The sequence below is a fragment of the Triturus cristatus genome, chromosome 12, assembly GCF_964204655.1.
Source record: "Triturus cristatus chromosome 12, aTriCri1.1, whole genome shotgun sequence".
Lineage (NCBI taxonomy): Eukaryota > Metazoa > Chordata > Amphibia > Caudata > Salamandridae > Triturus > Triturus cristatus.
Window position 1 is genome coordinate 49,808,842 of NC_140595.1, and position 67,760 is coordinate 49,876,601.

The 67,760-nt window shown below is 46.9% G+C and overlaps 2 protein-coding genes across 3 annotated transcripts; one reads left to right on the top strand and one right to left on the bottom strand.

Annotated features, from left to right (window-relative positions):
* Positions 1 to 2,485: 2,485 nt before the first annotated feature.
* On the bottom strand, positions 2,486 to 4,868 carry SIL1 (SIL1 nucleotide exchange factor). The gene has a single exon (XM_085638445.1). It carries the CDS (start codon positions 4,824 to 4,826, stop codon positions 3,477 to 3,479), a length of 1,350 nt encoding a protein of 449 aa, XP_085494571.1. The 5' UTR covers positions 4,827 to 4,868; the 3' UTR covers positions 2,486 to 3,476.
* A 464-nt stretch (positions 4,869 to 5,332) lies between these two features.
* Positions 5,333 to 46,113, top strand: DAPK3 (death associated protein kinase 3). Of its 2 annotated transcripts, none has more exons than XM_085638444.1 (9): positions 5,333 to 5,426; positions 28,039 to 28,162; positions 33,023 to 33,383; positions 35,119 to 35,248; positions 35,348 to 35,396; positions 37,530 to 37,556; positions 39,034 to 39,186; positions 39,608 to 39,653; positions 39,770 to 46,113. In XM_085638444.1, exons 2-9 carry the CDS (start codon positions 28,101 to 28,103, stop codon positions 40,310 to 40,312), a joined length of 1,371 nt encoding a protein of 456 aa, XP_085494570.1. In that variant the 5' UTR covers positions 5,333 to 5,426; positions 28,039 to 28,100; the 3' UTR covers positions 40,313 to 46,113. The 2 variants fall into 2 exon arrangements, with proteins under 2 accessions (XP_085494570.1, XP_085494569.1); XM_085638443.1 differs by lacking the exon at positions 5,333 to 5,426 and adding an exon at positions 6,045 to 6,175.
* The last annotated feature ends 21,647 nt before the right edge of the window (positions 46,114 to 67,760 follow it).

The window sequence follows — 67,760 nt, forward strand, 5'->3', positions numbered from 1 at the left end:
AATTTCTAGAACCTGGTACTCCTCATCATCGACAACTATTGACAACCATAAACGCCCCCAATTCCCAAAGCAAATCATTTTTACGGTGGAGAAATAATATTCAACTGTGTTTAGCAAATCAAAGGTCAGTGAGCGTGGGGGCATGGTCAAAATTATAGCTAAAAACAAAGGGCCTCATTTGTGAGAAATTGGCGTAGGGCAGCGCCGCAAGTATTCTTGCTGCGCTGCCCTACACCAATGTGAAGGGCAGGAAAGCAACGTATTTATGAAATACGGTGTATTCATGTCCTTTCCTCTTGCTTTGGCTCACAAATTGCTGCCTAGCATCAACATGGGCAGGATCGTTTTTGTAATACATCTTATGAACTCTAAAATGCAAGGCCATGGCACACGAAAGATAGTATCCCTAACAAGCAAGCTAGAGTCTGTGATCTTGGTCAGGTGCAAAGACACATGGTCCAGAAAAAATGAGGGAGGGTGAACTTACAAAAGAACAACCTGGCCTGTGGCCAATGTGGCAATGGCTAACTGTAGGGTGGCCTCTGCTCTGCCCAGGGGAGGAATTAGTGGCCTACAGAGCAGAGTGTGCCAGGCAGAAGAAGAGGTCCGACTGCTTAAAGGAGTCTGCAAGAGCGATAATGTCAGTGAGGATGTTGAAGGGATGGATTGCGACATGGTCTCATTCAGAGCGACACACCATATTAGAAGATGAAGGAATACAATTCCTGACATTGCAAAATGTTGCCACGAGGCTTAAACAAAATGTAACCCAATTCATGTTGGAGGGTAGCATGTTGCCCCCTTATACGAGGCTGTGGGGTGACAAACCGGTGGTGGCAGTTGAGTACAGTAACTTTTCCGCAATACGCTGATAGCCTCCTGGTCCTCCCTCTGTAAAATCTGTGCAGCACCCCCCCCTACCGGGCCCCTTTTTTACATGAAGATTTGTGTATGGAGCCAAGAGTTTCATGCGAATTTGCCCTCATCCTTGCTAGACAAAATCTGGATATATCAATATTCCCATGATACCGGGCTCCTATTCAGAAATTTCTGATGGGGCTGGTTTCTTGCTAAACCATTATGCCTGCCCTCTTCCTGTACTGTGAGCTTCCACATCATTACAGCCAAGGATGTCTGGGGCCAGTCTTCAAAACACTTTGGCTAATTGGAATACCCAAGTGCCCCAAATGCTTGGGAACTATTGATACGACTGGATTATGCTATTGGTCTGGATTGTAGGAGAGGTTAAACTTCTAAAAAAGCAGGTATTTTTGCTTGTTGTGACTTCCTGCTAGAGTCTACCTTTTCAGAAAATACAACCCTCTTAGAATGACCATGTTTTTGGACTTTAGGAAGAGACGGTTTGCATATGCACAGTGATGTAATTTGGGATCATTGTATATACATATTTCTCTTTCGGTTATCCTGAAAACCGTCATGGATCAGGCACACAGTTTTACAAGCTTTTGCCTTTTAACAGTTGTTCGCTGCTCACCATCTGCACTGGAAAAAGATGTCATTATTCAGTGGAACATGTTTTTACAATACACATCTCCCCACATATACATCTGGATTGTCCGTTCTCACCAAGTTCCTAAACATAATTTCACATGAGCGTCACTGACTCAAACAAACTTTATTGTTCATCTGTAGAGACTGTCATCTCTGATGTTTGCAACCACTCAGTGTTACATGGTTACCTCTCCAGATATGCCCCAGGCCCTTTTGAATGCTGTTATTGAGTTTGTACAGGAGTATATTTTATTTTTGTGAAAAAGCTCTCGTGTAACTTCTGACCATTTCAAAGAAGTTCTACTCCATGCTTAATCTAAAGCCACGTCGTCGCAGGTACATGGTTGCCTTCTCTACTGTGTATGACTTAGACGTCTCTTATTATACACCCTATCTTTCCAATTATTCAATGCATCACTGTTGCATCTCCTGTCATAAGAGGTCGGATGAAGGCCATGCACCCTCTTGGTACTTCCCCTAAGAATGCCCTTATCTTAACTTTATCCTGGAAAGGTATTGTTGGATTTGTGTTAAGAGCTTCAGTGTGTTCTTTTGCTTGCTAGCGCGTGCACTATCAAGGTGGGAAGTCTTGATATGATTGTGGCAATACCAATATGCATGGCAGGTATGGGATTTGTTTTATATAATGTGTCTGTTAGATGTTTTGGTGTAGTGTATTTTAGTGAACAGTGTTAGTGGGTGCCTCGTGTTAGCTGGCTACATTGCATACCTGAGCTGCATGGGGTCCATCAAAGGTGTTCTTTATCTATCTATCTATCTATATGTGTGTGCGTTGCTTCTTGGGGGTTAGTGCTGCTGGAAATTACATGCGCTAAAGGTATAAGTGAAGTGCGAAACAATTAATGTGTGCATGGAACTGAAAGTAACACTTTTTTCAACAGCAAATGTATATTGGAATCAAGTCACATTTTCAACACAATTGTGTAAAATATACAATGACAATGGAAACGGGTTTTCCCTAAGAATAATTTATTTAACATTTAACAATCTATTCCAATATTAAAGTATTGAACTTGACAACATATTTTTCTGTTCATCATAAGACGTGAATGAGAGTGCAACGTAGAAGCATACAAGTCATTTTATTGTAGTACTAACATAAAACAGACCCACTACAACATTCCTGATCACCAAATGGCAGTTCTTTCAATAGTATGCACTGTATTACAGCAGGTCTGCGTATGATAGTTTCCCACCCCTCAACACCAGGACACTCTGTTGAGTAACCGTGCACTCTACAAATCCCTCCCATTCCTTTATTCAACAAAATGACAAAATCCGAAGTCTAAATGGTTACAACTTGTACAACATAGCTGATCATTCGCTACTAATTGCATCCAATTTGTTGACTTTGGCTTTTTGATTACTTCCGATCTGCAGTCCTTTATCACTATGGTCATTGTTTATAGCATATGTTGGCTGTAAATGTTCTTCTCCTTTGTTGTAAAGCTTCCGCGCATATGTTTGTGATAAGGGCAAGAAAGGTAACCAGGTAGGCCAAACGCACTCAAGTCTTTAGAAATGTCTGAATGTACTAAACAGGGATCAGCAAGTTGTAGGACAAGACTTGCCATCTCTCGTTCAGTGGGATGAAGGTAAACTGAGTTTGCTGGTGAAAAGAAGGCACTTGTTCCAGAAATGGATGGTGTTATTTATTGTAACTATTTAGGAGAAACATCCTTGTGAACAGGACCCCCGACAGCAGATAACTCTCTACTGGTAACTCTGGACACTTCACCTTCATTATTCTACATTCAATAAGGAAACTGTGTGGACTTTAAAATACCTTGAACATAACAGTTAGGAAACTCGGTTGGCACAGTATCATAACAAAGAACATAAGATTAATTTGTTTAGTGGAAAATAGATCTGTAACTGCAACAAAATAGGTAAAAAGTGCTGAAACTGCTTTCATTTGAAATGTCAAATATTATGGGCATATATCACATCAACCATTCCATTATGCCACTTACAGTACTAAAAATCTCTTTAAAGTACCCATCTTTTTCCCCTTCATGTTGCTCTTCTGTCGAAAGATCTTGATATTCTTTAACGAGAATTGACAAAGTTGTACCCAGCTGTTTGTCGGTTTTAAAAGAGTCTCCACAGGTGGAAAGCAGCAGCTTTATGACTTTCAGAACTTTTTCTCGATAGTCATGCTCCGGCACACCAAGGAGGCCCGGAATGAGAGTACACCAGCCATGTTCCAGCACCGCCCCGATGAGGTCAACCTGGCTGTATTGTTGAATTTTTTCCTTTTCAAGTTCACTGCCATTTGCAGCCTCCAACACAATCTTCTTTTCCACCATCAAGTCATACAGCAGTGTCACCACGCGAACAGAGAGGGTTTGTGTCTCCTTATCCCTACAGAGACCTTTGAGCACATCAAGACCTCCCAATCTAAGGAACTGTTGCTGGGCGTAGGGAAATTGTCGCAGCAACGATGACAATGCGAAGAGAGCCTTCTTCTTGACCGGCAGTGGTTGACTAGTTGCCAAAATGACCAGTAACTTCTGTAGGGCACCACCTTCCATAGCTTTGATTTGAACTTTTGGGTTACTGGACAGGGCAGCACCCAGAACAAATGCAGAGCGCTCTTTTAGCAGAGGCTCTGTACTGTTAAGACCGTTAATGACCAGCTGGAGACCCCCAAGAGGAAGCAAGTCCTGGGCATTGTCCACCTGGTGGACATAGTACTCCAGGTCATATAGGGCCGCCGATTTTTCATCTACGGTGGAAGTGGAGCTGTTTAGGATCTGAAGTAGCCTTTCCATTATCTGAAAATCACTCTCGATGTTCATATGAAGGCGTTCAAACTCTTGCTTGAGCTCTTCGATGGGGCGAAACTTCTGCTTGAACTTTTCCTTACGTGTCTTCTCCTCTGGCCTCTCAGTTGCTGCATCTTCCTTTATTTTAGCTAGAGCCTCCTTGAGTTCCCGTGTGGTATAGAGGCTAGGGTCCAGGGGCAGCTTTGTCTGCTTTTTTACACCTTTCTTCACAGCAGCCTCTGTGCCTTGCAGCTTGGCCTCGTTGACCCCTGTCTGCAGGTTAAGTCGCATATGCAGCCCAGGTGGCACAGCCTGCCCTGGTCTCACCACCTGCCACTCATGGGTGGGTTGAAAGACCTGCTGGTCTTCAAGGTCCAGGTCATCCTCCACCACTGCCTCCTCGAAAGTGTCCTCATCAGTACTGCTACCTCCTGTCGTGATCAGGGCAAACGCCTTGTCTGGAATGTCCTGACTCGAAGCTGTGCATAGGAACAGCGTGCACACGAACAGCAACACAAGCCCCATGTTTATCACATACCGGTGATGATTCACTATTAACTTCCGCGTTATGGAAATAAAAAACAACCTGCATCTCTCAGGCAACGTGGTAAATATATTCTCACGTATAAAGTCTAAGCATCCGCTTTGGACTTTAAATAACTCATTACATAGATTTCATACGACCAGAATTAGTAGCATTAAATGACAAATGATCAATCGTCATAAATTTAGAGTAAACTTCGGAAGCGCTTATTATTCTAAAATTACGGATATACATTGTGTGGTGTTCTCATAAAATGAATGCGCATTTCAATTAATATATTTTAAATCTATGCTGTGATGGATTTAACTAAATTTCTAGTTTTGTTCAACTTCTTTTAAACGCGGTGCTCATACATTCATTGTAAAAGTTCTAATTTTAAGATGGCTACCATCATGAATGGGGCGGGGTCTGGCTGAGCAGTGTTCCTAACCTACCAATTAATGAGACGTGTTTGTCACGTCTTACTTCAGAGCGTGCGTTGTCCTGAAAGGGGAACATTCACTATTGGCATCTGGCGCCATCTTTGAACAGCTCCACTATCATACCCCGTTATGCCAAAGACAGGGAAAAGTACCTATGAGGTAAAATCCTTCTGATTGGATATTTAAAATCTTAAAATATGAGTTTTCAGGCTTCTTTGGCGCTAGAAGTTATAATTCCAGACAGCATAACTCGGTGAGTAGAAGTATTCAAAAGATATTTACCGTATGTAAAAATGCAACATCCCAAGATGGCTGTAACTCTTGTGTCGGGAACATAGAAAGAGGACAAGGGAGGTAAACAAATCACACGTTGACGCACACATGACGGCGTTTAAGCTAAAAGTCGTAGTGCAGAGAAAGTTAGTTTCACAGGCTGCAGTAGCCGTTCGCTTAAAATAGAAGAGCTCAGAGAAAGGAGTCTACGAATGCTAAGCGACTCTCCGTTTTTATTCCATCCTATACGTTTTGCTGTTTCTTTTCTATGTTAGTGTTAATAATATACAGGAAGACATAAGAAAAAGACCGAGTAAGGAAGTAGTGGTTGCAACTCTGCTCGCGGCGGCGGTAGATAATTTCATTGACAAGAACTTCCACCAATCGTTGAGCGGCATTTTACTTTCTACAACGCCCCAGAGCACTCAGTGGGTTGCTGTAAGCGAATGACAGCAAAAGTATCCAATCGAAAAATTGGTCTTCCTGAAGTAATATTCCAGCCAATCCTGAAGCTCTGAGGTGGTGTCGAGTGACGTCTGCGGGAGTAGCCAGCTGAGCGAGAGATGGGGCTGTGGTTGTGGCATCCGGCGGAGGCTGAGGGAGAGGGCGAGAAGGGAAGGATCAGTGCATCTCCGGTGAGTGGAGGTGGGAGAAACACTTGGAAGTATTTGAGGCTCTTCACTGTGGTGGGAAAATGGTCCTTGTGAGAAAAGCGGGACAACAAATGGAGGAAGGACTGAGGTGCACGAATCTATAGGTGGAAATGAGTATTGTTATTGCATTTATATAGCGCTTACTAACCCTGAGAAGGCATTGGAGCGCTTTAGGCCAGTCAGTAATGCTGCTCTGAAACCCAAGGTTAGTGGTTAGTCCAGTGTTATTGATTATTTTTGGTTACTGGGATTAGTCCTGTGCTCTTAAACAAACCAATTCGTGCCTTCACTTCAGTTTCTTTGTATAGATTACAGTAGTAAGAGCAATGAGTGATGATAATATGTGGGAAAGCAATGAGACTAAGTCACAAGGAAGTATGAAGGGTAGTGATAAGGGAGGCACTGTAATATTGATGATGAAGTGGAGACTGTTATCCCTGAAGAGAAACGAAAGTTATTATTATATAGAGGAATAAGAGGCAATGGTCTATAGTAAAAATGGAGGCTATCATCACAAGAAATCATTCCCCGTCATTTTTGGTGTTTAATGAGGAGCACAGATGATGGCAGGCAGTAGTTAATGGAGCTGAATGTGGAACGTTGTGCTATAGGAATACATTGGACACATTTTCTATAGGGTGGATCGAGTGTCAATAGTATTGGCAAGGATTTGTGTACTGTTATGACTACGGAGAAATGAAGGTCATAAGCAATAAGAAAGGGCAATGTTCTGGAGAAAAATGAGGGACTGTCATTGCAAGGAGTGTGGGTATTGAAACAGTTGAATGAGATGGTGTAATCGATGGGTAGGAATAAGGTGCCGTAATATGTTAAATGAATGATGGACTAATATTTGGGGATACCTGAAGGACCACAAACCGGAAGTGATATGAGGGACCATTATAGTTCATGACGGGCTATAATCTAATGGGAGAAACGAGAAGCTTTGCACTACAGGGAGCAATGGTGGAGCAGCATTTGTGTGAAAGGACGAAATACTAATTCATGAGAGAGCCTAATCTGTTTGATAGTGAAGTGATTTATTCGATACATGAATGAAAAGCACTAATCAGTTGGGAAATGAAAGGTACTAACTAACCTATGGGAGATAATGAAAATAGGTGAAATAGGAAGTCAGATATTTTTCATGATTGCACTGTGTTCATGTTATATTACTGTCTGACAAGTATTTTTAAACTGTTGACATGACCTTTTATTTCCGTCAATGTTCCCCTGAGAACTTTCCTCCAATCATTGGGCCCAGAATAGACAGAAACTGTTTAATGGGATCTTTCGCCACCCTCCCTTACAGTTTGCTTTCCTGGTCTGTCCCATCTGCTCCTCTCTTGCATTGTTACTTACCTGCCCCATTACCCCGTTGTTACTTGCCTGCCCCTTTCCCACATTGTTGCTTTCCTCTGCGTCCCGCACACCCCTTACTGTGTTGTTGCTTTCCTGCCCATTCCCTGTTGTTGCTTGCCTACCCCTTCCTGTGTTGTTGCTTTCCTTCCCCCACCTGCCCCCTCCCACATTGTTGCTTGCCTGCCCCCAACACACCCCACCTGCCTCATTGCTTGCCTCCCACCTATGTTGTTGCTTGCCTGCCCGGTCCCACCGCTCCTCCTACATTTTTGCTTGTCTGCGCCATCCCACTTGCCCCCGTGTAGTTGCTTGCCTGCCCCATTCCACCTGCCCTCCCGGGTTGTTGATTGGCTGCTCCGATCCAGTGCGTTCTTGCTTGCCTGCTCCATCCCAGTGAGTTGTTGCTTGTCTTCCTAGTTCTAACCCACCCTGTCCCAATGTATTGTTGCTTGCCTGCCCCATCCCAATGTGGTGTTGCTGTCCAGTTTGCCCCAGTGTTGTTGTCTGCCCTGTCCCACATGCCCCCCTCTTGTGTTGCTGCCTCCCTGCCCCCCTCCGGTGTGGTTGCCTGCCTGCCGCCCTCCGGCGTTGTTGCCTGCCTGCCGCCCTCCGGCGTTGTTGCCTGCCTGCCGCCCTCTGGCGTTGTTGCCTGCCTGCCGCCCTCTGGCGTTGTTGCCTGCCTGCCGCCCTCTGGCGTTGTTGCCTGCCTGCCGCCCTCTGGCGTTGTTGCCTGCCTGCCGCCCTCCCACCCTCATCGCATTGCTTGCCAGCCTGCCTTCTTGCCTCGTTGGCTGCCCTCTTCCGCATTGTCTTTGCTTGCCAGTCCTTCCCACCTCCCGATCCCAATTGTTGATGCTTGTGTCAAACTCCCACCTACCTCTCCGCATTGTTACTTGCACTCTTCCGTCCCACCAGAAAAAAAGTGCTATGATGCAGCCAGTGCTGGCTGCTTTAGAGTGCTTTTTTCTAACTTTCAGCCATGCTGCATAGCAGCTGTGAAGCTCTACAATATGGCTAAAAACGTTGATAAAGCCAATACCTCTTGTGTAGGCAACAGCTGTTGGCTTTGCCAATGCTTGTTATTTTTCTTATTGTAGGTGCCATTTATTTATTTATTTATTTGTTTAATATATTTTACATTTATAAAGCACAATTGCTATCTACAAAAGTGCCCTGGCTCTGAGTGACTGCGGAGTGTATTGTATTGTAATTGCATTTATATAGCGCTTAATACCCCTGACGAGGCGTCAAAGCGTTTTTTCGGCGAGTAGCACGCTACTCCGGAACCCATAAAGGATTAGTGTTGAATTAGTATAGTGAAATACGAAAGTAATTTGAGTGGTGGATAGGTTAGTCAGTTATTTACTGATTCCATTTTATGCTTGCATTAATGGGCATAAGGCTATGATTTCAGTACATTTCTAAAATGTTCTGTGATTGAGCGAAGAAAGGAGGGAAGGTTGAGCGGAAAAAGATCTACCCCTAGTATGTAAGCGCTTGAATTTCGGTAGAGCTAGAAGATTACCATCAAAACACCACAGCCTGCAAGTGGGTGGTACTGGAGGAATTTATTTTGCAGGTGAGCGGATCATTCCTGATGGATGGCCTTATGCACCAGACCTAGGAATTTGGGCACAGGAAGCATGTGCAATGTGTCAGTCAATCAATCAGGGGCTTGTAAAGCACGACTACTCACCTGTAAGGGTCTCAAGGTGCTGGTAGGGGTGTTGGGGGGGGGGGGGAGGGGGGGAATGCTGCTGATCCGTCTAGGCGCTGTGGTTCAGTCATAGAGCCAGGTCTTGAGGTCCTTCCTGAGTTGAGGCAGTGACGGTGATTGCCTGAGGTGGAGAGGCAGGGGGTTCCAGGTCTTTGCTGCGAGGTAGGAGAAGGATCTTCCTCCAGCTGTGGTTTTGCAAGAATGTGGGATGGTAGCCAGGGCCAGTTGGGCGGATCGTAGGTCTCTGGTGGGTATGTGGAATGCGAGGCGGTGGTTGAGGTTCGCTGGTCCTGCATCGTTTAGTGCTTTGTATGAGTGTGAGGCGCTTGAAGGTAATTCTTATGTTGACAGGGAGCCAGTGGAGGTCTCTTAGGTGGCTGGTGATGTGATTGCAGTGGGGTATGTTGAGGATTAGTCTGGCAGAGGCGTTCTGGATGTTCTGCAGTTTCTTGAGGAGTTTCTGGATGATGCCGGGGTAAAATGCATTGCCGTAGTCGATTCTGCTGCTGACGGGTGCTTGGGAGACCGTCTTTCTGGACTCCGCGGGGATTAATTTGAAGATCTTTCAGAGCAGGCAAAGCGCGTGGAAGCCGGATGATTAGACTGCGTTGATCTGGCGGCTCATGGTGAGCGAGGAGTCCACATGCAGAACCTCTGCATCATCCTGGTCTGTGGGTGTGGTTCCAAGTGCTGCGGGCCAACAGGAGTGTCCCAAGTGGAGGGGGTGGAGCACATGATGAGGACACCTGTCTTCTCTGAGTTGAGCTTGAGGAAGCTGTTTTTCATCCAGGCGGTGACAGCCTTCACCCCGTTGTAAAAGTTATTCTTGGCGACTGTTTGTTGGTGAGGGAGAGAATCAACTAGGTGTCGTTTGCATAGTAGACAACGTTGAGTCCATGGTTCCTGACGATGGCTGCAAGCGGGGCAATGTAGATGTTGAAAAGCGTGGGGCTCAGGAAGGAGCCCTGAGGCACTCTGCAACTGATCTCTTTGGGTTCCAAGAGGAACAGAGGTAGTCTGACTCTCTGTGTTTGGCTGGTGAGGAAGGAGCAGATCCATTCCAGGGCTTTGTCGTAGATGCCATCATCGTGGAGTCTTGTGCATAGGGTGCGGTGAGAGACGGTATCGAATACGGCCAAGAGGTCCAGGAGGATGAGGGCTGCAGTTTCGCCTCAGTCGAGGAGAGCGCAGATGTCGTCTGTGGCAACAAGGAGGGTCATCTCAGTTCTGTGGTTGCTTCGGAAGACGGATTAGGAGAGGTCTAAGATTTGGTTTGCTTTGATGAACTCGGAAAGTTGGGCATTGATGGCCTTCTTGATGACCTTGGCTGGGAAGCGGAGAAGCAAAATGGGTCTGAAGTTCTTGTGGTCCGTCAGGTCGGCAGAGGGTTTCTTCAATAAGGGGTTGTTCTCTGCATGTTTCCAGTCTTCAGGAAGGAGGCAGAGTTAATGGAGCAGTTGATGGTGTGGCAGTTTAGGGACGATGGTGATGCCTGCTCCGTTGAAGATGTGATGCAAGTAGGGGCCTGAGGGTGCTCGGGAGTGGATGCTCTTCATGATCTTGAGGATGTCATCCTCTGTGAGGGGGGTCCAGCTGAGTAGGGTCTGTTGGGGTCAGACGTTTAGCATGCAGTGGTTGCGGGTGGAGTGGGGGGTCTTGGGTATCGAGGCTGTCAAAGCTGTTGTATATCTCTCTGATCTTGCAGTGGAAGGGGGTGCTGAGGTTGTTGCAGAGGTCTTAGGAGCTGTGCTGGGTCTGGTGAATTATTTGACCACGGCGAAAAGTTCCTCACTGTTTAATAAGTTGGCGTTGATCCTTTCTTGTAGGGCCGCTTTCTTTGTTGTTCCGATGAGGTGGCAGTGTGGGGTCTTAAAGGCTGAATGATCTTCCTAGGGCTTGCTGTTCTTCCATCTTTTCTCGAGTCGTCTATAGGCGCGTCTGGACTCATGAGGGCGGGGGAGAATCAGCTGGCTTTCTTGGAGTGTAGCTTGCTTTGGTGCTTTCTTCAGGAGAGCCAAAGTGTTGGTGTAGTCGGAGATCCTTCGGTGGCGGTTGCATGCTGCGGTTTTGGCGTCTGTGGATGTGGGTGGAGGGGTTTTGCTGAAGGCTGTGGTGAGCTGTTCTTCGGTGATCTTGTTCCAGCTTCTATGAGGGTAGCGGTGGGCATGGTGGTGTATGATGGGTTTGGTGAAGCCAAAGTGAACGCTTCAGTGGTCGGTTCACTGGAGCTCGGTGGTGTGGCTGAAGGTGATTTTGTCGCTGGCGGAGAAGATAGGGTCAAGTGTGTGACCTGCTGAGTGGGTTGGGGAGGTGACCAGTTGTTTGAGTACGAAGGTGGCAAGGTTCTCCAGCAGCGACTTGTTTGAGTTGTCCAGGTGAAAGTTGAGGTCGCAGAGGACGATGTAGTCTGTGGAGGGGAGAGTGTGGGATGTGATGAAGTTGATGGAATCGCTGAATGGTGGACGGGGTCCGGGGAGTCTTTAGATGAGGGTGCTGCGGAGGGTGGTGTTTGGGTTGGTCTGGACCTGGAAGTGGAGGTGGAGGTGCTTCTTGTTGGCTGAGTGGTCGTCCATGTGGGTGGTGACGCAAAGGCTGCTTTAGTGTACGATGGTGATGCCTCCCCTGGTTTGTTGACACAGTCCTTATAGATGATCTTGTACCTGTCCAGCGTGTCTGTGGCGATGTCTGGCGTGGAGGTGGGGTTTACCCAGTTGTTCATGAGGAAGCGATGTCGGGGTTGGAGGAGTTGAGCAGGTCCCAGATCTCCACCACATGTTTGTGGAGGGAGCATGTGTTGAGCAGGATGCAGTTGAGGTGGCCGTGTCCAGTTTTTGATGGTCATGCGGTGGGTGGGGCTGATGTGCGGTGGCAGGGGAAGGTGCGGCTGAAGTTGCAGCAGGAAAAAGGGCCTTGAGTGTGCATCGACCGCGCCCGGTGGCAGGCAGTACGGCGTCCGGTGTTGAGCATGGAGGGTGCTCGCGTCGTAGCGGTGGATGGTCCGAGAACCAAGGTCGGGGGCACTGGCACGGTCCGGACACAGACAGGTTTGCCTTTAGCCTGGCCGCCATAAATAGTGTGAGAGGGTGCTGGACAGCTGGGAAACGGGAATCGGCGCTGGAGGGTGTGGTCCGCGGGCAGGGGCTTGGGGAAAAAAAGGTGCAAAAAGAGGCAAGAGAGCAGCAGCAGAAAAATAGCAGAAACCGTGAAGAAACGTGAACAAGAGAAGAAAAGGGGTTTAGAGGGCAGAGCAGCGGCAGAGGAGAGAAGCTCCCCACTTTACCACCAGGGATGAGGTGCAGGCGGGGGCCTGCGGGTGGAGGAGGGCCTCAAACTCTTACCAGCAAGGGTCAGGGCCAGCAGCTACTTCGGCGGAGCTGCATGGGGAGTGAAGCATCTCATTGACAAGGTCGGGCTTCAATAGCTAAGGAATGATGGGGAGAGCTAATGCCAGCTGTTTTACATCGGTCTGAATCCTCTACATCCGTTTGAACAATTAGTCATGAGAGCATAGGAATATGGAGTTTCCGTAATCCAGTCTGCTCAGAATTACTGCGAGGATCACCAATGACCTACAAATGTGTCAGAAGCAAAGGTAGAATCTTCTCAAGTGTTTTCAAGAGGGAAAAACATGTAGTGGAAAGTTTATTGACTTAAGATGTTAGTGAGAGTTCCATGTCAAATTGAAACACCCCGGATTCTCACGGCTGAAGAGGTGGTGGGAAAAGCTTCCTCTGGCCTGGAGCAGAAATCAGAGGGCAGAAGCCATGGTATCTTTCCCATGGGGTAACCTAGTACCCCTGTCTTATCTCCACTGAACTTAAAGGTATTCTGTATGAGCAAGTGGACATATGCCTCATACTGCTATGAAATGTTCAAGAGGCTGGGGAAGAGTTAGCTACAGATATCATAAATTGGGTGTCATCAGCTTTATAATTAAATAGGACACTGATTGCGTTTCATCCGGGCCATTAGTCTGAGGCAAATTTTAGATAGGGTGGGACTCAACGAGGAGCGTTGTGGTACTCCTTGACCGATGGTCCTGAAATCAGAGGGGAGAGGTGGAAGGTGAATCGCCTGATGTCTATTACTAAGATATGAGCAGCACCAGTTCAAGGCTATCCCCCTAACCCTTACCTCTGCCAATGTGTTGGAGGCGACCAAATGTTCTAATAAAACCAGGGCAATAAAATTGCCTCTGAGTTTTGCCCTCTCATGGCTCGCCAAAGTTAAGTTGGCGCGCGAGAAGAATTGAGTGCTAGGACGAGTCCCGGCGCAATTTCTCAACACGGGCGGACGCAGTAGGTCTCTACCGTTGCATTGAGAAAGCTGCCGCTCAAGTACAAAATCTACTTGAGAGCCAAAAAGAAGCAGCGCCCTCTGGCATGGCGCGTGGTGCTGTGCTCTAAAAATCAGCACATTTTTCTACTCTCGGAACTCCACGGAGTTTTTATGTAATTCTATGAGTTACGCCCACCCCTACATAATGGCCCCATTATAACCAATGTTTCTTGCCAGATTCTTGGTGGAATGGGGTCTAGTGGTGACCCAGAGGAGATGAAATCTGCATGTTTAGAAAAACAGTCCAAATTTAGAAATTGTTATCGGAGGAGGAGACCGCTGTATCTATTGAATCAAGGGAGGAGTTCCCGTCTAGGAGACCAACTGATGCTGACTGCTTCAGACTATTCATGATGATTCGTATTTTGAGACCATTGCATAACTTTTGTGACCTGCAGATAGATGGATTTAGCCAAGTTGTGTGTGATTGAAAAGTCTCTTTGCGTAGGATTGAGGACCATGACGTATTTCTTGTGTATAGAAATCTGCTTTGGTGGTCATAGTGAGTTTTATATAGGTTTTGAAAGCCACCTTTAAGCTCAAATGTATGTTCCAGGTATAGCTTAATCACCAGTGTTTTACGTTTTCACACTTACGTTTAGGATATGTTAATGCATTGTTATACCTAGGGGCTGATGGGCATACCTTATTTTAGGGACAATATGTAGTACTGGCCCTACCCATTGGTTGTATGCTGCTGTTTGGTCCTGAACTGAAAGGCCCTAACAAGAATGTTTTGTGCGAGAGAGACACTCTGATAGTGTATCTTGATTCAGCATAGCTATTTAAATGCATATAGCCATTTAACTTTACCAGCCTGTGAAAATATATATGGCAAAAGTATATAAAATTGTAATAAAAAATGGTATGACCAGATTTGGGGGAACAGACCTCAAAGATACCAAATTGGAAGAGGCACAAATTAAATAAAGTGTGTGCCATCTTTGTGAGTTGGGCTAGAAACAAATAGTTTAAGCCCAAGAGTGACCAATCAGTTAATTAGGTCCCTTGCTTGAGTTAGTTGATGTACTCGTCAGTGTGCAGAGACCTAAGCTACCACAAGATTTCCAAACAACTCAAATTAAAAGTATACGCACACAAGGGCTAAAAGGCAAAAAATTACTGCGTGTATGGTCACAAGACATTTTATTAATGATAAATATAAAATGATTAATATATCAAAAATAAATCAGTTTGTTAACCAATATGGAGACTTACACATCAATGTTGATTTCAGAAAATATTAGGCAATTCAAACTTACACCTTTCGCGTCAACATTCGTACTAAAACCCCACACAGTTTGCTCACAAAAGTATGTATTTGTAGAGCACAAACCTAGCCATAAAGGATGCAGGAAATTGTACAGGGTCAAAAGCAAGCATACAGTCAATAAGTTATAGGAGAGGAAGCTGTTTATTTGACTGTTACCACATTGTGATGTAGTGTTCTTAAAAGAAGCGTGTTTTTGCTCTTTTCTAAAATGGAGCAGGTTTGTGGGGGTCCTAATGTGTATTGGGATGTTATTCCAGATCCTAGGTGCGTAAATCGAAAGGGCCTCCAGCTTTGTTTTTTCTTTATTACACTTTAGTCTCCAATCTGATGGTGGCCTTGGTGCAGTGTGCTGAGGGCCACCAAAGAGGATGAGCTTGTTTGCACAGTAGGCGGCGGGTGTTTGGGTGTGCCTTTGTCACTCATTTGCAGTGAGGTAGGAGGTCCGTGGGTGAAGGATCTTAAATATAGTGATATAATGTTCTCCTAATAGGTGAGACTGTAGGTTTGTGCTGAGTAGATGGTGGTTTGTGCCATATTGGATGGGGACAGGGATGTTGTCTTCTGTAAGTGTAAAAGGCCTCCCTTCTGTTTTTTCCTGCCTTTTTGTTTGATTTGTTGCTAGTCTAGTGAGGTCTTGGCTGCTGGTGTGGTGCTGTCTGCCGGTGGTGGTTTGCTTTATTGCCGGGTACGCAGGGATGCAGTTTCTGGTGGTGCTGTTGGTGATACAGGTGGTATTGAAGAAGTGGGCCTGAGTGAGAAGTCAGTGTAGTTTTGTGGGCTGGGTTTTATGTGATAGAAGCATTTCAGTTCTTTGATGAAATGTGCTTCTCACTGCTCTTCAGAGGGCTCAGTGTGATGTCGGAGAGGCTGTGGGGTAGGCGTTACCTCTTTTCAGATGGAAGAGAACCAGGGCTTTGACCACTGTTCTCAAGTAATTTTCTTGTACTGTGAACAGTAAAGAGTAGGATGAAAGGGGATTGAGTGATGGATGACTGCTGTGCTTGAAAAGGAAAGAAGGACACACATTTTTGGGGAGGTGTAAAAATAGACATCTTTGTGTTGGTGGATTCTGGAGCACTATTTCAAAACAAGCCTTGGCATAGCCAATAGTTCTGACTTGCTTTTCATATTCTGAGTAAAACATTTTAAAAAGCCTGCCACAGTGAAGAAAAGTAAAACACAATTACTTTTTGTATAAATTACATCTATGAGATAAATAATTGAATGCATGGATGCAGTGTACTCTTTAGATGTAAAATAGTCCCTCGTATTCTAATGTGCATGAGGAGGCAGAATGATACACCAAACAACCAATCACTTGAGGTGAGAAAGAAACACTCCTCAGGGTGGAGGCTATACCTATTCTATGTATACTGTAAAGCAGTGTTTCCCAAACTGTGGGTCGCGACCCACTGGTGGGTTGGCAGACGATTTTTAGTGGGTCATGAAAGTTCACAAAATAAATGATGCCTTGAAATTAGGTATTTATCTTCTCAAATTTGCTGCACTTCAAAGTCAGAGGTCAAATGTCAGGCTATATCTTTGGACAAATTGCTGATTGTGTTTTTTTGACATGGGGATTGGTGTTTACAGACTTCTCTCACTTTGCAGTCAGAGAAAGAAAGGATAATCTAATTTTGTGACAATCTTGCTAGGGTACAGGGAAAAGCTGTAGGTTGTCGTTTTTTGGTAACACACAACAATATGTAAATACCTGTAAATGAACTGTACACGTTCAGCGTTTAGGAAACCAAAAATTAAGCAGATTTTTTTGTACTTCTGAAGGGTGATAAAAACAAAGATTTAAATGGGATCAAAACAAATCAAGACGCTTTACTTGGTGGTGCACACATGATAAATTTTCACTGAAACCTGATATCCACACATTATCTTTTGTGCACAATATAGGTTTATCAGTGAAACTGTGTGTCTGCAACTTTATGGTTTAAATCTTTGTATTGGTTTTCAAACTGGAGAACAGTAACACCTACATCCATTGGCTGGAGGAGAATAGTAACTGATTTATGAGTGAGAATGGGGAAAATAATAGGGGAGGAACCAATTAAAAAACAGAAAAAGGGAAAGGGAGCGCTTGACAGCCAAAGATGAGAGTCGCCACATTTGGGTTTGTTACTTCTGCGTCAGTGCCATGTACATGATTAAACAAGTTACTCCTCAGTGTGGACCGCCTGAGTGATGCAAAGCACACGTAGATAAATTGGACATGTCAATTCGACAAACTTGTTCGCTAGGAATCTGATGGTTGAGCCCCATGTTCTATAAAAACGCGGAAGCGTACGTGTGATGCTTGCCATCAGCTTCATCATACAAACAAGTTCCCACAATTTATGCAACCAATCCAGATGGGTCGGAATTGCGTTTGTGCCCCTTCGGGATATAATAATCTGCTTGGCAGCCCCCAAGGCCAAAGTAATAGCTCGTCTGCGACAAGACCTTAGAGGCTAAGTCAGGGTGTTGGGTAAACCCAACAAAATGTAACTTGGGAATCTAGGCAGTTCTGTGTCATAGATGTTGTCGATGACCGATAGGATGGGTGTCTAAAACTGCTGGATTTTTGGGCAGCACCCCAGCAAATGTGTTAGGGTGCCCTCCTGCCCGCATTGTCTCCAGCATTGTGCCCCCACCCCCCCTTTCTCCCACCAGGCAACCTTCACTGGAGTGTAATACCAATAATGGGCAATTTTGAGGAACACTTATTTGCCTGCAGTGCATGAAGAAGCCCTTGCTCTGTGTATAATGTCCTTCCATTCCTTAATGGAGAATTCAGACTCCCACCTGCGCTGCGCTGGTGATTTAAAATGGTGTAAAGATGCAGTGAGAAAAGTGTATATGTCTGAAAGCAGGCATTTGTTGGAGTGACGGGTGACAAACCATTTTTCGAAATCCATCAGGGACCGCCTAGCATGGGGGCGTATATGGGGCTATGTGACCCAATGTCTCAGGGCAATGTATTGCCAGTAAGCGTCAGGGGGCAAACCGTACCTGGAACGGAGCTGGCTGAAATCCATCACTTCCTCCACATCGAAAAGGTCCCCAGGTCTCGACAGTTAGCTTCTTGCCACTTAACAGCCATTCCCTTTCACTGCCAGAGGGAATAATGGGTGCCCTATAAAAGGGGTCAGAGGAGAATGTCTTTGTGGAGAGGCATCTCGCTGCTTGCACCCTATCCCAAACACCCACTGTCGCCCTGGTTATAGGTGAGATATACACTCCAACAGGTCGGTATTTCTTAGGGAGCCAAGCCGCTTTCCACGCCTGTATCCCCACGACCGAGCGATCAATAAAACACCAGTGCTTTTCGGATGCCGTTCTGTACCATTCTGCCATGTAGTGTAGTTGGGCCGCTTAATAATATCTTTTTAGGTGGGGAACACACAACTCCCCATCCTTTTGTTTGAGATATGTGTGGTTACGGGCCATGCAAGCTTTCTTTCCACCCCATATGAAGTCACCTATAAGATGTTGTAGTTTGGATAACACTGAGGGAGGGGGTTGTAGCGGTAGCATCTGCATGACGTATAAAATCCGGGGGAGTAGGGTCATTTTAACCGCTACCAATCTACCCAACCAAGACAATGTGTACGCTTTCAAGGTAGAGAGTTCCAATCTCGTCATAGCAAGAAGGGTGGCATAGTTTTCTTGTGACGTAAGCTCAAGTGTGGAGAAGATCCAGAGGCCCAGATGGGTCACCCTGTCGGAAGACCATTGAAAGGGAAACATACCTGTTAATCGATTCCAATCTTCCCTAGGGATTGTCAGGCTGAGGGCCTGCGTTTTCTGTAGGTTGCCATTAAACCTGGAGATTTTGCCAAAGTCTGCCATTTCCTTTGAAAGTGGGGGCAGGGATGTGAATGGCTGCGCTAGAATTTATAGCACATCGTCAGCGTAAAGCGATATTTTATGTTCCCTGTCTCCCATGCAAATCCCAGAGATATCAGCGAGCTAACAAATACACTCTGCAAAGGGCTCCATGTAGAGCGCAAATAATAAAGGGTTACCTGTGAGATCCTAAAGGGGCAGGACGAGGTTCCATTCATACGGATCTTGGCCTCTGGGAGAACGCAGTTACAGCTAACCCAACGTTGAAATCTTCCCACTAGCCCAAATCTAACAAATACCACCTGCAGGTGGGGCCAGTGCACCCTGTCAACGTGTTTTTTTAGCATCCACTGACAAGAGCAGGGCAGGCATCTTGCAGCATTGTGATTTGTCGAGGAGGTGGCAGTCACTTGGTTCCATCGCCACAACCCCTTTCAGGGATGAACCCTGACTGATCAGGGTCAATGAGAGCCTGCATACACAGTGCCAAGCGGGAGGCCAGCACACTGGTAAAAAAAATGTAATCGCTGTTTAGTAAAGAGATAGGCCGATACGAGGCACATCTCCTTGGATCCTTGCCCGTCTTCGGGAGAACTACAATATTAGCCATCTGCATGAATGGAGTAAGGCACCCGGTATCGCTGAACGGGTTGTAGCGATGGGCAAGCAGAGGGGCAAGGATAAGCGCGATCATTTTATAAAATTCAGAGGTGAAGCTGTCTTCTCGGGGGGCTTTGCCAATAGGAAGTTTTTTAATAGCTCGGAGTACCTCCTTGGGACTAATATCAACATCCATTTTGACCGCTTCTGAGTCTAGGAGCGGAGTCACCGGGCCCTTGTGATATAGCTCACGGCCGCCGGTTCAGCCAACGTCTCCGCAGTGTAAAGTGCAGAGTAGAAACGTTCGAATTCACCCGCTATATGGACATCCCACCCTCCCTCCCGACCCTCAACTTCTACAACCCGGCATTGGGCCACCTGCTCTCGTAGTCTGTGTTGCCTCCTTCATATTACTTCTGCCTGGTGCACAGGAGAGCAAATGCCGCCCTGTCAACATTCAGTATCTTCAATTGTTTCCGGCTCACCATAAGTTGACGCCTGGCCTGAGTAGAACCCAAGCGTTTTTGAACCCCCTCCCAATCAATCAATCAATCAGGGAGTTGTGAAGTGCCCTACTCACTATTGAGGGTCTCAAGGTGCTGGGGAGGGGGGGTGGTGCAGCTCCGGTCAGTTCTTTAACTGTGTGCTCCAGCGTGACCTTCCTTTCTTTATTTAGCCTAGCTGTGATAGCAATGAACTGTCCCCGAAGAACTGCCTTTAGTGTATCCCACAGTAACGCGACTGGCGTAGAGCCTTCGTCATTTGCGTCTAGGAAATTCTTAATGTATTTCTGAATCCCCACAACATTAGGGTGGTATGTGAGTAGTCTGTGATTCAACTGCTACCCCCTGGGGGGGGGGCGTGCCCCGAGGTAGTCTCAATGAAAGGGTGAGAGGAGAGTGGTCCGATACCGCCACCACTCCTATCTTGGCTGCTACTGTCGCCCAGGACATGCGGGAGGAAGTTAGAAAAAAAGTCTCAATGGGCATAGAACTGGTGTACTGCAGAAAAAAAGGTATATTCCATAGCGGAGTGATTGCGCAGGCGCCTTATATATCCACCAACCCCACCGCCTTCAACCAGTTCTGCATGGAGATCGAGAACGCCCACAAGAAAGTGTGTCGCAAGCAGGATGGCCACCCCCGCCTGTTTCCCTCACATGGAGGAAAAATATTGACGATTGAACCACCTTTACCTAAAGCGCTTCCAGTCTGTGCGTAACAGGTGCGTTTCTTGCAGTAAGCATATGTTGCATTGGCCTCCATGAGAAATGTAAGCAATGCCAGCCGCTTCACCGGGGCATTAAGGCCTCGAACATTGAGGCTCAATCTCTTAAGAAGGTAGTTGTGCATGTCTACAGTACATGTAGCTAAGCTAGCCTGTGGGCAGATAGCCGACCTCCCCCCAGAGGAGAGAGCAGAGGAGTGCAGCGGAGAAGGCATACTGATGTAGGAAGAAAGGGACTGTCGAGCAGATAAAGAAAAAGAAGCCCTTCGGAACAGGGTTATAAGTATAGTCCCCTGAGGGTGCCGCTGAGGAATTGTCAGGGCTCCCCGCAGACTCCAACTGGGAGGAGGTCAACCATACTCAAGCCCCACCCACCCAAGGAGCACCCCCCCACCCCACAGAGGTACAATGTAGCAAAAAGGAGAGCTAACCTGGAACGGGGAGATCATGTGCCCGAGATCGCACAGCGCAACTCCCATAGAGTGCACTGCTGCATCCTCAACATAAAACAATGCGGGGTCAAAGGGACAACACCGTTTCGTATCTCCATAGTATGCGGCAGGGGCCCTCTCTGTAGGCGGGACGGGGAGAGAAGGGGAAACCCAGAAAGATAGAATAATAACAAGTAAATCAACAATACAAAAATTATCCCATAGCTGGGAAAAATGTCACCAGGTAAGGTGGGTCCGTCATCCTGGCTTCCAGCCATCTCAATGTCTCAGGCACGAGGTACAAGCAGGGGCCCCGCCAGGCAAGGCCACCACAAACATAGACTCCCAGCCTCCTATCCCAGTGAAATGGTGTGAAAGTCGCAGGCCAAACCCCAGTATGGGTCTATGGGCCCACAGCCTCCAACACTTCCTCACGTAACTGGAGCTGGCGCAGGAGCGCCTCCCTCTCTTTATGGCTTATGAAATCCAATGGCTTCGTCAGGAGTTTCTTCCCTGTCTGTCGCTGACGTCTCGATCTGCTCCGTGCCTGTGCTACCGGTCTCTGCTGCATGCCACCGGTCTCGCCGTTAGAGGCCATGTCGGAACCCAGTATGGACAACGCCTTCTCCAGCGTGCGGACCACGTGTGTTTCTTGGTTCCATATGAAGGTCAGCCAAAAGGGGTGGCCCCACTTATAGTAAACACCCTTCTCCCAAAGAAAGGTTGTGGCTGGCCGCAAGGCCATTTTGTCTTTGGAGGGTAAGTAGAGAAAGGTCTTGGTAGATTCCAACCTGCATCCCTTCGAAGGATGTAGCAACATGTCTTGCGTCACCGCCATGGTCATCCCTTTTGTGTGTAGGAGTGGAGACTGGTGATAATGTCCTGCGGCCGTCCTGGCCCAGTGACTGGGCGTCCAGCGCTGTGAGTGCGATCTAGAGGGATAGCTTTATCTCGTGTGCCACCAGCTTGCAGAACTGCACCACTAAGTCCTCCAGTCTGCCCACGTCCTCCTGAATTGGAACCCCCTTGATACGGATGTTTGAGTGTCTGGACCTGTTTCCGGATCCTCCCGACGGTAACACAGCTCCTCGTTCCTGTCCCTCAGCAGCTCGCGCGCATGGTCTTGGAGTTCCTTCTCTCTACTCTCCCCTGTTCTCTACAGGGCATCTTCCCGGTCCCCTAGCTCAGATAGATCAGTTTTGAGAGTTCTAATGTCCTTGGCTACCTCCTGCCGCAGGGCCCCGAAGTCATCCATCAAGGAACCAAGCAGCTGCTCCAGAAAATAGCGAGTGACCAGTTCCTCCGTGCTGGCTGCATCCGCAGCTGGGGTCACGTCACTGGAATAAGTTCTTGGCGGGGAGTCCGAGTGCACTTCATTTTTCTTGGCGCTAGATATTCTTAGGAGATTCTTTATGGAGGCTTCCTTCTTAACATGGCCTGGAGCCATTCTGGGGGATCCCAAGAAACTGGGAGCTGCCGGTAGCACCTTGCCTAGGCCCTCACTGCACACAACTGGACCAAAGGCGTCTGGTGCTGGATGCCCGCAGAGTCAGCCAGGCCTGGGGGAAAGCACTAATCCTGCGTACTTCAAGCCTCTGTGAGGACCTCCGCAAACATGCGCACCATGCAGAAAGTTCTTGGGGCCCTTTAATCGACCCTCGCTCCAGTTCACACCCTCCCAACAACTCGGGTGGAGAGCACTTCTCCCATGCAATTCAGGCCTCTGGGGCAGCCTCAGTAACTCACCGCAGCAGCCGGCACCATCACACACCAGACCAAGCCTCCTCTCTCCTGGGCTGGCCCGCTGCTGCCTACCAGTCCGGGCCCACCAGTCCAGGTCTCGTAGACGGGTGCGGGAGGCTCAGCAGGCCCCTACGAGCACCGCACTTCTCTGTTTGCCTCCCCTGGCGTCACCAGGGGGCTTTGCGCTCCATCTATGTCCCTCACTGTTGTGGAGGACTGACCTCCCTGCTCAGGTGCGGGCTAGGCCTCTGGGATGGCTTCAAGAGTAAACTGCAGCGGCTGATATTTCACTGGGGCTCCCTGCCCCCACCACACTGCGGGATAAGCCTCTCCGGTGGCCCTGGAGCGAACTCTCCTCAACCCACCAGTCTGGGCCTCAGTCTGGTGCGGGAGACACTTCAAGCCCCAGCGAGTGCCGTCCACCTTCGCTTTCCTCCACTCGCAGCACCGGGGTTTTGTGCTCCATCCGCGCCCCCTTGCCATGTCAGGGGTCCTCCAAGCCTGCGCCTGTCTGGCCTTCACAGCCGTTCCGGCCACCACCTTCCCCCGCTGGCCGGGCTGTGAGCCACCATCTTGTGCTCACGTCGCAGGTGCAGAGGCGATCCTCTCCAAGGCCCCCTGTCACAGCAATTGCACCCCCAGAAGGCACCCTCGCTAGCCAGCCTGCATCGCGGCTCCCGTCGGGGCAGCAGCAGCACCGGGGAAGTTGGATTTACAGTATATAAGGGCCTCGCCCGGTGGAGCTCAAGGCTCGAGCTACTACGCCGCTGCCATCTTGGCATGCCCATATGTGCCTGCAACTTTAGTGGCCATTTTAATTGAAAATATGCTGTATGTAAATGACATTGTGCTACCACATGATGCTTTAGCTACCTTTAAAAAAAATTGCCAGCCTCATGTCTAGTAAAAGCTAGGCGGGTTGCGAACGTTAGTCCACCTATGAAGTGGGCCCTGGTTCTGAAACGTTTGCGAAGCACTGTTGTACAGTATTGTTAACACTATGCCTTGCAGAAAGCTGCCGCTGTTGGGCCCAACCCATAAATATAAAGGCGTGCTAATGGGGGTGAAGAATGAATGACACTCATTTGGGAGAAAGAATGGTAGCTAATTTGTAGCAGGAGGGATAAGGGGTGCTACTGTGTGGAAGGAGGATTACAGAACACTAGTCTGTAAGAAAGAATATGGAGCACTGATTTGTGTGAAGAGGAAAGATGGACCCCGAGCAGTGTCACAGGAAGGAAGGGCATGGTCATTCGCACAAAGGAATGAAGGGATCCAGTTTTTGAGGAGATGGAAGGGGAATCGATAATCTTTGGGAAATTAGAACGAGGAAAACTAATCTTCGTGAACATGGGGCAGTAACCTTTGAGGAGGTGCAATGACGTGCACTAATCTTGGGGGAGGTAGAATGAGACAAAGTTACCTATGAGGAGCACTAATCTTTTAGGAGGTGGAATGAGTGGCAGTTGCCGTTGAGGACGTAGAATGAGAAGCACTACTGATCGTGGAGGTGGAATGAGGAGCAGGATTTTTCGAGGAGGTGGAATAAGGAGCACTGGTCTTTGGGAAGCTTGAATGAGGAGCAGTTACCATGGAGGTGGAATGAGGAGCACTAGTCTTTGGGGAGGTGGAATGAGGAGCAGTTACCATGGAGGTGGAATGAGGAGCAGTTACCATGGAGCTGGAATGAGGAGCACTAGTCTTTGGGGAGGTGGAATTAGGAGCAGTTACCATGGAGGTGGAATGAGGAGCACTAGTCTTTAGGAAGGTGGAATGAGGAGCAGTTACCTTGGAGGTGGAATGAGGAGCAGTTACCTTGGAGGTGGAATGAGGAGCAGTTACCTTGGAGGTGGAATGAGGAGCACTAGTCTTTGTGGAGGTGGAATGAGGAGCAGTTACTATGGAGGTGGAATGAGGAGCACTAGTCTTTGTGGAGGTGGAATGAGGAACAGTTACTCTGGAGGTGGAATGAGGAGCACTAGTCTTTGTGGAGGTGGAATGAGGAGCAGTTACTATGGAGGTGGAATGAGGAGCACTAGTCTTTAGGAAGGTGGAATGAGGAGCAGTTACCTTGGAGGTGGAATGAGGAGCACTAGTCTATGGGGAGGTGCAATGAGGAGCAGTTACCTTGGAGCTGGAATCAGGAGTACTAGTCTATGGGGGGGTGGAATGAGGAGCAGTTACCTTGGAGGTGGAATGAGGAGCACTACTCTATGGGGAGGTGGAATGGGGAGCAGTTACCTTGGAGGTGGAATGAGGAGCAGTTACCTTGGAGGTGGAATGAGGAGCACTAGTCTATGGGGAGGTGCAATGAGGAGCAGTTACCTTGGAGGTGGAATGAGGAGCAGTTACCTTGGAGGTGGAATGAGGAGCACTAGTCTTTGTGGAGGTGGAATGAGGAGCAGTTACTATGGAGGTGGAATGAGGAGCACTAGTCTTTGTGGAGGTGGAATGAGGAACAGTTACTCTGGAGGTGGAATGAGGAGCACTAGTCTTTGTGGAGGTGGAATGAGGAGCAGTTACTATGGAGGTGGAATGAGGAGCACTAGTCTATGGGGAGGTGCAATGAGGAGCAGTTACCTTGGAGCTGGAATCAGGAGTACTAGTCTATGGGGAGGTGGAATGAGGAGCACTAGTCTTTGGGGAGGTGGAATAAGGAGCAGTTACCTTGGAGCTGGAATGAGGAGCAGTTACCATGGAGGGAGAATGAGGAGCAGTTACCTTGGAGGTGGAATGAGGAGCAGTTACCTTGGAGGTGGAATGAGGAGCACTAGTCTTTGGGGAGGTGGAATAAGGAGCAGTTACCTTGGAGGTGGAATGAGGAGCACTAGTCTATGGGGAGGTGGAATGAGGAGAAGTTACCTTGGAGCTGGAATGAGAAGTACTAGTCTATGGGGAGGTGGAATGAGGAGCAGTTACCTTGGAGGTGAAATGAGGAGCAGTTACCTTGGAGGTGGAATGAGGAGCACTAGTCTTTGGGGAGGTGGAATGAGGAGCAGTTACCTTGGAGGTGGAATGAGGAGCACTAGTCTTTGGGGAGGTGGAATGAGGAGCAGTTACCTTGGAGATGGAATGAGGAGCAGTTACCTTGGAGGGAGAATGAGGAGCAGTTACCATGGAGGTGGAATGAGGAGCACTAGTCTTTGGAAAGTCTGTGGGAAGCTGGAAGAAACACACTCCTCTTTGATTCTATGGGGCCGTGGAATGAGGAGCGCTATTCTTTAAAGTGGCAGAATCAGGGGTACTGATCTTTGAGGCAGATGAATGAAATGCTGATACTTTGAGAGGTAGAATGAAAGGCACTACTCTGTAAAGGTGGAAGGAGAAGCAGTAGTCTTTCGTGAGGTAGGATGAGTAGTAAACTTTTAGGGAGTGAAATGGGTGTCAATAATCCAAGAAGCGCTGGCGTGAAGGACACTGTGCTTTGTAGCGATGGATTGGGGCTATATTATTTGGCGAATTGGAATGAGGGGACGTACGTAATCTTTGGGGAGTTGGATTTAGAGGTGTCAGTCCTTTTGGAGAAGGAATATGGCTCTAGGAATGAAGTACACTAATTTAGGAAGAGGATTAAATGGCATTAATTTGGGAGGTGTAATGAAGGACACCAATATAAATGAGAAGGAATGAAGGGGCATTGATGTAGGAAGCCCATTGAAGCGCAGTGATCTATGCTAAAAGGAATGTTGAGCTCTTTTAAGTGAGGAAGAACGAGGTGCGCTTGTGTGGCAGAGGATGGAGAAGGCTCATCTTTGAGAAGGGCTGAGTGCCACCAAACAGCAGGTAGGACGGGGTGGCAGAGACCTTGATCTGTCTGGAGACATAAGGCACAGTAAAGTCTCTAAGGAGAAATGAGGGCACGGTTTTGTGAGGAGAAAGAATGACGGGCGGTAATGTGTGAGGAGGAGAAATGAGGCACGGTGCTCTGGATCGAGGTTGAGTAATTGGAGAACCAATCATTAGGGAGCCGGAAGGATAGCTTATTCCCCAGAAGGAGGTGGAAGAATTGGGGACACTGGTCTGAGAGGAATGATGGGGCACCAATGGGTGAGGAGGAGGAACATGGGGCACTCATTTGAGGGGAGGAAGAATGAGGTGCGCCAATCTGTAAGGTGGCAAAATGCAATGCACCAATCCGTCAAGTGACAGAAAAGGTCCTTCACCCATCAACTGACTGCATGAGGAGCTCCATTCGTTAAGTGATGAAATGAGGTGCACCAGTCTGTCAAGTAATAGAATGATGAGCACCAATCTGTCAGGTGGCAGAATTTGTTATACCAATCCATTAAATGACAGAATGAGGTGCTCGAATCATCACCTGACGGAATGAGGTGCACCAGTCGGCAAGTGCCGGAATGAGGTGCACCAGTCGGCAAGTGCCGGAATGAGGGGCACCAGTCGGCAAGTGCCGGAATGAGGGGCACCAGTCGCCAAGTGCCGGAATGAGATGCACCAGTCGCCAAGTGGCGAAATGAGGGGAGAGGATGTAGCCTTATGGCTAAAGCAATCGACCTCGGACCTGGGGAACCGGGTTCGAGTCTCGGCAACGACGCTCAGCATCTTGCGATTCTGGACAAATCACTAAATCTCCCCGTGCCTAACAAAAATTAATGTGTTCATCTGTAACGAAACTGGTGCTCATGTAAAGCACTCCGATACCTGATGTCTCGGGTCTAGTTCGCGCTTTATAAAATAAAAATAAAAAAAGGTGGTTAAACAGTTGCCAAGTGGGGGAATGAGGTGCACCAGTCGCCAAGTGGCGGAATGAGGTGCACCAGTCGCCAAGTGGTGGAATAAGGTGCACCAGTCGCCAAGTGGCGGAATGAGGTGCACCAGTCGCCAAGTGGCGGAATGAGGTGCACCAGTCGCCAAGTGGCGGAATGAGGTGCACCAGTCGCCAAGTGGCGGAATGAGGTGCACCAGTCGCCAAGTGGCGGAATGAGGTGCACCAGTCGCCAAGTGGCGGAATGAGGTGCACCAGTCGCCAAGTGGCGGAATGAGGTGCACCAGTCGCCAAGTGGCGGAATGAGGTGCACCAGTCGCCAAGTGGCGTAATGAGGTGCACCAGTCGCCAAGTGGCGGAATGAGGTGCACCAGTCGCCAAGTGGCGGAATGAGGTGCACCAGTCGCCAAGTGGCGGAATGAGGTGCACCAGTCGCCCCGTGGCGGAATGCGGTGCACAGGTTGGCAGGTGACTGTATGCGCTGCACCAGTCTGTCAAGCGTTGCAATAAGGTGCTCTAATCTGCCAGCCCTCTCTGAAAGCGCCTTATTCTGAGGTGTCTGATTTGTTTTCACATTCTTTTTCTTTCCAGGGTGATTTTTGACAGCGGGAGCCAGAAGCCAGTGCCCACCTCTTGTGGGGCCGGTTGAAACCATGACGACCTTCAAGCAGGATAACGTGGAGGCGCACTATGACATGCGGGAGGAGCTGGGCAGGTGAGTGCCGGGTGCCACTGGGGCATGCTGGAATATTCGGTGATGGACATTTAATGGCATCAGACGGGGTCAAGGTTCGTTACAGAGCTCCAAGCTTTGCAGTGTCATGCATGAGCAGCTCATCCAGTCGTCCGTTTTGCATTCTAGGACTTGTACTTCTGTTTAGCCCGTTTCAAAATCATGACTACAAATCCCAGAATGCAAAGTAAAAGCCTGGACTGGATGAAGCCTGCAGGTTGACCACCTCATTCCTGGTGATCGCTGACTCTGCCTGTAGTCTTGTAGTTTTCAACCTTCAAATCACTGATGTCAGGTGTGTTTGATTAATTACCTGAGTGGAAGCAAACGAAAACCACAACACCCAGAATGCATTGTGTTATCATACAAGTCCAGGACTAGAAGCAGCGTCAATATTGACCTAGAAGACAGCTGGTGACCCTACGAGAGCTGGTTACCCTACTCGCGAAGAATGGACGTAGGAAACTTGTGAGCTTGGCATTATTATGTTCCATTGCCCCCCTACCTACCCAGTCCTGGCCAGTGACAGTCAGGCAGCACTGTTCCTTCGTGCTGTGTGTTTGGGGCAGAGGCCTGCCGGCTGGCTCCGAGCTATGCAGCTTCCAGTCAGCCAGCCTCGTGTGGTGAGCCAGACCCGTGCATTTCCTGCCTCGGAGCCGAGGCGGTGATGTCAGCCCAGAAGAATGTAAACTCAGCACCGCCAGACGGCTGTGGGCTGGGCCCTGCCAGACATGGGAGAGCTCTCTTCTCAGCAGCCCTGCGGGCCGGGCTACCTCCTTACTGGGCCCGAACCAGTCGCTCCCCTTTAGAATCTTGTGACAGAACCCCGAATGCCTGCCCCATGGATTCCTCTTCCACCCCTCCCCACACCCCCTCTGTGTGTCAGAAAAAACCTGCGAAATCTCCCCCCTGTGTGATCAGCCCTCCTGTGGTACAAGAGTGAACAAGATGCGTTTCCCTCGCCTAACCGGCTTGGGCACCTTTCTGAGACCATCTGCCCGGGTTCCTGGTTTATTGTGCCTGTTGCTGCTTGTTTTTTTACTATTTATTTAATTGTGCATATTTATGTAGCGTGGACGTTCCCGAAAGGTGCTAGAGCGCTTTACAGGAGAAATATTTAGTTACATGGCAGTTACAGATGGCTTAAAATAGACTATACAGCTGTAAGTAATTACAAAGGCTGAAAGTACCATAAAGTCGAGCATTATATAAAACAGAATGCACTGAAACTGTAAACAGGTTGAGGGGGTCCACAGAATGTACATGGGTATATATGGCCGCAAACGGGCCGAGGTAGTATACAGCCATAAAAAGGTTAAAGTGGTATTGTGGTCTGTGCCAAGAGTTGATTACAATGTTGTAGCTAAAATACTGTGGCAGAGAGGGGTTTCAAGTGTGTTTTGAAAGTCGTCAGCGAGGTAGTATTACGCAAATTTGGTGGTAGCGAATTCCTGAGAAGGATTGTGTAATCAGTCATTCCCTTTTAGCGAATTCGCAAGAAGGATTGTGCAATCAGTCATTCCCTTTTAGCGAATTCCAGAGAAGGATTGTGCAATCAGTCATTCCCTTTTAGCGAATTCCTGAGAAGGATTGTGCAATCAGTCATTCCCTTTTAGCGAATGCCCGAGAAGGATTGTGCAATCAGTCATTCCCTTTTAGCGAATTCCCGAGAAGGATTGTGCAATCAGTCGTTCCCTTTTAGCGAATGCCAGAGAAGGATTGTGCAATCATTCATTCCCTTTTAGCGAATTCCCGAGAAGGATTGTGCAATCAGTCATTCCCTTTTAGCGAATGCCAGGGAAGGATTCTGCAATCAGTCATTCTCTTTTAGCGAATTCCCAAGAAGGATTGTGCAATCAGTCATTCCCTTTTAGCGAATGCCAGAGAAGGATTGTGCAATCAGTCATTCTCTTTTAGCGAATGCCAGGGAAGGATTGTGCAATCAGTCATTCCCTTTTAGCGAATTCCCGAGAAGGATTGTGCAATCAGTCATTCTCTTTTAGCGAATGCCAGGGAAGGATTGTGCAATCAGTCATTCCCTTTTAGCGAATGCCCGAGAAGGATTGTGCAATCAGTCATTCCCTTTTCAAGGACAGGGGTTCGAGGAGCATTGCTGCGGAGTTTCGCAATGGTCTGGAGCTGCCTCATAGCTTGAGTTTCTCCGCCAGGTAGCGGGAGTGGATGTGACCTGGGCTTTATGGGTGATGCAGGCAGTAGCCAACCTAATAACTGCTAACCTCTCTTGCCCGCACATCATTCCAGTAGTTCCCTCTAAACGCCTGGGTCATGAGGCCTTGGCAGGAGCAGAGCAGTGCCAGAATCCAACCCAGGGGTGTCATCAAGGGTTAGAGGGCATGTATTTTTACTTCTGCTACTGTCAGCGTCCACGAGGGAGCAGGACATGTGGGGAGAGGTGGGCTGGTGAAGGCAATGGAGTAAAGATGCAGAGGTAGTCCTTAGGAGGCGACAGTGAGGGAAGTCTACACAGTACTGTAGCCGGCCCTGGTACAAGGAAAGCAGTGGGTCCCTGACTGCTGTTTGAATGATAAAATACAGCATTAATCAATGTTCAGTATGCCCTGGTGCCACTGCACATACTGCACCAGTGGAAGCCGCCTCCCTGAGTGTAAGAATGACAAGGAGTAAATACACTGTGGCACGCAGGGGAGTGCAGCACAAAGGTGAGGATGATGGGGGAGCATGCTCCTACTAGACAATATTCCTAAAGGAGTCCCTGCATCGCTTTCCGACGCACGAGCCCCCCTACCGCTGCAGTGTGGGTCTCCAAGCGCTTTTCTGTGGTTTTTAGTTGACTCTTTATAGTTGTCCATCTAGAATTAATCCGAGGGTACTTTCACTCTGTGATTGTGTTTTTAGGCCTCGCTGAGTCAGCGCGCATGCGCTGCTCGGAGAGACATTTTGTAGATGAGTTTTCAAAGTGCTGTTGGCTGACCTAGCACTTGCGTTCACGCGCGCATCCGGCCACCAGCAGTCTTTCACTGGTCATTAGAACCGTGATGACTTTCACTTTCGCAAAAGTAAAGAAATAGAAAAAACATCTATTTCTTTACTTTTGCTATAATCGCGGCACCCAGTGTTCAAAGTAAAGCGCCGGTGCCGCGATGCTTGTTCTCGCGCACGCGGCCAATGCTTGTTTGTTTTTGTTTCTGCCAATGCTGAACAACATCATCATTTTGCATTGAAAGAACCATAGAAAAGTGACTTTGCCAATGCCTGTTTGCACCTTGGACTGCAGTCGGTGCGCAGGGCCTTCTGGAATCAGTTTTACAGGGGAAACTTTGGGGTACTGCTACTCAGAGTAATATTTGTCCATCTCCAGACTGGGTCCGATATTACGCATGCGCCTTTTGTCGTTTTAGATGCGTGCTACATTGCACCTCCAAGCACCTGAGGTCTAGACCCACCCTGCGCCCACTGAGCACAGACCTGCACTTTAGTGTTGAGGACAGAGCACTAATAGCGCCTTCCTCCTCAGAGGCATGTTTCCCGCCCAACGGGTCCCGAGCCTCATTTGCGCCTGCCGCTTGGTTTTGGGGTCTGCGGGTGGGGGCGCATGCTCAGTAGTCCCTCGGGAGGGCGGTTTAGCGATGATTCCTTCATTATTTTCACGGGCTGTTCCGGGTTCCCAGCAGGGAAGACCGGTTTGTAGCCCCCGAAGTTGATGCGACGTCGCTTTGAGGCAGACATTTTAATCTTTCGATTACGCCAACTTTTCGCAGCCCAGTGAGTGAATCCGAGTGATGGCGTCTTACGACAAAAATTCAGCAAGCAAAATATCATACAGGAAAGTTACTGGCGTGATTTTCATGTGAAACAATAGTTCATGATTGCTTGATGGCAAAAATATGTATTTGTGTTTTTTATTTTGCCGTTTTATATGGAGTGCATGCTTAGGAAAGGCACTAGAGCTCTTTACGGATTGGAAAGTGAGTTTTACATGTCAAGTTGTTTAAGAATATTACCTTACAGCTCAAGCTAGGAGTCGGAAATGTACAGAATATCTCAACGGGTGTGTGCAAAAAAAACCAAGCATTGGCATGGCCAATAGGTCTCGCCTTTGGGACCTTATAAGTGTTTAGCCATGCAACAGTTGATGTTGTTGCACCAAGGATATTGTGCTGCATAGCTAAATACTTATAAGGTCCCAAAAGCGAGGCCAATTAGCTATGCCAATGCTTGTCTTAATTGTATCTAAAGCCTTCTTTGTAATACAGCGCCACGGCTTCATGTGGTACTATGAATTGTATTTTTATGAACGCATTGTTCAGTTTTCCTTTAATAGCTTGTTCTGTAAGGAGTTTGTCACCAGCGAGCCAAGCGGGTTAATTGCTTGAAAACGAGCATTGCTCTGGAAAAAAGGAGCTGTCTTAACTTTTTAATCAAGAGAGTGTTCTCTCTGCGCCTCCTCTCCTGTCGCTCTTTGGGGTTGTGGGATTGGCCTAAAAGAAGAAGGTACAATGTCACCAGAGTTAACGTCAGCTACTCGTGATTTTTAAGCTGACGACACCATGCATGCTTGGCCATGAATACCAACGTCTATAATACAAAAATAACAAAACTACAACTTCCAGATTCCCAAGTGGTGTTGGCTGCAAGCCCAGTGCTGATGAAATGTTAAACATCTTTGGACACTACTTTCTATTTGCCTTGTACCTGTATACTTTATTTGAGGGGCGTTTTGTAGGGCTATGGAAGTGTTCTTTAAAAAAAAAAAAAAAAACAGCAACATTTCTCTGTTTTTTTTGTACCAAATGTTTGTATTTTGTTTTCTTACTTACAATTGCAAGTTTTGAATTTTGTGCTGTCATACTTTTCCAATAGCGGCCAATTCGCCATTGTGCGGAAATGCTACGAAAAGAGGACCGACCGTGAGTTTGCAGCTAAGTTCATCAAGAAGCGCCGCCTGTCTTCCAGCCGGCGTGGTGTGAGTCGCGAGGAGATTGAGCGGGAAGTGAGCATCCTAAAGGAGATCCAGCACCCAAACATCATCACTCTTCACGACATCTTTGAGAACAAGACCGACGTGATCCTCATCCTGGAGCTGGTGTCCGGCGGCGAGCTCTTCGACTTCCTGGCAGAGAAGGAGTCCCTGACGGAGGAGGAGGCGACGCAGTTTCTGAAACAGATCTTGGATGGCGTTCAGTATCTGCACTCAAAGCGTATCGCCCACTTCGACCTCAAGGTGATCTCGGCGGTTTCAGGAAGGCATGATGAAAATATGAAGCGATCTACTCTGAAGCTCTGAGCGTTTAGGCTTAAATATATAAAAGTATATCTACTAGAAAGAATGCTCTCGCTCTTCTAACTACACCAATCCAAAACATCTGAGATATCCTTTAAGTAGTTGTTATGGCCATACCGTGGCATCCGAAAGCATCTTGTCAATCCATGCTTGGCATCCTTGGCTCCCTGTTCCAAATGTATCCACCATGCCATGCTCCACATCCCTGTCTTATAAAGTATTTGTCCCTACTTAACCCCCCTGCCTTGTTGGGTGGGATGCAGTTTCATACATTTCATTGAATGCCACAGGCCTTTACATTGCAACACTTATCTCATGGTGGGCATATGACAACTGTAAACATGTCCTTTTAACCTTTTCCAGTACCAACCATTGTCCCTTCCTCGTGCACTGGTTATGGACATTTTCCATTGTAAACATTTCGCTGTCCTCACTGGTGGGAGAAATGGATTAAATTCCTTTGTGTGTACCTTTGTGCCAATCTCTTTATAGTAGAAATTAGGAGCACAATAACCAACTCCAGGACATCCCTGGCTCCCGTACTCCGGGGTGTAGGTTGACTCTGATGCATGCTTCGATAGCTTCTGAACCTCATATAAGAACATGCCTGTACAGTATACTTCATTGCCAATTATGCTTTGTTTTTTGGGGGAAAAAGCATGCCTTCTAAGCAAACAATTCATCTGTAGATAGTATCATTCTTTAACATCAAGAAGGGTAGGTGTTTATTGAAATAATCACAGTATTTTTATTAGTTGACCATTCAGCCCAAGCAGTTTTATTGAATGAATCAACAAACTACAGCTTTATTGTGATGTAAATAATATTTAGTCCTGATGACGACCCTCGAACAAACCGCCCCAATGGTCGAATCGTCAACTTTGCCAAGCTAAATAGTCAAGAGCTATTAACCAATGAATGATCACAAAATAAGAAATAACCAAATCACAGATTTGTTTTGGTAGGAACTACACCTCCTCACTTGCATGTCTCTGTTGCTCTGTGTGCCTAATCATTGTACACCTCCCAGCATAACAATTTGAAACCGTGTTTATATTCATCAAATCAAAGAATCGAAGGGCACTAGTTTGAATATCTGTATTTTGTTGATTAATTGTGTGCTACAGCTTGTTGATAACTAATGCAAATAATGTGATTGTTTCAATGCAAACAAACCTTTCTGGAGGTTAAGGAATAAGACTATTCTAGACGAGCCATTGATTTTATTAATTTGTGCATACCTGGATTCATCTCTGGTAACGTTCGAGGCCCTGTTTATCTTGCATTGTAAAAATAAAAGAAAGGGTTGATTTTCAAAGTAAACATATATATGCCCTCCTGCAGAGCAAGTCTATGTGTAAATGACACTTAGTTTCCAATTGCTGATCATGTAAGGATCTTCAGCTGGGCACTGTTTGGAACATTTATGAAAAGTTTTGAATGTGAAGGTTTGTTCAGAGGTGACGAGGGGAATTTAGACTAGTTTTGTTTTAAATTAGTAATGCTGCTGGAGGCTAAGACATAATGTGCATGCTTCCAAACATTATTCCACCTTCATTTACTGAGTTCAAAAGTCACTTTTTCTGGGAATACAAAGGGGAAGAATTGTCCATGAGGAGCTGAAGTATATTGACTAACAGTAATAACTTTCATGCTAATTTCTGTTCCCCCAAAGCCTGAGAACATCATGCTTCTGGATAAGAACGTGCCCAGCCCACGTATTAAACTCATCGATTTTGGCATCGCCCACAGGATAGAAGCAGGCAACGAGTTCAAAAATATCTTTGGGACCCCGGAGTTTGTGGGTGAGCAATTAACAAGAATGTCTTAACTTTGAGAAGCAGGTTTTGAAATCTGTCTGGATGAAACGGACTCATTATTCTGTTCTTTTTGACTCCCCAAAGCTCCAGAAATTGTGAACTACGAGCCACTTGGACTAGAGGCAGACATGTGGTGAGTTCAACATTGGCACGCTGCGACAATGTCTGTTTTATGCCCTCCACGTCGAGAAATACTTCCCGCATTGATCAGCAGTGCAAACACTTTGATCAGCAGTGCAAACACTTTGATCAGCAGTGCAAACACTTTGATCAGCAGTGCAAACACTTTGGGACATCACTGCAGGGCCAAAGAGCTGATTACACATTAGAATAGCATTCAGTGCAACTAGTAATACTCATTGGATGACAGTTTTACCAGATCGTTAATTGAAGCAACTAGCTCATCCCAAAGAAATAAGTTGTCCACAAAAATTCATCTTCTTGCCTTCGTGCAAAGTTGCCAGGTAGCCTTGTTGGAAGGTCTGCACCAAGAGAAGTAATTCTTGTGAAAAAGTGAGGGAGAAGGTGAGCAAGGAACATGTAAAGTGTGGCTGCTCCAAGGCTGATCAGAAAAGGTCTATTCTTTATTTAATTGAACTTTTAATACTTTTTTTTACTACTGGTTTGATTTGAAAGCAGCGTTACCAGTAGACCACATCTTCTTGAGGAAGCTCTGAAACAGTCAGCCAGCTGTCTGGCCAGCTCCTACATTTACTCAAGGAAAGCAAAGTTATTTTGAGAGAGACACACCATGAAGAAATTGGGAATCACTAGCAGAGATTGGAAAACCAGATGCTACGGTGATGGACAGTGAGTTAGTGACTAGCCAAAGTGATGAGGACGAAGTGTACGAGAATGTTTAAATAAGGAGGGGTTTCAGTAAGTGGTGCTTGTTAAGTTGTGGGCATGAATTGAAAGTGGGAAGTTTAGGGCATGAATGGAGGTGGGAAGTTGTGGGCACAGATTGTAAGTGACAAGTGAAGGCCATGAATTGGAAGTCCTGGATGTGAGTGGGAAGTACTGGAAATGGGCTGAGAGCGGGAGGTGTTGAATGGTGGTGAGTAGGAAGTTGTGGGTGTGAGTGGGAACCTGTGGCCATAAATTTCATTGGTAGTAACTTGCATGCACATTTAGTGGAATTATTAGCATTAGTTGTGTATGGGTATTTGTGTGTAAGTGGCACGTGATGGAAAATGAGTGGTGAGTGGGGAACTGTTGGAAGGAACGGTGGGAGCGATGTAGGCATGGGCAGTGAGCGCAAGTTGTGGACCTGAGGATTGAGTGGGACTCTGGGACAGAGCGGTGAATGGAAGCATAGGCATACAGAGCAAGTGGGAAGCAACTGGTGTGATTGCTAACTAGGACGCTAAGGGTCTGTATGGCAAGTTGGAAGATGTGGGTAGGATTGGTTCGTGTGGTGAGTCGGAAGATGCGGACATGATTGGTGAGTGGGAAATTATTGATGTGATTGGAAAGTTGGGTTAAGATCCATCCAACATGGAAGATGTGTCGCAGTGTGTATATGCGGTAATCAAGTGGGAACCGCTCCGCATATCCTCTGCAATGGGAGGAGCTCCTATATTTCCTAGGATGCAGAGTCTGGGTATGTTTCAGTGAAGGCATGTGTACATGTCTGTGTGTTTTATTTTTAATTTTTCTTACTGTGAGGTGTCTTTTGGGGGGTGTTTTTGCATTACCTGTTTAGAGGGAGCATTTTGTCTGAATGGAAGAGAGAGAGATATGTCTTGAAATTGATTTGAGCAAATTAAATACATTTGTTTGGCACTATTGATACCCCAAGGTGCCCTGATTTCTGAAGTTCTTGTCTCCCTTGGATATTCCCTCTGGTCCCCCCTAATACTGTGTGCTCGACACCAGCATCTTCTTGGTCAGGACTTTTAGCCTTTGCACTTCACCACTTTATATCTCCTTTAACCTCAGAACCTTGATCCCCTGTGATGCCCACTAATCTATATTATTATGGATATTGTATTAAGCGCATAGCTACCCCTGATGTTTTCCCAGAGCTGGGTAGCAGGAAGGGCAGCCTAGATACACATCTATACCTACTTCATTTTTAGTTTCTCTGTTGGGATGCATACGTCCTGGTGTGCCCTCGTGAGTCTGTTATTGTGCCTTAATGAAGAGTCTTGTTTGTGACATTCTGTACACATATAGCTGTATCTTACAGTCTATTTGTTCCCCGCCACAATGAAAATGTGTGCAGTCTATAAAAATTACTAACACCCCCTTCCTTTCTTTGTAGGAGCATTGGTGTTATCACATACATTCTGTAAGTATCCTTTATTTCGTTTCTTTCTTTTGTGTTTTTTGGATTTGACCTTCAATATATGATCCACTTATTTCCACATGTTTACCTTTCTGTATTGCATACATAATGGATATGTTTCTGCTAAGAAGCTGACTGTCTTTGGATCCCTTCGTGGCGGTTGGCACATCAGGCAGAGGTTGACATATACAGTGGAGTCAATCAGCACAACAAAAAGTGATTAATGGAAATGCTTTCCCTAAGCCTTCTTTAAGTGGGAATATACCTGTATAGCGTTTGACGTAATCACTATAGCCTATCAGCATCGTATCGAAGTTGACCAGCCATATGCAAATCATCCTCGACGCCACTGTAAAAGAGCAGTGCAGCAGACTTACTAGTCCGTGTTTCCTCTGCATGGCAACATAGGCAATGCCTGCAGTTGAGTTGTGCCAAATCTAGATGTAGGTGCATCCCCTTGTTTAAACTTTTAATGTCTGAGGTGTGGTAAAATAAGTTGTTTTTCTCTTTAATGTCATCCAGTTGGCGAGTGTTGCTACCGCCCAAACCTCCATCGAACAGCAAAACAGTTTAATGTCAATATAGCCTGGATGCCATTATCCTATTGAAAAGGTATTCCCACAGAGGCCCGAGTCTGGCAAAGAGTGAAATCTGATCTTGCATGAAACCTGAGTTTGAGTCACTTCTAAGGAAGTTTGGTGATGAAGTGGATCGAAACAAAACCTTTTACACCGACAAGTGCTCCCATATTGGCTATATGGGCTTAGAAGGAACGGGTATTGCCCTCTTGTTTATCCGCACATCTGAGACAGAGTATCTAGATATTGTGTTTTTACACTACAATTTCCTGTATGTTTATATTATTGCAGTTTTAGAACATATTTAACCAATGTGCTGTGCAAAGGCGACAGGAGATGAAGTAGGAGAAACATGCAAGAGAGGTGTTTTTAATAAAGGTCAAAACGTGTTAAAAGGGGGTGACCAATGCATGCTTGAGACTTGAAAGGTGCAGAATTTTGGAGCATTACAGAAAGCGTTCAACATTATGATGCACACATTTAATAACCATGTATGAAGATGAATGGATTTCAAAAGCAGTGACAAAATGAAGAAAAGGTCAAACGTATTGTGTTTTCCATATAGGCTCCTGTTTTGCTCTTTTCTTGCGTTCTCTCCCTTGCTCTGTCTGTCTTTAGCTCTATTTCTCTACCCCCAGACACACAAGCCTTCTCTCTTGATTTTTTTGTTTTTATTTCTTCTCCATTCTCTTGTTGTTTATCTGTCACACGCTTTGTTTTTGCTTTTTATTCTCCAACTCTTTCAAGTTATTTTTCTTCCACTCACTATTTTCCCCGTATGTTTTGGCAGTGACCTCAATATAGTGTTTAAACCGGAGCGCCCCATAAAGAGAGGCTCAGCCTGTTTGTAAACGAGCATCAGTGTCTGGAATAACAAGGCGGTGTCCTATTTTATTGCACAGATTGAGTGGCGCTTCTCCGTTTCTTGGTGAAACAAAGCAGGAAACTCTGACCAACATCTCAGGAGTGAATTATGACTTTGACGAGGAGTATTTCAGCAACACGAGTGAGCTTGCCAAAGACTTCATCCGTCGGCTGCTGGTGAAAGACCCCAAGTGTGTATAATATCATATATTGTAGTTGACTGGGTTTGTGTGACTGACCATTCGCCTCTTGCATAACTTAAATTCCAACCCAAGCACCATTCTGTTCAGAGGATTAGTGCCTGCCCCTGACATACCCGGCTAAAATTCCCAGACAGGTCTCCAAAAGTTATTTGTATCAAAGAGCCGCCTATACCCCTACAATCTCAATCACAAAGAAGTCAGTCAGTATGGGCGATTTCATGATTCAGCCTCCTTAAAAAAAGCCCATGTGGGACATGGGTGGCATTAATGCAAGAGGGTAGAGGACTGATCGTGCAAGGTTCCAGTATCAATGTAAAGGCTTTAAAATGGTTGGTGATGGCCTTGTTCTAGGCCTGGCTGTATTTTGTCCTGAGTCAGCAAAATAACTACCGTTAATTTCTCTTCTTAGGAAAAGGATGACCATAGACCAAAGCCTTGAGCACCCTTGGATCAAGGTACAGTTGAATTGTGCTATTTTCTGTCCTTCCATTATATTGAGATTTATTTTGCATGTCTTTTCTTTGCTTGGTTTGCCCTCAGTCTGAGATGGCTCTCTTTGATTCCATTTCAGGTTATCAAGAGGAGGAATGTCCGAAATGAGGATAACGGCAAGCGGCCAGAGCGACGGCGCCTGAAAACCACCCGTCTGAAGGAGTATACTATTAAGTCCCACTCCAGCATGCCACCGAACAACACCTACATTAACTTCGAACGATTTTCGAAGGTGATGGAGGAGATCGGAGCAGCTGAGGAGAGCCTGAAGGAGCTGGAGAAGAACAAGCGTTCCTTCCGTGAGGATATCGAGGCTCTGCTGTCGATCTATGAGGAAAAGGAGTCCTGGTACAAGGAGGAGAACGACAGTATCAGCCAGGATCTCTGCCAAATCCGACAAGAGCTGCAAAAGACGGAGTTGCTGAAGAAGCAAACTCAGGAGGAGGTGAAGACCACGATGTTGGCAGCCAATGGGCTGAAGAGGCGCTTTGGGAGGTTAGAAAACCGTTATGAAGCTCTTGCCAAACAAGTGGCTTCCGAGATGAAGTTTGTGGAGGAACTCGTAAGAACCATCGAACAGGAAAAACTGCTTTCTCTGGAAGGCGGTTCGGGCATGCGATAACATTTTGTGTCAGAGGAACACTTTTGCGTGGTTTCTCACCTTGAAAAGGGGAATGTGGTGATGGGTGCTAGTCCTTCCACGTGCATCAGTATAATAGCAGGTCATGGGTTGTAGGTGCTCAGTCATGTGTTCATTCTGTGAAACCTACATTATCTGACTGATGCTGTTGAACTGAAGTCTTATGCTCAAATAGTGAGGAAAGTCATGCCATATATGGGTTTAAAATGTTATATCACTCACTTATGTGTATTATTACTTGGGGGGGGGCTTGATCTGAAAAAGTATTCTACCTAGAGGCTTGAGATACATCCCTTCCAGTTTAATGTATGGTTGGGAGTGTAGCAGATTCTAGTATTAAGCTTTTCTTTCATAAAAGGAATATTTCAGTTGAGTTAAAATGTTCCTTAGTGTAGCACTGCTTTGTGACTCGCGTCTTTTGAGGCCTGCGTTTGCTCTTCAGGAAGGTAAAGCTGGCTGGATTTTCAGGTTGAACTGCCTTCGGGAAGTCCATTTATCTTGGATTTACGTTTGTAATACCTCTTCAGATATGGAGCGCTATGTGATGAGGGAATGCTGGTGGTGTATAGAATAAAGAGATATTTGCTGGGTCGAAGAGTGAGATGAAGAGAGCAGCTTTACAAAGAGAGAAAATAAAAAAATGCGGGTTAGTGTGGACAGTTGCTCCAAGGGCAAAGGTTTTGTATAGAAAATAGACACAGGCCATCTAAGGTTGGAACGTCTGTAGCAGGAGTATTGTTGAGTATGATGTGGACAGGTGCCACAAGACCAAATGCATGTTTAAGAAAAGAACATGCAACCGGTTAATGTTTGTTTACGTGAAACAACCGAGTGAGGTTGGTTATTTAGTTGACTGTATACCAGAAAGACTCAATGGTCCATCACTACCAGTATCGGTGCAAGACGAGCTGTTCGTTTCTTTGCTGCCCGGACTGGCCTTGCCACTTTCAGTTAGTGGCTGGTCGAGAGCTAAGCTGTAGCTTTGTCCTATTCTGAGGAGATGACTCTTTCGGGATAATCTGGCAAGAGTGCTGCCCACAACAAGGGTTACTGGCCAAGTTCCATCTACAGCTTGCCTTGTAATCCCTTGCATCCTGGATACTGAAGACACTTCGCTTGTTAGTTTGCTTAGAATTATTTGCTGAGAGTTGTATGATTTTGTGTGGTACACATTGGGTATTAGACTTCTCTGATACTTTCTCTTTTCCCCCTTTTTTGAGCTGAACTGTAATTCTGTTGCTGGCTGATAAGCTTTTCATTCCCTGCAGTGCTCACAGGAGAGCGTCTTTCTAGCCCATCACGTTTCTCTGAATTGGGCAAATGTATTGAAATGTTTCCTTACAACAGTGCAGAACATATTGACCAATCATCATCGCTTTCTATTCCCATATTTACATGTCATTCTGTTTTTAGAAGAGCCAATCTTTCAACCTGCTGAGGACAAGGTTTCTGTTCACCTTTTCCACTTGCTGGGAGTTTACAGGACAAATTGTGGAGTCCATCCCATTTCAGTGATTCAGACATGCTACATTCCATAGACCTCCACCCGCTTGTATGTGCAGCACTCCATTCCAGTGTGTCTATTCACAGTATGTGCAACATTCCATTCCCAGGTCTGTGCCCCCCCCACCTATGTGGAACATTCCATTTTGGAGGAATCTTTTTCCTCACATTTTGAAACGTCCATTTTTGAAGGTCCACCTCCCACAGGTGTGGTACCTTCTTTGTGCAGATCCCTCCTCCCTAGAGCACGTTATCTTTCTCTTTTATTGAGCTGCAAAATATTCAGTCAACCGTTTCTGTACAAATGCGGAACACGTCACTAGGGTTTCTGTTCTCGTATTTAGATGATTGTTTCTTTGAAGGTCTCATTCAGACGGGAAGACGAACCTTCCTAAGAAAAGGCCTTTGCATAAACTAGTAATCGTCACTGCTGATGAGTATCTTACCTTCTGATTGCCACATCTCTATTTGTGCAGAACTGAATCCACAAATCCCAACTAAAGACTCTGTTCCATGTTATTTTACATTCCGAATCGGGGGCCTTTCTTTACCCTGCAGCTAGTCTTTTAATGCTCGCTGGGATCTTTTTTCAATTTTGATAGTTTTCGACAACTCTTCTGAAGTGTTCTTTACAAAGATGGCTGAATGCTGCAGTGTAGATGATCTGACAATGCAGACAGCATGCTGGTGTGAGTGATAAGCAAAGTGACCTACACGTTCACATCTAGATTTCCATCTGTGGTCTTCCAGATTTGTCTTGTTCATTTCCCTGGTGTCTGTAGCCCTCTTCTCTAACCACTTGTTAATGCTGAAGGATGGAAATTGTGGAATACTCTGAAGATCTTTTTAGTTAATCTGCAACTGCGTTCCGAGGATAATGATGTGTCATCCCGACTTAGGTCACTTCTTGATATAATATGAATCCGTCGCGGAGTTGTAAGTTGTCTTTATGTTATACCATTTCTAGCTTATTCCTTGCATGACTCTTCTTGCTTCTCTTGACCTAGATCATATTATGATCTACTTGGCAAAGCTCCCTGATCGCTCCGGGCTAATTAAGTGGTTTCTACTAGACTTTTCAACGGTTCCTTGGTGTAACATAGCTCTTTTATTTTGCTGCTTCCTGTATTTTATGGCTTTTACCAATGTTACCAGCCACTCACTTGTCTGCTGCACACAAGCGTTTACACTTGTATTATTATTCTCTGGTATGAAGACTTTTCTTGTGTGATCCGTGATCATTCCAAGATGTTAAGTCGGTTTCAGCAGCTCCTTGTGCTCACTCTCTGGTGACAAAGTATCTTGTGTCAGTATTGCACAACTCCTATTCGTCAAATCGGGACACTCAATTGTGTTTTATGTTTGTCTTGGTATGCGAGCCTCCGTGTGCCAATGTCAAGGCTCAGGTCATGGTGTGAAGTCACCATGTTCTGTGTGTGCACATTTGGATAAAGCTACCTATACCAATGTTTGCATAATTTTTTTTAAGTGAACCTAACACTTGTTAGTGGCCTTTCTCACGCCACTTTAAACTTTTCAAACTGTTACTTTGTTACTCATTGTTGGCCATGTATGGCCGTTAATTATTGTTTGCACTGGGATTTTTTGTGTCCTCCAATGTAGAATGGAAAACCCAGTGGAACATATCAATTGTAGTATAAAAAATTGATAGAAAACAAAATAATAGATACCTGTTTCTGAGAACTCAACTAATTGAAAATCCATTTGTTGGAAAAAGGAATTGTTAGAATTATTTCATAAATAATATAACCGCCACAGTACAGTTAAAAATGATAACGTACTTAAAAAATCTATGTTATTATTTTTGTTTAAACAGTGTGGAACTTGTGGCGAATCACTGTTGGGCAACATCGTTTAAATATTAAATAGGAGAAAGCAGGCAAGAAGGGAAAAGGCAGTGAGACAGGGTGACGGAGGTTACAGGGAGGAATGAATATACAGTAAGGGAGCAAAAAGGTGGGAAGAAAAAAGGTGCGTGGGGAAAGGGGGGTTGAAGATTTGTTGAAAACAGGTCATAAGGGATATTGGTGCATTTTCTCCGCCCCCAAAAAAGGAAGAGGAGGTAGAAGGAAGGCGGAAAGTTGAAGGGGGAAAAAAAAAGTGAAAGGGAGTTTAGTATTTTGGAGATGTAGTAAGGGAAGGTGGTGAAGGGAAACATAATCAGCGTAAACCACATAGCAAAAAAACAATTAAGCCCTATTTTCAAGATGAATGGCATTTACACCTTGAAAAGGCACAGCGTGTAAACGGCGATTGATTTCTACCACATGGTAAATGCCAGTTATATGAAACAGTTGAGATTAAATGGATTCTCAGAAATGGTACTCAATGAATTTGTTTTTCTATGAAATGGCGTGTGCTGCCACCAGCAATTCAAGGCTGCCACATAGGGCATCACAGGCTAACGACTGCTGTAATACTGCTATGATCAGATATGTTCTGGAAAGGGTATAGAAAAATTTCCTGTGAACTAGGGCTCAAAAAACCCACACAGTGACACTCTCTTGGTGAGAAGTCCGTACATGTGCAGATCAGATCAAATCTCCCCATATCAGTGTTGATACTCAGTCAATTGGAATCAAGCCATGGTGGTATACGGTATGAACTCGTTGTATGCCAGTGTTTACACTCTTGTTGTGTTACTATTCATGCCCCCTTTCCTGTTGTAATGCCACATTGTCTTAGGGTTAACACATATCCCTTGGTGTGAAATCCCCATTTGCTTTTGTTAACATTCATACTCTGGATGTGATATCACACAATACTAGTGTTTAGGTGAACTTGATGTGAAGTCACCATTTGCTGATGGTAATATGCTGATAGTACCCTGGTACTCTGTGCCACCTGCCAACATTTGTAGCAAGGTCTTGGTTTAAAGACAACATTTGCCAACGTTAAGTATGTCTCGGTGGTGGCAGAGGGACGTTACTCTACCTTTTTGGCAGTGTGAGATCACCGGATGTAGTGCACGCTAGTACATCGGTGTGATGTCTCCTTGTATCTCTGTACTTACTTATGCTGTGAGGTAAAGCCACTATGTCAGTATTCTTACATTTGTTGTGGTCACGTCAGTAAGTGCCAGAGCTTACACTAATTCCTAGGAGTAAGGTCGTTCTTTGCAAGTGTTTATGGCCCTTCCTGACACAGTAACTGTTCCAGTGTTGCATTCCTCTTCATGAAGTTAGGGTATGCCTGTGTTTATGATCATTCCATGATATGAAGCTTCCATGTGCCAATGTGTATACCCACTCCCCCTGGTTTAAAATCACTGCTTGCCAATGTGTACACCCACTCCATTGTATAAATCTGATTTGTGCCAATTTTCTTTTTATATTTTTGTAATGATTTAATTATTGTCTTAAGTCCTGACTTACTCTGCCTTAATTTCTTGTGTTACTTGAAAGGAAAATAGCTAAATCAGGGGAAGCCTCTTCTGCGAGCAATTTTTTGCAGGCGTTGTAAATAGCCAAACTCCTTTCTTAGTTCTACTTTTTCGTATTATCTTCGGTAAACTATAGAACCCGAGCACTCTGGTATACACACCATGTCTATTTATTAGCCATCTCTATCTGTAGAATGGTTTATGCTTCAGGATTTCTGTTGTAGCAGGGTTAGGCATAGAGGTGGAAGTGGTGGAGGATGTATTGTCTAGAGTATTTACGAGTTGACTACATGCGTCGCACAATCCCAATGCCCCTCATGTATTACCTCTTCTCATAGGCTCCTTGCCCTCCTAAGTAGGGTAAAAATGCAAGAAGCGTCTTCGCCTTCCATGGAAGATGGCTGGGTGGGAAACAGGGCCCCACAGTAGATCTGGTGCAGATCTTTAGTAGCCTTGTATTGAATTAGTAGCCGCTTGTGCCATTATCTGGGGCTTCTAGTACCGGCCAGTCTGTGGCGCATAGAATAGCCACCACCCCATTGCACGCTAAAGATGCTGGTGCTGCACGCCTTGGCATGGGGCAGGCAACATGCCTTGGCATGAGGTCGACTGGTGCTCCACGTGTCGCCACTGGACTGCAATCAAGCTTATGCATGCAAAGGAGGCTGATACTGTACGTGTTCGTTGGACAGCCACCATGCTTTAGCATGCGAGGCATGCTAGTGCTCCACTCGTGGACACCGGCATGAGATCCATTTTAAGTTGTACTTGGGCTTGACCCGTTAAAGCAGTTTTAAGCATTTTTTTACTTATATTTATGGGATATTGTATTTTATGTACTGTTATAAAATCTAAAAATAAAATGAAGTCGAAATTATTCCCTGTTGCATGTTTTTTGTGTGAGGAGGGTGGGGGGGTAGAGGGAGTGATTGACATAAAAAATGTCTGTTTTTATTTCTCCATCAATGCTCCCAAGCTCTAATCTTTTTTACATACACATTTCTATTATTTGCATGAATCAGGAAGACCAAAGAAGAATATATTTAGCATGTCTAAATCAACAGGTCCTCAGAACATCCAATAATTTCAGGACTAAGACGCCTACTAGTCCGATTCCTGAACTCGTGGTCACAAAGCCTTCTGAAATCCTGGCCATCTGTGCCCTCTCTTACATGTTCTCATCCTTTAAATATATTTCTCTGCAGAAACTTTAGAAAGGGTGGCTTCCACTACCACTGTGTACCTGACAATCTTACAGCAAGTCAAACTGTTTAAAACATCTGGAATAGTGAGTGCTATAGGAGTGCCAGAGCGAGAGCAATTTCAGAGCAGGAGAACCGCAGTGGGCGCAAAGAGAGCGTGTCAGCTCAGCAGCATCCTGTAGTTTCTCGCCAAAAGGTAATAGGTATGTGCATCCTTTGAGCTTTGTGTCTAAAAGTAGCAGCCAGTGGTTCTGTAGATTTTTTTCACTTTACTTTTGACAGCTCTAGCAGTAAGGTCCTGCAACCCTACACCAAATGATCTTTCCCGACCATTCGAACCCGGTCCTTTTCTGGGGAGACCCCGGCACGTCTGCTGTAATGATGGTAATTTTCAAATAAACAAGACGCCGTCAAAAAGCTGCTACTAAAAGTGGCTCTTTCAGGCACACACGGGGAACAGGACCTATTGGAACGCGCACCTACTAAATCGACTCCTTCGTAGAGGTGCCTCTACATCAGGGGCACTACTTCAGTGTTACATCTGCTGAGATCGGCCACTATTAACGCTGTTGCTATAGTGAAAAAGTAAGAAAGATGTGTTCAAGGGTAAGCATTTGTATTGTGAAGTCCATTTAAATAATTCAAGTTAGGTTCATTTAGTTTTTATTTCAAGATTACTTATTAAAATTAATGTATTTTAATTTAAGCAGATGGTTAGGATTAGCATTACTGTTCTGTCTGGTTCCTTTATTACAAATTAAAATATATTATCATCATTCAAGTTTCTCTTAGGCTATTTTATTTTAATTGAGGGTTCGGGCAAGCATTAGCCTTAGTTTAATGTAATGTAATTTATTTTAATTTGAGGTTTGCATTTGTGTTTCAGTAAGACTACCTATTTATTTTAAAGTGATTTTGTTAATTTTAATACACTCGATTAAAGTTTGGTTCGGGTTAGCGTTAGCCATATGTAACGGTTACCAATTTAATATATGTAATGTATTAGAATTTTAATCACATGAACTTGGTTTTGGAGATTATGGTTCACATTAGGGCTATTCTAAAGTTACTTAACTAATTACATTTACTTACATTCAATGTTGTTTAGTGTAATATATTTTTAATTGGGGTGACAATTGTGGTTAGGTTAAGGTTACTAAGTACTTTTATGTAAAATTAGCGTAAGGAGGTCAGTTTAAGGGTTTGATTTAATGTTTGAGTCGATGTCGTGACTAATTAGATTGTACACTTCCCTTGTAGAAGTAGTTTTAGTCGTTGTCCCTGGGGTTGAAAAGTGACATATTGCTATCTTTGATGACCACCACAAATGTGCTACCTGGTGTTAACTGAGCTGTACCCTGGCCATGCCCTACAGCCCCCTTTTGTGATGAACCAACTCCTTGGCAATTTTATTCACAGCTTGCAATTGTAACAGGTTAGAACTCCCTGTGTCCTTTTTAAATCATATTTTTGGAAACACCGTTGCATTAATTTGAATGTGTAGGGTAAAATCCCTATTACATGTAAAGCAGAAGTGAGGACGGTCAGTTTAATGACATTGAGAGAAAGGATGGGGGTCGCAGCCTTTGCGCATTGTGATAGTACACACAAGTTGAAGAGTGTTTAAACCAAAGTTCAGGCTTGAGTTCCCACATATTTTTTCCTTAAGTGATTAGGAAAGCACCTTATCAGTATAAAAGTGACCTGCGTTTTTGATTCCTGGCACCAGTATTCAACCTTCAGGCCGAAAGCTGTCATCCTCTTGAACTTGGATTCTGACCCGCATAATCACCCATATAAGGCATTAAGACTGATTGACCTGACAGGTAAGTCTGTTTCACTGTGGTGCCCAGTTACGTGTCGCAGGGCTCCCCATTCAACCTGCGTTGAACTGCTTCCATTTATCGTGCATCCACTACACTGCCCACTGCAGTGTTTCGGTTGTTTTTACAAGTGTTGATTTTGTTTTTCACTCCCCGGGCTCATCCCTACCACTACCCACATTAGCCCAGCTCCAGTATCTGTTCTCAGTAGCAAAGGTCTCCAGCAGTCAAGTGCTGCAGATTGAGAGGTGCAGAGCTGGCACAGACTCCCTAAACCCCATACCACCCTAACTGCTCTCCCATCCTGATTGGGGCAGACCAGCCTTTATCTTTGGCTAACAGTAAGGAGGATTACTCTTTCTCCAGGCTCTTTCTGTTGTGTGCTTTTCCTGGGTGGCGAAGTCGGTTTTCCCAGTCTTGATGAACATCTGGCTAGTGGGCGGGAGTCCTCCCATTCGCCGTTTGCTTTTCACCTATTATTATTATTATTAGTCCAATTTCTAACGCGCATGGCTGCCCCAGCAACGGGGCGTCCCAGCGCGCCCCAACCAAGACCAGAGTCCCGGAGACAGAAGCAAGATATATGCTAAGCAGATGATGATTTAACCAAGCTAGAGAAGAGCCAGGTTTTTATGGCTTTGCGAAATGCCAAGTGCTTCTGAATTACTCTAATAGAAACAGGCAGGGAGTTCCAGAGTTTGGCCGCCAAATTCCGAAAGGAACGGCCACCTGCTCTAGCTTTGAAGACGCGGGGGTGCAAACCTGGGCACAGCCAGCCGATCTCAATAGGCGTTGTGGAGCATACAACTTGAGTAAGTTGGACAAGCCCACAGAAGCCTGACAGGACAAGATTTTGTGCGCCACGCATAATGCCTTAAACTGAATGCGTTTTTCTACAGGCAGCCAATGCAGCTTAGGGAACAGAAAGGCCACTGAGCTAGACTTAGGGAGTGCTACCAACAGCCGCGCAGCAGCATTCTGGACCCTCTGCAGACGCTTAATACTGGCCTTATTAGCGCCCAAGTAGAGGACATTTCCATAGTCCAGCCTGGACAGGATTAAGGCCTGGACTATGGTTTGTCGCACTTTAGGGGGAAAGAAGCCTATCACTGGTCTTAAACCCCGTAAGAGCCCAAAACACACCCCAGCCACTGTTTTAGATTGAGCTTCAAACGTCAGACCCTGATCAAACCAAATCCCCAAGTTCTTCACAATCTTCTTGGGAAAGGGCGCAGGTTTAAGACGCTCAGGCCAGCACTGTTCGGACCATAGTTCACGGTCCTTCCCGAACAGCAAGATCTCTGATTTGCTGGCGTTAAGCTGCAAGTAATTTGCCGCCATCCAATCAGCGACTGCTAAAAGATCCTCCTTGAATTTCTCCAGATTGTCATCACGATTCTTTGAGAAGGAGATCAGCAGTTGGGTGTCATCAGCGTATGACACCAACGCAAGCCCTCTATTTTTTGCTACTGCAGCCAGGGGACGGACATAGATGTTAAACAAAAGCGGGCTCAAAACTGAGCCCTGCGGTACTCCCTGATGCAGAGCAAACTCCTGAGAATGGAACGGAGGCACAGACACTTGGAAGGATCTTCCCTCTAAGAAGGAGCGGAACCAGCCCAAAGCCACACCCGCAACACCAATTTCCTGCAAACGAGTTAGTAAAATTGCATGTGAAATGATGTCGAAGGCGGCACTTAGATCTAAAAGGACCAAAGCCACTGAGTCACCCCTGTCCCAACTGACCCTAATAGCTTCCGTTACAGCCAACAGTGCAGACTCTGTCCCATGGCGCGCTCGGAAGCCATGTTGAGAGGGATCCAGAATGGAGTTCTGTTCGATGTACTCAGAAAGGACAGAGTTGACATGAGATTCCGCCACTTTTGCCAGAAAAGGCAGCTGGGAGATTGGCCGATAATTACCTGGTTCCACGGGATCCAGGGAGGGTTTCTTAAGCAGTGGAACCACTGCAGAAGACATAGACAGGTTCACCAAGCCCATATCCCAAGGGGCGATCACAGAGTGAAGCTGATGAAACAAGGCAGGGGTCAGAGGGTCTGCCGGGGATCCTGACTTGATTTTCAGGCAGTGTGCATCAAATTCGTTAGATGATAAAGGTGGAAAGGAAACCAGGCTATTACCCACCATAGGGCCAGGAATATTCAGAACCTCCCTCCCAACATGCATATCTGCCATCGGCAGGTTAGAGTAAATCTGCTCAACCCTGTTCAAAAAGTAAAGAGCCAGCTCACTACACTGTTGGTTAGAAACAATCTGGGAGGATACCACTGAGCCAGCGCTTTTCATACATTTAAGCAAGGCGAATATCGACTTAACCGGATTAGTACTTGCCAAGATTTTATTAGCCACATACTCCGCTCGAGTCTTCCCGATGAGTCGATGATACTGCTTAATGGCAGCCCGATATTCTAACTTAGCTGTAACGTCATAAGAGCGTCTCCAGACACGTTCAAGCTGCTTACACCCTTTTTTGGCTGACCTAAGTAGTGTGTTAAACCACGGGTTAGAAGACCCTCTACTCCTTGCTCCCAAACAGGCCGGGATACAAGTATCCAGACCCAGTACAACCCAGTCATGGAAACAAGAGATTGCTGAATCCATGTCTGGGGGCAGCAAAGGCCTATTGTTAGCCAGACAAGCAGATAGTTGACAAAGGTCTAATTTGTGCCAAGGACGTTTCAGCACAGGGGCAGGAAGTGAGGGAACAGCTATTCCCTGCAATCGCAACACGAAAGAAACCTGGAATCATCATCATGTATCGAGATGATAGAAGTGACCCCAGCCTTGAAGACGCGTGATCTTCTTCACCAGCCTCTGCCTGCGTGAATGCACACACCTTCATTCTAATTATTAGGTATTAAAGGTGGAGTGTGCATTCTTTTGCTTTTCCCATGAACCTGGCATACCAATAGCAATCTCATGCACACATTTAATTCTCCTATCTTTACCTGGTAAACTGATATTTCTATTTGAACGGATCAGTATAATCAGTATGTGAACCACATGAGATGCCCGTTGTTAGGGCCAATAAAGAGAGCCTAAGAACCTGTCTCGCCAGCTTCTGCTCAGGTGCTTGTTGTGGCCCTGACGTTCTCTGAGCACATTTGCGTTTCCCTCAACAAAATACTCAGTCAAGATTTGATTACGGTCCACCCAAGACCGTAAGTTGAGCCCCCTACACAGATTACCATGGAATTCATTCCTTTTTACACCACACAGACCTTAGAGGCGATCAGATCATGTAGTATTAATTCCACTTGAAGTGTTTTGACTCCATGTCCAGTCCTCCAGGGTTCCTGATCCGTGCTTTGTCTGAAACTCCCTTACAAGTTTTGTTCCACTGACTACACCACTGTTTCTTTACTCCTATTATTACCTGTTGAATAAGCATGGAGGACACTGATTGAATGTATCAGGGCCTCTGCATCTCTGCCGAGCTTCACGTCCTTGGATGAAGGTAACTGTCTTCTGTGATATATATATATATATACACACACATACATATATACACACATACAACAGTGGGCAGTTCTTTTATTTTCCAATACATGGGTTTCTCGGGTGGTGTAATAAATAATTTTGCTCTTTCCTTCGAGGGGTACCACAAGCAGATATGAAATTCAGTGTGACCTAGAGTTGTGTTTCTTCTCTGCTGCCAGCCTCTAGCTAATCAGCAGAATCATTACTCTCCAGCCACATTATTTGTTAGGAATGGGGTCTCTAGTTGGCAGTCAGTATGTACCCTGCCCAAGTAGGGACACTCACTAAGATAACCCCTACTCATCCCCTTAGTAGCTTGTCACCAGCAGCCAGGCTTATCTCAGAGGCAATGTGTAAAGTATTTGTGCACACACACCCTGTAACACAGTGAAAACACTAAAAAGGGGCTCCACACCAGTTTAGAAAAATCTTATTTATTTGAGTAAAACAAGACCAAAACGATAAAACTCAAACATGCACAAGTAAAGATATGAATTTTACAAGAATAAACTTAAAAATACAGTTCCTTGAAGTTGATATTGCCAACCGGGGTAACACAAATCCAACAGTTCAGTGATCTGGTGTCTGGCAGACAATCAAAACCATACCTTTAGAAGGGAATAGGCTTTGGGGACCTTGAGATGAAATCAGAAGACGAGGCATCACTGGAATGGACCTGCATTGGTTCAGATAGTTGGGCAGAAGTCATTAAGGCCTTGGAGTCACACGCGCTGGGGATCGAGCTCCGTGATGTGAGGTCTGGAGCGCAGGCATCGGCGGAGTTATGTCATCGCAGTCTATGCATTGTGTCCTTCACGAGCGGTGACCAAGGCTTCAGTTCAGGCAACAGCGCCCGTGCTGAAGCGCTGTTGTTGGCATACTCTGGGCTGCGATTTGAGATGGGGCGATGCGTTGTGCTCCTCACGAGCGGTGCTGTCAGCCACGGTGCAGGCAGTGGTGGTGGAGACGAGGTCGGAGTTGATAGAGCTGTCGTTGGTACACCAGGGGCTGCAATGTCTTCAAGGCGATGCGTCGTGCACTTCAAGAGCGGTGTTCTCTGCTTTGGTGCAGGCAGCGGCATCGATGACTGCATGAAGTGATGTCGTCGTGGTCGATGCGTCGTGCTCCTCACGAGCAGTGACCGTGGCTTCGGAGCAGGCAACAGCGTCTGATTTGCTTTTCTGGAGGTTACTAATATTATAGCAACAATGGTTCAGGGAATCATTTTTAAACAAAACTAAAGGCACAACACTTACAACTAATAATGGTCAATTAGTTGAGGAAAAATTAAAGAAAGTAAATTAAGGTTAACATGAACAGTTGTATGAAAAAACATTTGTTATTGAAAATTTTTCATAAAACACAAGAATGCTACAATAATCAACTGGTGCTCACAGAGTTATGTGCTAGATAATGAGCAGTGCTCAGTCAGACTTATGACCCAGGCTGGGATTGGGTCACTGTGGTGAACAACTGAAGCACTGAGGTATTTAACTCTTAAACAAAAGTCCTTGTCAACTCAGTATTGGAGCTGTGAACAAAATGATGTTTCTGAATGCTTTTAAATGGAAGAAAATGAAACTGAAACGTTACCTTACTGAATAAGTTAACTCTTCATTTTAGTTTTCTCCCATTTCAAATTGTCACATTTACAAACAGCAGACTCCTTCCTCCCAGTGGGCAGTAGACATTGTGCCATAAGTATAACTGAAAAATACAGCCATTTTTTAAAATGAGAGCAATTTGAAGAGCATAAAAATGTTATGCCAGCCGCAGGAAGCACCCGGGCACACAGGCTCCCCTGAGCCAATCATAATGCTGCTTTACAGCATTGTGATTGGTCTCAGTGCCGTGGTCCGGTGCTCAGACTGGAACAGTTAGCCTGTGCATGTTCCTCTCCAGGCTGTGTAATGTAGCCTGGTGGGAAACATGGAATGTGTGCATGAACTGTTTGGTCGGCCCAGGAGGTCCGGCCAAACGGTTCATGAACACTTATGGAGTGCACAGCACTCCTCCCACTGCTCTGCCCCGCCCGCCCCTCCCGCAGAGCCACTAACTTCAATAGGAAAATAAAATAATAACGATACATGATTATCATTTTATTTTTCCTTTTGAGCAGTGGAGCGATGCTCCTTTGCCTTAGCGGAGGAGCGGCTACTGCTTATACCCCTTTCTGCCTTTGAAGTAGGCAAACTTCAAAGGAAAGTCTTTGTGGTGCACAAGACCCTGCCTTTCCCTGACCTGGCTTCAAACACATCGGGGGATGGGCGGGGGGTTGGAAGCAGCATTTTGTGGGGACAGCCACAGCCCTATTCACATTTCAGTGACAACTCCTCCCACCACTCTTGTTCAGTAATGCTTATCATCCTGGTGATGGCGCATCAGCGATATGCAAGGCAGCACACTTCAGCTCCCTTTGTGTGACTGTCTAGAGTGAATGCACAAGAGCCCAACTGTCACCCTAATCCAGACGTGGATTCTACAGACCAGCAGAGGCACAGAATGGATAAGCAAGAAAATGCCCACTTTCTAAAAGTGGAATTTTGAAACATGCAGTTTAAAAACCAACTTCACCTATAGATGTTCTTTTAAATAGCGAGTTCCGAGACCCCAGACTCCAAATCTTTATCTGCTCCCAATGGGAAATGACACTTAAAAGATTTTTCAAGGCAATTTCCATGTTAGCCTATGGGAGAGAGAGTTCTTGCAATAGCGAAAAACAAAATTAGCAGTATTTCATTATTAGGACATATAATACACACCAGTACATGTCCTACCTTTTGAATACGCCGCACACTGCCCATGGGGCTGCCTTGGGCCTTCCTTATGGGTGAATTACATGTAGTAAAAGGGAAGAGTTGGGTCTGGCAAGTGGGCGCACTTGCCAGGTCGAAATGGCAGTTTAAAACTGCACACACAGATACTGCAGTGGCAGGCCTGAGACATGTTTGCAGGGCTAATCAGGTGGGGGAGGGAACAATCAGTGTTGCAGGCCCACTAGTGGTGTTTGATTTACAGGCCCTGGGGACATCTGGTGCACTCCATTAGGGACTTATTAGTAAATCAAATATGCCAATCTTCAAAAAAATCAATCACCAATACAATTTACACAGAGAGCACTTGCACTTTAGCACTGGTCAGCAGTGGTAAAATGCCCAGAGTCCTAAAACCAGCAAAAACTAAATGCAACACACAGTCAAGGTTAGAAGCAAATAAAGACATGAAGTCACGCCCAAAATGCAAGGTCTCAGTTTCCTTTGGTCATCCCTTGGTGATATTGAAGGATGAAATACCAGGTGTTGATGAACATCTCACCAACTTTTCTCGGTTTTGCTTGGGTGAGTATGTGTCTTTGTTAGACCTACGTCCTAGGGGTAGCTTGGCTCAGGTCAACAGGCTCACATCTCCGCTTGGCTTTTCATGCCTGCATCCTACTCAGCTCGCAATCTTGCGCAGCACCACTCAAAAAGGACACTACACTGATTACGTGTAAGGTTTACTGAAATGCTTTATATCATTTCTCTCTTATTACAACCCAGTTTTCAATTTGACATTATATTCTAAACCATTCCATTTCATTTGCATTTGAACGTTTCTCTATATTCTAAGGCAAAACCCAGACCTTACTGTACAAGATAAACTTTTCTTCCAATATTTCTTCCTTTTCTTTTTAGGCTCTTAACACCCGGATACATTTACGAACGGCATTTCCAGGAATGACTTAACAACTTTTAACATGAACTATCATTAATAACTTGGCATCTCACTACCACTTTTTCATGGCCTATGCACAGCACCTGGACTCTCTAGTATGTCTAACTGCCACTTAATTAAACATCATTTGTTAATGCATTCTATTGTAGCTTTAGTTACAACCCTGGCAACTAGAGGTTCATAAGTAGCTCTTATATTTCATTTCAACAAAGCATTACTTAGGCTTTAATCCCATCGAAATCTGTGCTGGTCTTCTAGGGATCTCGGCTTCCCAGGGATTAAGAATAATAGGTATAATTAGGACATATCCTGAACTCAGCTGTGGGCCTCACAGAACGCTCTCTCCCCCTCCCCTCTCCTCCAGGCCCAGCTTACGGTACAGTCTCGTAGTCCTCTGCTCCAAGTGTCCCTCCGGAACTGGAGCTGCTGTCCCCTCAGGCCGTGAGAGACGGGTCTGTTCTTTAGCGTGGAATCCTTCCTCCTAAGGGCGGCGAGTAACCGGGAACTTCCACAGATTACCCCTCACACGGTTGGAACAGTGCCTCCCTCCGCTTCGGATTCCTGACAGTTAGGTTGTGGCCCTGGATGTTTCCTGTACTCCCCCTCGAACACCTCTGCAGTGCGCAGTCCTCCTCACTCGCATCGGTGAAGGGCGGCGCTACGGCCCCTCCTCACGTGATCGGAGGACGGGAGCCTCCAGGCCGAACCCGCCCCCTTCCCCTTCCTGCTTACTTCCTGAAGCGACTCTCGTCAGAGTTTTCAGCGGCGTCGCTGACTCCCGGCCCCTCACCTCTGCAGTCTACGGGGCACCGCAAGTCCACTCAGAGGACCTCCGGCCACTCGACCTTCACGGGGTGGCGATGGGGTCCGTTTCAGGTAGGGACTCGACACTGGTATTTTACGGGGGAGCAGGGGGGGTCTGGCGCTGCACTTTACGCTACCAGGAAGGCTCCGGGACAGTGGGGCACTATGGCTCAGTCCTCTTGCTACAGGCTGCGTTCCACTCCTCGACAACCAAGGACAGAGAGGGGGGGGGGGTTACCCCCAAGGCCAGTCTTATCTTTCCACTCCTGCCAGGAAGATACACGGGATGAGTTGGTCTTGGGCAACAAGCCTAGTCCCCCTTCATGGACTTCGGCCACTAGCGAAAAACCCGGTATTACGCTGTTCTTCCCTCACACTGACCGCAGTCAGGGACCGGTCACAAGGTCAGGGGTGATGTTACTAGGTTTAGGACTCTGTGCAGATCCTTGGACCTGTCCGTTCCCCTCTAAGTACAACCACCTCCTCACACAGGCGCCTTACTCCTGAACCTTCCGCAGTCCTCCTCTATCCTAAAATGGCCGCCCAGCTGTCACCTCTATTTATCACCTGGGGCCTGACTAGCCAGAGGGGCCCAGAAGGTTCCGGAACCTCCCTTGGCAGTCATGGCCCAAGCGCAGAGGTGACAGTTGGAACCACCATTTTGTAATTCTAACCTCCCTCACCTTCTCCTCAGAGGAGCACCTTGCGCCTTTCCCTCATGTGATGAGGAAGAGGCGCCCAGAACCTCTACGTCCGTACCCCAAAAAGCTGGGTAGACAGAAAAAATGAGAAGGGGAAAAGGGACAAAAATAATCAAATGAGGAGGGAACTGCCAAAGGGCTGACAGGTCTAACACGCGTCCCCCCCAGCTGAAAGTGGGGAGAGCTACCCAACCCCTTGGGAGTCCTCTTCACTAAGGCGGAAATACCTGGAGAGACCGTCAGCATTGGCGTGGTCCACTCCTGGGCGATGTTCCACCCTGAAGTCCATCCCCTGTAGGGAAATGGACCACCTCAACAGCTTGGGATTCTCGCCCCTCATTTGCATCAGCCACCTGAGGGGCCGGTGGTCGGTCTGAACCAGGAAGTGCGAGCCAAACAGGTATGGCCGCAGCTTCTTCAGAGCCCACACCACCGCAAAAGCCTCCCTCTCAATTGCACTCCACCTCTGTTCCCGGGGGAGTAGTCTCCTAGATAGGAAAACCACCGGTTGGTCTAGACCCTCATCATTGAGTTGCGACAGCACTGCCCCAATACCGTGCTCCGACGCATCTGTCTGGACGATGAATTCCTTAGCGAAGTCAGGGGCCCTGAGAACAGGTGCCGCACACATGGCCTTTTTCAAGGTGTCAAAAGCTTGTTGACATCCCTTGGTCCAGATCACCCGTCGAGGGTGCTTTTTGGAGGTGAGCTCAGTCAAGGGGGCTACGATGGTACCGTATCCCTTGACAAAGCGACGGTAGTAACCAGTGAGGCCCAAGAAGGCCCGAACCTCTGTCTGTGTCTTGGGGGGTTCCCAGGCCATGATGGTTTCGATCTTGGCCTGGAGGGGTTGCACCTTGCCCCGACCCACCAAGTGACCGAGGTACACTACCGACCCCTGCCCGATCTGGCACTTACTGGCCTTGATCGTCAGACCTGCCTGCTGCAAAGCCTGAAGAACGGCCTGAAGGTGACTCAGATGGTCCTCCCAGCTGCGGCTGAAGACAGCGATGTCATCCAGGTACGCAACTGAAAAGGCTTCCATTCCAGAGAGGACCTGGTTCACCAATCGCTGGAACGTAGCAGGGGCGTTCTTGAGCCCAAAGGGCATCACACAGAACTGGTAGTGACCCTCGGGTGTGGAGAAGGCTGACCTTTCCTTGGCTCCATCCGTCAGGGAAATCTGCCAGTACCCCGATGTGAGGTCAAAGGTACTGAGATATTGAGCAGCTCCCAACCGGTCAATGAGCTCATCCGCCCTCGGGATGGGATGAGCATCTGTCTTCGTCACTGAATTCAGTCCCCCGTAATCCACACAGAACCGGAGTTCTGGGGTAGTGCCCGGTGGGGCAGCTTTGGGTACCAGTACCACCGGACTGGACCAGGGACTTCCTGAAGGCTCAATTACTCCTAGCTCTAGCATCTTGGTAACTTCCTCATGGATGCTAGCCTTCACCTTATCCGACAGTCGGTAGGACTTGGACTTCACAGGTGGGCTGTCCCCTGTGTCCACATCATGGGTACACAGATGAGTCCTTCCCGGAATAAGGGAGAACAAGGAAGCAAACTGCTCCAGTACCTGGCGACAGTCCTTCCGTTGTTCAGGAGTTAGTGACGGTGAAAGGATCACTCCCTCCACCGATCCATCCTTCTCTCGGGACGCAAACAGATCGGGAAGAGGTTCACTTTCCTCTTCCTCTGACCCATCAGTCACCATCATTAACGTGACCTCGGGTCTCTCTTGGTGAGGCTTGAGGCGGTTGACATGGAGCACCCGATGGGGCTGCCTGGGGGTCTTAAGATCTACCACGTAGGTAACCTTGCCCTTTTTCTCAACCACCTCAAAGGGACCTGACCAGCGATCCTGGAGGGCGCTAAGCTCTCCAGGTTCCATCACCCACACCTTCTGGCCAGGCTCCAGCTCCACCGGGTGAGCGTTTCGGTCATACCATTCCTTCATGACCGTTTGGCTGGCTTCTAGGTTTTCAGAAGCTTGCTTCCACAACCTAGCCATTTGGCTACGAAAGGCCAGCATGTAGCTCACCACATCCGGGGGAAGTTTTCTGGGAGTCTTTTCCCATCCTTCCTTCACCAGGCTGAGGGGTCCACGCACAGGGTGCCCGTACAACAACTCGAAGGGGCTGAAGCCCACTCCCTTCTGTGGTACCTCCCTGTATGAAAACAGCAAACAAGGTAGGAGGACGTCCCATTTCCTCCGCAGGCTCTCGGGCAGACTCCGGATCATGCCCTTTAAGGTTTTGTTAAACCTTTCCACCAGACCATTAGTCTGGGGGTGATAAGGAGTGGAGAACCGGTAGGTAACTCCACACTCTTTCCACATAGCCCGCATGTATGCCGACATGAAGTTGGTACCTCTGTCCGACACCACTTCCTTGGGGAATCCCATCCGGGTAAAAATTCCCATAAGGGCCCGTGCCACCGCAGGTGCAGTAATGGTCCTCAGAGGGATAGCCTCTGGGTACCGTGTGGCATGATCCACCAGAACCAGGATAAACCTGTGACCGGCCGATGTTGGTGGGTCCAATGGCCCGACAATGTCGATGCCCACCCTTTCAAAGGGGGTACCAACGACAGGCAGTGGTTCCAGGGGAGCTTTCAGCTTCACCCCTGTCTTCCCACTAGCTTGGCAGGTTACACACGTCCTACAAAAAGTATCGGACGTAATCCTCATCTGAGGCCAGTAAAAATGAGGGACAAGTCGAGCAAAGGTCTTGTCTTGTCCCAAGTGTCCTGCCAAGGGTATTTCGTGAGCCAGTCCTAATAGGAAGGCTCGGTAACGCTGGGGAACTACCAAGGCCCGGGATGAACCATGCACCGGAGCCTTGGGTTCGCTATACAGGAGTCCAACTTCCCAGTATATGTGGAAGTTCCCCGAATCGTTACCCGCTGCCTGGGCTTCGGCCTGCCGCCGTAAACCCTCAAGGGTAGGGCACTCCTTCTGGGCCCGACAAAACTCTTCCCTAGTAGGTCCTCCCTCCACCTGCCAGTCTGCAGGGGTAGGCAAGCCCTCCAGGGACGTTACATCCCCCTCCGTAGACTCCGGGACCACCTTAGTTGCCCCATCCACCTTTGGAGGGTCAGATGCCGGGGCAGGCTTTCCCCGTCCCCGTCTACCCTTTCCGGCAGCTGGTTGGGCCTTTGTCCCAGGCTCCAACCTCTGTGAATCCCCTCTTCGGGTGGTCACGGACCGAGTGTGGGCACACGTCCACTCAGGGGTCCCCAACATTTCCATGTGGGCCCTGAACTCAACCTCCTTCCACGCCGAGTGTTCAAGGTCATTTCCCAACAGGCAGTCGACCGGCATGGCAGGGCTGATCGCAACTCGTAGAGGACCCGCAATCCCTCCCCACTCAAAGGGAACCTGGGCCACCGGATAGTGACCCTCTCGGTTGTCAGCCATCACAACCGGGTGGACTACATTGGGGACCACCTGCTCTGGGGACACCAGCTGACTCCTTACCATAGTCATGCTGGCTCCTGTGTCCCTCAGAGCCTCCACCCTCTGGGCATTGATGGTGACCCATTGCCTGTACTTAGTAGTATTCGAGGGCATCTGGGTCTTAGGAACCATCTCACAATCCCCTAAGGACACTAAGGTTAGCCCTGCCCACTCACCTCCCTTATCTAGGGGCAACTCCTCCCCGAGCACTACACTCGCCACCCCAGGGGTCTTTCCTCCAATGGGAGGGTGTGGTCTCTTGGGACACTTGGCATCCCCCTTATAGTGCCCAACCTCACCACACTCGTAACATCGGACAACCCTAGGCTGCTGACCACGGTCAAGATAAGGGGGTTTGTGGGGACCAACCTTAGGAGGGAATCCTACTCCCTTCCCTGGTGAACTCTTTTGGGGGCCTTTAGAGAACTCCCTCTTTTTGTCTTCCCCCCCTTTCTTCTGGGGGGCGCCCTGTCCAGCCCCTTGGAAATTCCCTCCAGTCCCTTTTGAGGATACCCGGGTACTCGCCCAGATATCCGCCTCCTCCGCAAGCTTCCTGGGATTAGTGAGCTTGCTGTCTACTAGGTGCTGACGCAGCTCTGGAAAACTTTTCTCGAGGAGATGCTCCTTTAAGATTAAATTGTACAGTCCCTCATAGTCCTTGACATCACTGCCCTGCACCCAGCCCTCTAAGGCCTTCCGGGCATAGTCCAAGAAGTCCACCCAATTCTGAGTGGACAACTTCTGACTACCCCGGAACCTCTGCCTGAATTTTTCAGGGGTCAACCTAAATTTCCTCACTAGGGCTATCTTCATAACGGGGTACCGGGTCTGGTCTGGCTGTTCTAGCGCTAACAAGGCATCCCTCCCCACCGGAGGCATATACCTATACAGGCCACCCCCCCACTGAGCTTCGGGGACCCCATGGGCTCTTAAAGAAACCTCATAGGCAGCCAGCCATTTCACAATGTCATCCCCTATACCATAACTAGCAACGACATCTTTGGGCAGGTAGGGCCTGGACTCTCTCGGGATTTCTCTCGGTATGCTGCCACCATTAGGACTGCTGGGGGTTCCAAGTTGAAGGACCTTGAGCTCTAACTCTTTTAATTGAAGCTCGTGGAGGAACTTCCTCTCCTCCCTCTCCTTTTCCAACCGGGCCAGATCCATTCTAAGCTGTCTCTCTTCCCTCCGATCAACTAGGTCAGCAGAGGACAGGCTCCCCCCCGAGGCGCTACTTCCCACTCCTGATGGGGCCCTGGACCCAACGTCCATATTACCGCTCCCAGGGAGAAGAAGGACTTCCGGTTCTTCTGGGAGGTCTAGTCCTGGTTCCTCCTCCCGTTTCCCGCTAGGGTGGGCCATAACCCAGGCTCTTAAACTTGCTTGGAGCTCTTTTTTCTTTGCCCCTTGTTTAAAGAATACCTCCCTTTCCTGGCAGAACTCCTTCAATTGGGCCGCTGTATACTCCTCCAGTCTACCCAATTCGAATTCCATTCTATCAGATGGGACCCCAACACAAGTAAAAAGAACTTTACTCCAGAAAGGGAATATACACAGGATAATTTCAAAAATCCTCCAATTAGAAAACGGTCTGGAGAAAACTCCAGTCAAAACAATACAGTGTAGGTGGTGATGCGCGCAAAACTGCTACCAAGCGGATGCAAGCACTGAATAACGATCCCACCGCTGAGCACCAATCTGTTAGACCTACGTCCTAGGGGTAGCTTGGCTCAGGTCAACAGGCTCACATCTCCGCTTGGCTTTTCATGCCTGCATCCTACTCAGCTCGCAATCTTGCGCAGCACCACTCAAAAAGGACACTACACTGATTACGTGTAAGGTTTACTGAAATGCTTTATATCATTTCTCTCTTATTACAACCCAGTTTTCAATTTGACATTATATTCTAAACCATTCCATTTCATTTGCATTTGAACGTTTCTCTATATTCTAAGGCAAAACCCAGACCTTACTGTACAAGATAAACTTTTCTTCCAATATTTCTTCCTTTTCTTTTTAGGCTCTTAACACCCGGATACATTTACGAACGGCATTTCCAGGAATGACTTAACAACTTTTAACATGAACTATCATTAATAACTTGGCATCTCACTACCACTTTTTCATGGCCTATGCACAGCACCTGGACTCTCTAGTATGTCTAACTGCCACTTAATTAAACATCATTTGTTAATGCATTCTATTGTAGCTTTAGTTACAACCCTGGCAACTAGAGGTTCATAAGTAGCTCTTATATTTCATTTCAACAAAGCATTACTTAGGCTTTAATCCCATCGAAATCTGTGCTGGTCTTCTAGGGATCTCGGCTTCCCAGGGATTAAGAATAATAGGTATAATTAGGACATATCCTGAACTCAGCTGTGGGCCTCACAGAACGCTCTCTCCCCCTCCCCTCTCCTCCAGGCCCAGCTTACGGTACAGTCTCGTAGTCCTCTGCTCCAAGTGTCCCTCCGGAACTGGAGCTGCTGTCCCCTCAGGCCGTGAGAGACGGGTCTGTTCTTTAGCGTGGAATCCTTCCTCCTAAGGGCGGCGAGTAACCGGGAACTTCCACAGATTACCCCTCACACGGTTGGAACAGTGCCTCCCTCCGCTTCGGATTCCTGACAGTTAGGTTGTGGCCCTGGATGTTTCCTGTACTCCCCCTCGAACACCTCTGCAGTGCGCAGTCCTCCTCACTCGCATCGGTGAAGGGCGGCGCTACGGCCCCTCCTCACGTGATCGGAGGACGGGAGCCTCCAGGCCGAACCCGCCCCCTTCCCCTTCCTGCTTACTTCCTGAAGCGACTCTCGTCAGAGTTTTCAGCGGCGTCGCTGACTCCCGGCCCCTCACCTCTGCAGTCTACGGGGCACCGCAAGTCCACTCAGAGGACCTCCGGCCACTCGACCTTCACGGGGTGGCGATGGGGTCCGTTTCAGGTAGGGACTCGACGCTGGTATTTTACGGGGGAGCAGGGGGGGTCTGGCGCTGCACTTTACGCTACCAGGAAGGCTCCGGGACAGTGGGGCACTATGGCTCAGTCCTCTTGCTACAGGCTGCGTTCCACTCCTCGACAACCAAGGACAGAGGGGGGGGGGGTTACCCCCAAGGCCAGTCTTATCTTTCCACTCCTGCCAGGAAGATACACGGGATGAGTTGGTCTTGGGCAACAAGCCTAGTCCCCCTTCATGGACTTCGGCCACTAGCGAAAAACCCGGTATTACGCTGTTCTTCCCTCACACTGACCGCAGTCAGGGACCGGTCACAAGGTCAGGGGTGATGTTACTAGGTTTAGGACTCTGTGCAGATCCTTGGACCTGTCCGTTCCCCTCTAAGTACAACCACCTCCTCACACAGGCGCCTTACTCCTGAACCTTCCGCAGTCCTCCTCTATCCTAAAATGGCCGCCCAGCTGTCACCTCTATTTATCACCTGGGGCCTGACTAGCCAGAGGGGCCCAGAAGGTTCCGGAACCTCCCTTGGCAGTCATGGCCCAAGCGCAGAGGTGACAGTTGGAACCACCATTTTGTAATTCTAACCTCCCTCACCTTCTCCTCAGAGGAGCACCTTGCGCCTTTCCCTCATGTGATGAGGAAGAGGCGCCCAGAACCTCTACGTCCGTACCCCAAAAAGCTGGGTAGACAGAAAAAATGAGAAGGGGAAAAGGGACAAAAATAATCAAATGAGGAGGGAACTGCCAAAGGGCTGACAGGTCTAACAGTCTTACTAAAATTTTTGTGATGATTTTTTTTTTTGTTGCTCCAGCAACAAATTTTATCACCCTTTTTGACTGGTAGAAGTGAATACAGCTATTGGCTGTATCCACGTCTATAGAAAACGATCTAATCTAGCGTTAAGTGGCAATTTCTTTTAAACTGTTACAACTTGAATTTGTAAAATTTTTTACAGTCCTCCTTTTCAGGACGACCAAGGATGATTCACTTACTGAACCAACTAAACTTACAGAGAGACCTTGCGTAAGTAAGCAACTTGGAGTTACTGGAAAGGTTATAGAGCTTAGCTATATCTATGGGATTGTTTAGAGCCCGCTGGTTGTTTGTTTCCACTTTAGACTGCTACCGCAATCCATGCATTCTTGTGCGGTGTTGCAGGAATGATGCATACGTAGGGTGCAAAGCAAAGACCGTCTAGGGCAGCGTGTAGTAACAAATGTCAGTTGTCTGAAAATGACTCACTTCTCCCATTCCTAAGGCTTGCTCAGCCAGCTGTTCGGCTGCTGGGAAGTTCCTGGCACCCAGAAGCACTGTAGATTGAAGAACTCTATTTCCATACATCATTCTGCGTGTAGACCGATGATATCCATGATGTAAGTTTATTAGCGTATTTGATTTAAAAAATAAACATTATGCTGTACAATTTTCAAAAATCTACAATGCGCACATTTTTACAATTCTATAATGCATTGTTTTACAATTATATAATGTATTAAAATCAACAATGTGATAAGTTTATTGTATGCGAGACAAACCCTATGGTAGTGGTGGTGTGGGCCCTTAAGTACATAAGCTAGAGCCACCGCTAATTACCACTACCTTCCCACTATTGACAAGGTAAAGAACTAGATGTATTTCACAATACAAATGGCCCTATGACGTAAACTCATAGGCCTTAAGATTACTTATCAAGTACCTGATTGACACAGACTTTAAAGGTCCAACTTGCATATAGATTAAACCTGGACAGATACAGAGAAAAGGCTTAAAGGTCTCTTGTCCAATTGGAAAGCGAGGGCAGATGGCCATTAACTTTATCAGACTTCAGCTATTTCTTTTATTTAGGTTTTTTGTAAAAGGCAGGAATGTACAACTTATTTTGAGTTATCTGAGTCATGACAGCAGTTAAATACCTTTGAAGAAAATAGTAGGAGATAATATAGATCCTATTTTAGTCCTTGACAGTCACTTGAAGTCTTGATTCAAATTATAGATCTCAATTATATGCTTTACGGTCTGATTAAATTCACGTGCAGACATATTTTCGCTGGGCCACAATGCAGCAAGATTGTAATCTGGGAGTAGTTTAGTTAAAAACTCAGAAAATGTAACTTGTGTATTCGTCTGGCTCGCCGATGCAGCACACTGCCAGACGCATCAGACCACATACTGGAACCTCATACCCCCAGCGAGCCACCCACACGACATCTGGGACCCACTGGTAACATACCTCCGCCAGTTAGACGACACTGGCTCAGATCCATGTTCCCCTAACGCGAACTCACACCGAGACATGACGTGAAGATACAATCGAACCTCATCTGCGCGACACTGGTCGCTGATTCCGCACGCCGCATACCCCTGTCATGTCCCAAGAACGACTGCGTGGATTACTGGGTAATCTGGTGAGATACAGTTCTTTCAAATTGCTGTTATAAATGAAAAACGCCAAACTCATTGTACTGGAATGAAATTGAAAGTATTCCTCTCTTGAAATATAAAGGAAGTTTTAAAAAAAAAAACTTGTGTATTCATCAAATCTCTTCCCGCAGTAGCAAAGTCACGCAGTCTCTTCAAACCCAGCCTTAAGCAGATTGAAATAATACAGACCGGCTGATTCATAGTGCATGTGGCCCGGGTTGTAACGCTGAATTCTTAGCGTAAGATCAGTTATAGAGTGGGAGACCATATTATTGGTAAATCAAAATGGCTTTACACCAGCATTGGCTTTTTGACTTTTATGTTTAAGAGAAGCCTGCTGAGAGAGCCAAGATTCCCAGATACTCACAGGTGATAGTTCTTTCCAATCAATCATGGCATTTGTAAAGCGCACTACATACCCGCGAGGGTCTCAAGGCGCTGGGGGGGGGGGGGGGGGGGGGGAAAGCTGCTACTCTTTGAAGAGCCAGGTCTTGATAAGTCTTCTGAAGGTCAGAAGGTCTTCGGTCTGCCGCAAGCGGATGGGGAGGGTGTTCCATGTCTTGGCGGCGAGGTGGGAGAATGATCTGCCGCCGGCGGTCACTCTTCGGATGCGGGGGACGGTGGCGAGGGCGCGGTCTGCGGAGCGGAGCTGGCGGGTGGGGGTGTAGAGGCTGAGTCGGCTGTTGTTGGTCCGGTGTTGTGGAGTGCCTTGTGTGCGTGGGTGAGGAGCTTGAAGGTTATCCTCTTGTTGAGAGGGAGCCAGTGTAGGTCTCTCAGGTGGGGTGTGATGTGGCTGCGGCGAGGGATGTCGAGGATACGGTAGGCATTCCATATGATATTTTAAGGGGAGTTATCCGAAAATCATGACTTAAGTTCATACTAAGTCAGTTTTCCAGCAATATGAGGACATAGGTCAAAGAGCTTTGTAACTCTGTTCGATTTGTCTAGCAGGACAATCTGTTGGTATACGTCAATAATGCCATCCTTTTTAGCGGGACAACCATGAACCTGATCAAATTGGTAGAATAAATCTAATAAGTTTGAGTTAAAAAGAGGAAGGGACAACACGCATCCGAGCTGACTCCTAACCCTGTTGGTAGTCGACATGGGAACTCAGATTTGCTCCCAATTTTTTATTGTGCCCAATTCAGTTTATGATAGTTTTTTTTGTTGATGATTTTCAATAGCTATTGGTCAGTATATGGGGCTGGTATCGTCGCCCACACTTTGACCGAAGGCATGGAATTGGTGCTGAAAGTTGGTCAAAATCTCAGTGCTTCAATTGACTACTTTTCGCTCTCCTCCAGGCACTAGGTGTTTCGGGGTGCTAAATCTCCTGGATTTAGATGAAAGTAAAGTAGAGATCTTGCTCCCCCTCGATGATGCACTTCTGTGGTCGCAGTATTTTTTGAACGCTACTCCAGATCTTGCCCTATTTTCTTCCAGAGTCAGACAGGTGACAAGGGTATTCCAGCAATCGCTCCAGTGGCTTTTTCGCAAAACGTCACAACATTTCAGCTGGGAAAGTGGGTGTTGAGGCAGGAAGAGAAAATAGCTCAGACCAGGGCACCTGTGAAGTTCTAAAATTGGGGTACATCCTGAAGCCAGGTATTAATTTGTAAAAAATGTAAACCGATAAATAAACGCTAGCGTAAAAAAATGACATTACTATGAAATAAATGAAGAAAAGCTCCTATGCTTCCCTTTGTTGTTGTGAGTGCTAGAAGTTCGCACTGACAGGGTTTCAGTGGTCTCAGTCCGTCTCCTTTTGTAAGCACCAAATCATGTGTGCCTCTTCACCATAATGACTATAGTAGCGGAAGTAGCATCACACACCCTCAACCCCAGAACAGGCGCCTATTTGATGCTAAGGGCTGGGTTTAGGGCAATGGATGGAAAATGCAGAGAGTAAACAAGTGTTAATACTTTTTTTGTTCCCGTCATTGC

Coding starts and splice junctions, on each gene's coding strand:
- SIL1 (XM_085638445.1), bottom strand. CDS start 4,826: ATGGGGCTTGTGTTGCTGTTCGTGTGCACGCTGTTCCTATGCACAGCT.
- DAPK3 (XM_085638444.1), top strand. CDS start 28,101: ATGACGACCTTCAAGCAGGATAACGTGGAGGCGCACTATGACATGCGG. Junction 35,249..35,347: donor TGGGACCCCGGAGTTTGTGG/GTGAGCAATTAA, acceptor GACTCCCCAAAG/CTCCAGAAATTGTGAACTAC. Junction 39,654..39,769: donor TTGAGCACCCTTGGATCAAG/GTACAGTTGAAT, acceptor ATTCCATTTCAG/GTTATCAAGAGGAGGAATGT.